The 72,089-nt window shown below is 33.2% G+C and overlaps 4 protein-coding genes across 4 annotated transcripts; 2 read left to right on the plus strand and 2 right to left on the minus strand.

Annotated features, from left to right (window-relative positions):
- The first annotated feature begins 123 nt into the window (after nucleotides 1-123).
- LOC124926833 (transcription factor HY5-like) lies at nucleotides 124-1,382 on the plus strand. The gene is made up of 4 exons (XM_047467144.1): nucleotides 124-340; nucleotides 419-596; nucleotides 677-833; nucleotides 909-1,382. The coding sequence occupies exons 1-4, from the start codon at nucleotides 250-252 to the stop codon at nucleotides 936-938; spliced, it is 456 nt and encodes a 151-aa protein (XP_047323100.1). The 5' UTR covers nucleotides 124-249; the 3' UTR covers nucleotides 939-1,382.
- Nucleotides 1,383-8,334: 6,952 nt separating this feature from the next.
- Nucleotides 8,335-9,931, plus strand: LOC124924486. The gene is made up of 2 exons (XM_047464517.1): nucleotides 8,335-8,391; nucleotides 9,338-9,931. Exons 1-2 carry the CDS (start codon nucleotides 8,335-8,337, stop codon nucleotides 9,929-9,931), a joined length of 651 nt encoding a protein of 216 aa, XP_047320473.1.
- A 21,773-nt stretch (nucleotides 9,932-31,704) lies between these two features.
- On the minus strand, nucleotides 31,705-33,529 carry LOC124925730 (E3 ubiquitin-protein ligase At4g11680-like). The gene is made up of 5 exons (XM_047465808.1): nucleotides 32,920-33,529; nucleotides 32,713-32,835; nucleotides 32,495-32,627; nucleotides 32,212-32,379; nucleotides 31,705-32,127 (listed from the first exon to the last, which is right to left on the minus strand). Exons 1-5 carry the CDS (start codon nucleotides 33,438-33,440, stop codon nucleotides 31,951-31,953), a joined length of 1,122 nt encoding a protein of 373 aa, XP_047321764.1. The 5' UTR covers nucleotides 33,441-33,529; the 3' UTR covers nucleotides 31,705-31,950.
- A 10,198-nt stretch (nucleotides 33,530-43,727) lies between these two features.
- LOC124924487 (cucumisin-like) lies at nucleotides 43,728-46,385 on the minus strand. The gene is made up of 8 exons (XM_047464518.1): nucleotides 46,294-46,385; nucleotides 46,098-46,189; nucleotides 45,760-46,006; nucleotides 45,158-45,671; nucleotides 44,834-45,081; nucleotides 44,631-44,742; nucleotides 44,327-44,540; nucleotides 43,728-44,248 (listed from the first exon to the last, which is right to left on the minus strand). The coding sequence occupies exons 1-8, from the start codon at nucleotides 46,368-46,370 to the stop codon at nucleotides 43,728-43,730; spliced, it is 2,025 nt and encodes a 674-aa protein (XP_047320474.1). The 5' UTR covers nucleotides 46,371-46,385.
- Nucleotides 46,386-72,089: the final 25,704 nt, after the last annotated feature.

Consider the following 72,089-nt stretch of genomic DNA (forward strand, 5'->3'; position numbering starts at 1 on the left):
TGAAACTGGTCATGGCCTAAAAAACTCCACGATTCTCATCTTACATCTGTCGGATTAGTCTCAATCGTCTGGTTCTAAATGCCCATGTCCGCCTGCACAGTTTCTGTTCGTACCAACTATGACTTTCATTTGTATCCCGCTCTTTTCTCGCTCTAAAAGCTTTAGCTACTAGCTAGACATACAAATTAATATCCTATACATCGTCTTCTCTTTCCTTTCTAATCTTTCTTTCTCTCTGGTTTTCTTGAAATGCCAGAACAAGCAACGAGTTCCATTGTTGCAAGCTCGTTACCTTCGAGCAGTGACAGATCTTCTAGCTCCGCCCTTCAAATCAAAGAAGGTAATTTTAATAGAGATCGACATGGGTATGTAGATTGTTCTTTAATGTATGCATTTGGTTGTGTTATTACTGTTGAAGGGCTGGAGAGCGATGAAGAGATTAGAAGAGTGCCGGAGATGGGAGGAGAAGTTGCCGGAACGTCTGGATCCGGTGGTGGGGGTGAAGCCGGTCGAGATAGAAGGCAGTCAACGTCTGAAGGAGGAGGGAGAAAGAGGGGAAGAAGTCCGGCTGAAAAAGAGAACAAAAGACTGAAGAGGTAAGAATTAATTGGAAAATTGTAGGTGTTTTGTAAACAATAATAATGAATGATCTGATAAGTTTTGGAAACATGAAAAGATTGCTGAGAAATAGAGTGTCTGCTCAACAAGCAAGGGAAAGGAAGAAGGCATATGTAACTGAGTTAGAGGGTAGGGTTAAAGAATTGGAGAAAAAGAACTCAGAAGTGGAAGAGAGATTGTCCACTTTACAGAATGAGAACCAGATGCTTAGACAAGTATGTCCACATTATTATGATATAGATATATTGATTTGGAGATTTAAATGCCCTTTTTCTTTCTTTTTTTTGCAGATATTGAAAAACACAACAACAGGGAAGTAAATGCAGATGATGATAAATAACCAATTCTATCTCTAAGACCCGATTAGTTGTGTTTAGAGTTTGATTTAACTGTTTGTTGGTAGGAATTAGGATCATCTGGAGCTCATTTTACACATTTTGTTGAGGAGGAGTAGAATTGGAAAACTATTTTGAAATGGGCTGAAATTTGTTTGTTTAATTTGGGATTTGAAAAATAAAATGGGTATTTAGATAGTTATAAGTAAAATATCTTAGTATTTTAAATCCTTATCATAAATAAGGGCACTTATTTTTGGTAGATTTTAATCTACAAAACAAAGTCTTGGAGAGACTTTATTATTATTTTATAATATAGGAATATGAATCTTTATTATTATTAGTATTGGAATGTATTATACTATTATTATGTATATGTTGGACAGTATCTGCATTTTATAACATGGAGGACAGACAATTATTAAATTATTCTCTGGCTCCACTGCCACTTGTTTTGCTCTCTTTGAGCGAACTCTTTCCATGTTTTGAACAAACTTTCTTACCTTCTATTCCTTTCTTCCAACCTATCCAATTCTTTCTCAAACATAATAATTAACCCCCTTTTCAACTAAACTATTAATTAATTCTCTTAATTATTAATTAACTCATTTATTAATTTTCAGTCTAAAATATATTCTATATATATTAAAATAAAATATATATATTTTATTTTTACTTAAATTTATAAATATAATATATAATTAAAATTAAATTTATTAAATTAAATAATTTAAATAACTATTATAAATTAAAATAAAATATATTACATGGAAACAACCTATCGACTTAATTTTTCACAAGAGCAACAACATGTATATAAATTCACAATATGTTTGTTACCACCTTCCAATATTTCACAAGAGCAACAACATGTATATAAATTCACAATATGATTGTTACCACCTTTCAATACTCATTTATGGTTCTATATTATGTAGTAATAATTTTGAAGACTCTTTGTTCGTATGAAATAATCTTGTGTGGTGATGTTTTTTTCTCAACAGTTTAAAATAATTCTCTTGACATTAATTGACAATAAGTTTGACTATTTTTAATGTCAATAATCGTCTCAATTTGTCTGAATTTGTGCGAATAATTTCACAGATCAATAATATGTATAATCTATCATTTCTTTGAATGGTAGAAATCTAGTCGAGCGTAAGAGTCCGTTGAAAATTTTAATCATATTTGTTGTCGCTTGTCCATAACAATAACCTCCAACATGAGACATAGTACACATTTCTAGTGAAATCTTTCGTAACCATATTTCGGCATCAGGATTAGTTTTCTTAATTTGCATCATTGCTTCTTCAAATTTTCGTACATGAGAAATATTTCCGGCCTTCCAACAGAGCATCTTCAAATGTGTGACTGGAAAAGCTAAACAAAAATTATTATGTAAATACAACAAACAAAATCTATGTATACCCCACTCACGGGTGAAGTCATTTTCTACAATTTTCATGGGTTCAATAATTCTACATGTTAGTCAGAAGTAATGCATACACCCTTTCTATTTTGACAAACATATAGTCGAGATGATATAGAAATCAGGACCAATTGACGGTTGTCTTTTCATGAACTAAGGTGTATGCAATGAGATATTGTTTATTTGAATCAGAACCCATTGCAATCAATAATTTTCCGTTGTATTTTCCTTTTAGAAAAGTACCATCGATGCTAATAACAGGTACCATCCGTAATCATTGGTTTAAATGCCCACCAAATACGTTTGCACACGTTGGGTTTTATACCATGAACTTCTTCATCAATGAAAGCAACTGTGCCTGGATTAAAATATATCAAAGTGTTAAAAAATATAGGAAGTTTAACTTAAGAAGTCATCCAATCACCATAAACATCTGATATTGCCTTTTGCTTTCCGATTCATGCTTTCTTGTAACTAACATGATAGTTGTACATATATGTAATTTGATTTCGAATGTTATTTACTCTGAGATAAGGACTCTTTATAAGCTAGCGTAAATATAGGAAAATAATTTATTATATGACATAAAATGAATAAATTTATAAGTAATATAAACTATTCAATATACTTACTTGTAGTTTATTACGTGTGCAATCATTTTAGACGTTAGTTTCTTGTGATCTCGTTCTAGTATCATCAATAAACAATTGTGTTTAGCAGGTAGTTTAGTGGTTACAAACAACCCATATTATTTGATTGCATCACTCAAATTTTCTATGGACAATCTTTCACAACACATGATGCCTTATATCGTGTTGTATCACTTTTCACAACATGAAAATTTCTAGAACTTTTTATGTGATATTTTTTTATCGCACTTATTGCATATTGTTTATCTGCAAGAAATTGACTTTCAAATAAATTATAATCGAATGGACCGATGTTTGAACAATTACATGAATTAATATTAATTTCTTTAGATTCAAACTAATGAGCAGTTGGAATATGTTCATCATCGTTGTTAGTACTATGATCTGAGTCATTTTGCTCGTCATTGTGTATTTCATCGCATTCAGATTCATCACTTTGTAACTCATTTTCATGATTTTGATCAGCATCAACATCACTTAAGTTGTAATAAGCATCAACATCACTTAAGTTGTATATTACATTTGATCTTTCAATTTTGTTGAGAGGACTATCCATCTGTCACAAATAAAAAAAGTATTAAAAATAAATTATAAATACATAAAACTCAAACTGACATAACTTAAAAAATCTAACCTTGAAATTTAGCACTGACATTAATTATTTAAATTGACAATACACTTAAAAGTTGATATGAATTATCAACTCAAAAGTTGAATTGATAAATCACTATAAAGATAAGATTGATAAAAGTTGAATTGACAAATCACTATAAAAGTTGATATGAATTGTCAACTCAAAAATTGGATTGACCATACACTTCAAATATAAAATTAAAAAATCGAATTGAAAAATCAACTTAAAAGTTGATATGAATTATCAACTCAATAGTTTGATTAACAAGTCACTATAAACATAATATTAAATTGATAAATCACTACAAAAGTTGATATGAATTATCTTAACTCAAAAGTTGGATGGACAAGTCATTAAAAAGATAAGACTAAAGTTGTAGAAATAAAATTGAATTAAAAAGATAAAATATGCATTTTATTTTAACGTTTATGTAATGTAGTCTATTTTAGTGTATAGTATTTTATTTTAGTTTATAATATTTATTTAATTTAGTATGTTTTGTTTTAATTATATATATTATATTTATAAATTTAAGTAAAAAAAAGATTTATGTATTATTTTATTTTAATATTTATATAATATATTTTAATTAGTTGGGTGAGAGAGAATAATTAAGTAATAGGTTAATTAATAGTTTAGAGAGATGGTTAATTAATGGGTTAATTAATAATTAACGTTTATGTAAGTTTAGTTTAATAGTTTAAACAAATTAAAAATTTTCAACCCTAACACGAATCTTCTCCGTTACAATCTTCTCACGAAAATGATCTTTGTTGGGGGTGGCGTTGAAGGTTCTTTATTCGACATCTACGATTTCTCTGTTAAAAATCGTTCGTCAAGTTTTTGCCTTCTTTTTGCAGATTCGTTTATAGTATAGAACGGACTTCGGTTTGTTCGCTTGAACATGTGTCCTAAACATAGTTTTATCTTTCTAACTTTCTCGCTCTAATTTTCTAGATTTAACTTATTACATGTTAATTTTTCTTCCATCGTGACTTAATTTTTCCACGTGGTTGCTGGGTGGCTGTATAGTAACTACCCCCAACGTCGCTATCTCTATCATTACTTTTTTTTTTTGAAAATGGTCGATTTAAAAAAATTGTTTAGGCACAACGATAAAAGCATAACATGAAAAAAGTTATGTAAAAATCGAATACAATATTAAAATAACTAATTAACTCGAAGATCTTCAAGAAGTGCAATAAGATCTCCACACGAATTCACAGGTTTTCTGGATTTAATCTCCGACATCGTCATGATAATGGTATTTTGAATAATCCTTAACGACCTACTTTCACTGTTAAAAGTTATTCGATTTCTTTCCAACCAGATAGTCCACCATAAAATTATAGGGAGAGAGATCCATCTTCTAAGTCTCACATTTTTAGTCGCCCCAATCCATGCCTCCCAATATCCACTAACAGTTTTCGGCATAACCCAATGTATTCCAGTCAAATTTCGCAAAAAACTTCATATACTTGCAACAACGTGACAATGTAAAAATAGATGAAAAGATGTCTCAACTTCTTTGTAACACATACGATAACGACTCACAATAATCATACTTTTTTCATACATCGATCGTCAATGAGAATTCCTCCTTGAATAACACTCCAACCAAAAAAGGAGATATTGGTAGGCATCTTAGACTCCCATAAATTTTCCAACACAGATCAATTGGGCTAACATTATTGACCAAAGTGTAACAATATCCCACATGAAAATTATTTACATCACGCCACCGCATATAATTATGAGAAGACGTGTTTAACTCCTTATTTCTAACCATGAACAGTCTATCATTGGACATATTTTATTCACTATTCAATCTTCTTCTATACCTGACACGGTATGAAAAACCACTAGACCGAATGTCAAACATATCTTGACCGATGCATCTCCACAAATAGCAATAAAAGCAAGCTTGGGGAAAACCTTCGTAAAAAATTTACCACCACACCAAGTTTTCGTCACCAAAACTAATTGAACTTCCATCACCCACAAAATAAATTGAATGCTCTTGATAAATTTTCCACATGGCATAAATACCACTCCAAATGTTTCATCCCACGAGTCTAGAAGAATTCTTGGTGAACCAACCAGACTTATCCTGACCATATTTATATTTAATCAATTTGGCCCAAATACTCTCTTGCTCAGATGCAAATCTACTACACCATTTGGATAATAAGGCTTTATTAAAAGAAACTAGATCGCAGATTTCCAGTCCCCCATACTCTTTTATCAATTTAACTTTATCCCAACTCACTAAATAAGAAAATGAGGGATCAGACGATCCCCACAAGAATTACAAATAATTCTCTCCAACTTAACGGCCACACACTTTGAGATGACAAAAAAAGACATCATATAAGTTGACATTGAAGAAAGAGCGCTCTTGATAAGGACTAAACAATCTTCCTTATAAATCATCTTAATTTTCTAAATGGGAAGCTTCCTCTCTATTTTACTGATGATTGAGTCCCAAGAAGCTTTGGAGCTAGCTTTAACCCTTAGAAGGAGCCCAAGATACGTAGACAGAAAAATCTCAATTTTAAATTGTTAGATTAAGTTAAAAAGGGAAAAATGGGGAAATTGTTAAATTAAGATTAAAAGGGAAATCGTTAATTAAAGTTAAATTATGAAAAAACACTTTAATTAATTAAAATGGACTTAGGACAATTAAAATGAATACACATAGTTTTGATGATGGTGTTTAATAAAGGAATAAAACTAAGTTCAACAATGTTTTAATACGCAAGTAAAATTCAAAGACTCGCTGGCAGCAGTCTTACTCAAACAAGAGACTCGTGAGCAGTAGAGATGAAATCAGTAGAGTTGAATAAGCGCTGCCAACAGTCTCACTCAATGAGCTGAAAAAGCGTTTGCAGAAGAGTTATCATCACCAAAGCTAAAGATGCGCTATCAGTAGAGTTGACGTCAATAGAGATGAAGATACACTATCAAATGTGTTGTGCCAACAACTAGGTTGCGCTAACAACTGTGTTGCGCCAACAACTGAGTGACGCTAACAGCTGGGTTGCGCCAACAGCTGGGTTGCGCCAACAGCTGGGTTGCGCCAACAGCTAGGTTGTGCCAACAGTTGGGTTGCGCCAACAATTGGGTTGTGTCAATAGTAGTGTTGCGCCAACAGTTGAATTGAGCCAACATTAGTGTTGCGCCAACAATTGAGTTGTGCCAACAACAGTGTTACGCCAATAGTTGGGTTGTTCCAACAGTTGTGTTGCGCCAACAGTAGATCTCAATATCAGCCAAGTTCCATGTTAGCCTAATACGTCAAAAACGTACTATATTCCACTCGCCTACGTACTATCACGTACGAACGAATATTCCATTCGCCTATGCACTACCTGGTACGAACGAGTATGCCATTTGCCTACGCACTGCCCCATACGCCAGGCGTACGACGAATGTACCGCTGCCACGTGTCAACATAATAGATTCGATCGTTGCCACGCAGAATATATTAAAAGGAATAAAAGGACAACAACGAATTCTCTAGTTTTCTCTCTGCGTTTTCTCTGGATTTTCTCTAGTTCTTTGTTGATCTTTCGCTAAGCTTTTTGAAGACTACTATGTTAAGCATACACGAGAGGATATATGTTGAGAGATAATCATTTGTATTGTTGCATAAACAGATCATTGTTGTAAGTTGAACAAAACGTTGTATGTTCAACAAGAGAGTGTGATAGCTAGGAGTTCAGACAAGAAATTGTTAAGACCTGTGATCTGAGTGGGTTTGTGTAGAGGCTATACAAATCAAAGTCTTCTAGTGGAATCTTTCTAGAAATAAAAGAAGGGGTGACGTAAGAGTTTTTTCTCCGAACATCCATAAAATCTTGTGTTGTTTGTTTACTATTTCATTCAACGTTATATCTGCCACTTCAAATACCGCAAGTATTTTCCGCACTTGAAACCGTTCAAGGGCTTGCTAAGATTTGTTAAAGAATAAAAATAGATTTTCAGTTCTTAACAGGATTAAAATCGCATTTAAAGTAAAAATTAGTACAACAATATTCACCCCCTTCTATTATTGTATTAGATCCTAACAAGTAGTATCAGAGCGAGGTTTTCTATTCTCAAGCTACTGTAGATATCATAATCATGTCTTATCTAAAAAATATCACAATGCTCTCAAAGGAAGATTATGATGACTGGAAGATCAGAATGCAAGCACATCTAGCTGCACAAGATGATGATATGTAGTATTTCATCATTGATGTTCCCATGAAGATATTAAAGGTTAACACAATCACAAATGCAATAGAGGGTGCTCCTAAGATGAAGGAGAAACCCATATACGAGTGGACTGCTGAAGACAAGAGGAGGGCCAACCTTGATAATGTGGCCAAAGATATTCTCTACAAAACTTTGGACAAGAATATATTCAGCAAGATCAAGTAATGTTCCACTGCCAAACAAATTTGGGAGAAGCTGACTCAACTCTATGAAGGCATCAACCAAAAAAAAAGAAAATAAGGTGATGGTTTCCACACAGAAGTTTGACAGCATCAAGATGCGTCCGGGTGAGACTATGATTGAATTCGATGAAATATTCAGTAGCATAGTCATATATCTCTCAACCCTAGGAAAGATATGTAGCAAAAGAGAGGTTGTTATCAAAGTTATGAGAGCTTTTCCCTGAGAATGGGATATCAAGACGATGTCCGTAAGGGAATTCAAGGACCTCAACAAGATCGAGCTGTATGATCTCTTTGCCGATCTGAAGGCCTAAAAGTTTGAGATAAACTCAAAGAATGAAGAAGGGTCGTCCACCTCCATCACAACACAAGCACTAGTGACTGCTGAAGAGCCACCTGCTGTGATAGCTACGAAGTCTGCTGAACAGATGAGCGACGACGCTATGTCACTATTTGTCAAGAAGTTTGACAAATTCATGAGGAAGAATCATTCTAGCTCTAATTCAAACAGAAACAATTATAAAATGATTATAATGCTAATTTAAGATTTTTTAATTGTGACAAACCAAGTAACTTCAAGGCTGATTGTAGAAATCCTAAAAAGGATGACAAGAAGCCTTTCGAGAAGAAGAGCAAGAAGGAATAGAAAGCTCTGCTAGCTAAGGAAAGAAAGAGCAAATGGGCTGAAATCGACTCCGATGAAAGCCCCTCAAGTGAAAGTGAGGATGAAATCTTAAAATTCTTCATGGAAGACGATATCGAGGTATTTGATTTCATCTTTAACGAATTCATAAGAGATGATCTAACTACTGCACTCAATGACATGGTCATTGAGTATAAGAAATTGTAAGACTCTTTTAACGAAATAAACTTGAAAAAAATCTAACAGTACAAGCTTTTCAATTCAAAACAATGAACCAGAAGCTTTGTAAAACAAAATAAATGAGTTCTCAGTTTAGAATGAGAAGCTCAAAGAAACAATTCAGACTTTTTCTGCTGAAAATCAAAGATTAAACTATGTGGTTAGTTCTTGGATGAAGTCTGAAAATACTGTGAAGTAGCTGATTGAGCATCAAAAGTCTGCCAAATACAATTCTGATCTAGGATTTATTAATGGCAATCCAGCTGAGTCCAACAACAAGTTGAACCTAGTAAAAAGCAAATTTAATCCCATAAGTTTCGTCAGGGGAAATTCAACTTATATTCAAACTAATCAAAGTTATGATTAGTTCAAGGACCTCAACAAGATCGAGCTGTATGATCTCTTTGCCGATCTGAAGACCTATGAGTTTGAGATAAACTCAAAGAATGAAGAGGAGTCGTCCACCTCCATCATAACACAAGCACTAGTGACTGTTGAAGAGACACCTGCTGTGATAGCTGCGAAGTCTGTTGAACAGATCAGCGACGATGATATATCACTATTTGTCAAGAAGTTTGGTAAATTCATGAGGAAGAATCATTTTAACTCTAATTCAAACAGAAACAATTATAAAAATGATTATAATGCTAATTTAAGATGTTTTAATTATGACAAACCAAGTCACTTCAAGGCTGATTGTAGAAATCCCAAAAAGGATGACAAGAAGCCTTTAAAGAAGAAGAACAAGAAGGAATATAAAGCTCTGCTGGCTAAGGAAAGTAAGAGCAAATGGGCTGAAATCCACTCCGATGAAAGCTCCTCAAGTGAAAGTGAGGATGAAATCGTCAAATGCTTCATGGAAGACAACATCGAGGTATTTAATTTCACCTTTAACGAATTCACAAGAGATGATCTAACTACTACACTTAATGACATGATCATTGAGTATAAGAAATTGTAAGACTTTTTAACGAAATAAACTTGAAAAACAAATCTGACAGTACAAGCTTTTCAAATCAAAACAATGAACCAAAAGCTTTGAAAAAAAAATTAAATGATCTCTTAGTTGAGAATGAGAAGCTCAAAGAAACAATTTAGACTTTATCTGCTGAAAATCAAATATTAAACTATGTGGTTAGTTCTTGGATAAAGTCTGAAAATGTTGTTAAGTAGCTGATTGAGCAGCAAAAGCCTTCCAGATACAAATCTGATCTAGAATTTATTAATGGCAATCCAGCTGAGTCCAGCAACAAGTTGAACAAATTTAATCCCATAAGTTTCGTCAATGGAAATTCAATTGATATTCGAATTAATAAAAGTTATGATAACTTAACTTTGGAAGATGAAATTAAATATATTAAGCCAACTAAGCAAAAGTCAAGCTGGCTTAAGCCCAAGAATAGGGCATCCAGCCGGTTTGGTAAGTAAAACCCTGATAGAAAGTCAGAAATGTTTTTATCAAAAATCATCTTCTAAAGTCAATGGATCATCAACAGATATAAAGAAATTTGTCAAGTCTAAAACATATGCACTATTAACAACACAAAATAGGAGATCCATAAAAATAACTCAAATATGAATCCCTAGGGGATTGATTAACTATGGACCCAAATGAATATGTGTACCAAAGCTGTCAATGTATATATGTGTAGGTAAATCAGGACAGCTACCTAGAAGACTCTATATGATATCTGAACCGTGGTTGCTCAAGACACATGACAGACAACAACCGACTGCTAACAGACGTATCTAAATATACTGGACCAAAAATCACATTCGATGACAACTCGAAAGGTAAAATTGTGGGTAAGGGTAAGATTGTCCACGATAACATTACTATTAACAACGTGCTATTAATAGAAAACTTGTTCTACAATTTAATTAGCATAAGTCAAATGTGTGATAATGGGTACAAAGTAGAATTTCAAAAGTATGCATGTCTTGTTAAAGATTAATAGGGGAACACCCTACTGAGAGGAAGTAGAATAGGAAATTCATATAAGATGAACTGGAAGAATAAAACGTCTGATCATGTATGCATGATTGCTAAAATGATCAAAATTGATTGTGGCATAAACACTTAATCACCTAAACTTTAAAACAATTAATAACATTGTTCAAAAGATCTTGTAACTGGAATTCCTAAACTAAAATTTATTAAAGAAAAAGTCTACCCAGATTGTCAGATGGGAAAATATGTTAGATCAGCTTTTAAAAACAAATGAATATCCAATCTGATAGGTGTCTAGAATTATTTCACATGGATCTGTTCGGTCCAATTCCAATAACTAGTTTAAGGGGAATGAGATATACACTGGTCATAATTGATGATTACTCTAGGTTTACTTGGGTTGTATTTTTAGTATATAAGGATCAATCTGGTGTTAATTTAATTAAAATCCTTAGAAGACTACAAAATGAAAAATCTCCAAGTATTATAAAAATTAGAAGTGACAGAGAAACTGAATTTACAAACAAGAATCTATATTATTTCTTTGAGGAATCTCGTATTAGACACGAGTTGTCTAGTGTCAAAACTCCATAGTAAAACAGTATTCCTGAAAGGAGAAACAAAACAAATAAAGAAGTATCTAGATCAATGCTAGCTGATTCTGGTGTGTCTCAAAAACTTTGGGCAGAAGACATTAATACATCATGTTATACTCTAAACAGATTATGATTAATAAACGATTTAATAAAACACCTTATGAATTTTTCTATGGCAAAGTTTCTAAAATATCATATTTTAGGATATTTAGCTGTAAATGTTTTATTCAAAATATTGAAAAAAATCATTTAACTGCTTTTGATGCTAAAGCAGATGTTGGCGTTATGCTAGGTTTTTCTTTAGTTAACTAAGCTTATAGAGTTTTTAATAAATAAACTTTAACTATTGAAGAATCAACCCATGTTGTATATGAATCTGTTGAAAATAACTCTAACAAAATTAATGAAGTTTTTAACAGATTAGAAGCAACTAATCTTCAATCCGATAGTGACAATGAAGTTCAGGTCAACATAAATAATCCATTTGATCAACCAGCTGACCTAGTTGAAGTTCAACCAGACAGCTAGACTAAAAGTCAGTAGGCAGCTGACAGTCTGCATGTTACTGGAACAATTGATCAGACGAATGATCCTCTGGGACCGAACTTTAGATGGAACATAAATCATCCACCAGAATTAATCATAGGAAATCCATATGCATCTCTTATGACCAGAAACTAACCAATGAATTAATTTGCAAACTCTACTTTTATTTCTCAAATCGAGCCTAAGAAAGTGATTGAAACATTGCTTGATCCAGATTGGATCAATGCTATTCAAGAAGAATTAAACCAATTTGAAAGAAATAAAGTCTAGCATCTAATTCCCAGACCAGATAATCAATCTGTTATTAGAACTAGATGGGTTTTAGGAAAAAACTAAATAAAGATGGAATAGTTATGAGAAACAATGTTAGGCTAGTAGTTCAATGATACAAACAAAAGGAAGGGATTGACTTTGACGAGTCATTTATCCCTGTAGCTAGGTTAGAAGCTATTAGAATATTCTTAGCTTATGCTGCTTTCAAAATTTTTAAAGTATATCAAATAGATGTTAAAAGTGTTTTCCTTAACGGTATACTTAATGAAGATGTCTATGGTGAATAGTCTCCCGGTTTTCAAAATCATACTTGCCTCATCATGTTTTCAAACTAGATAAAGCTTTATATGGTTTTAAGCAAGCTGCTAGAGCTTGGTATATGACACACTATCTACATTCTTATTTAAGCACGATATCGTTATTGGCACAATGGATAAAACACTCTTAAAATTTATCAAAGATTTACATATCTTACTTGTTCAGATTTATGTAGATGATATTATTTTTGGGTCAACTAACCCTAAATTGTGTGAAAACTTTTCTAAGTTGATGCATGAAAAATTTGAGATGAGCATGATGGGTGAGATAATGTTCTTCCTTGGACTTCAAGTTAGGCAACTTGAAACTGGAATCTTCATCAATTAAGCGACTTATACCAAGGAGTTACTAAAGAAATTCGGTATGGAGAACTTCTCAGCTGCCTCAATTCCCATGAACTCATCGAGCAAGATGGATAAAGATGAAGGTGGTCAAGATGTTGATATCATAGCGTACCGAGGAATCATTGGTGCCCTTCTCTATCTGACAGCCAGCTGACCAAACATCATGTTTGCTGTCGGCGTGTGTGGAGATTTCATGTTAATCCTAAACAATCTCACTACATAGCTGTTAAACGTATTTTGAAATATCTTAAGGGAACTCAATGTGTTGGACTGTGGTATCCAAATAATTCCAGTTTCAACTTAATTATTTACTTTGATGTAGACTATGCAGGTTGTAAAATTGATAGGAAGAGCATTAGTAAAACGTGTCAGTTCCTTGGTGATCGTCTAATTTCTTGGTTTATCAAGAAGAAGACGTCCATTGCCACCTCCACAGCAGAAGCATAATACCTTATTGCAGGAAGTTGTTATGCTCAGCTGTTGTGGATTCAACAACAACTGAGGGACTTTGAAATTACGGTAGAGGAGTCGCCAATCTTCTGTGACAACACCAGTGCCATATTGATCACACATAATCCGGTGTTGCACTTAAGGACAAAACATATCGATATCCAGCATCACTTCATCTGAGATCATGTAGCGTAATAGCACATTCGGCTGGAATACGTGCCTACCTATCAACAAGTGGCTGACATCTTCACAAAGCCACTCTCCGAGACTAAGTTTTCTTACTTTAGAAATATTTTAGGTCTTTTAGATTTAAATTAATTTATTATGAATAAACTTAGGGGGAATTTAATTGACAGTTGATAAGCCATAAATGTTGAAACAACTATCTCTAATTTATTTGAACAAAGAGTCGGTTGATGACACTATACATCAGACGAGGTTGTGCTTAAACAACCTGTAATTTCAGCAAAGTAATGATACTAAGCTGATAGGAAAAGTATGTTGTCCACACTCAGCTGTTGCTGTGCGCCAGCAACACACCAGCATATTTGTGACACTCAGCTAAAATATAAGGCATGCGGACAACAAAGTCAGTCAGTGGTCCAAGTGAGTATCAGACGACTACTTGTCAGCCGAGTGGAACAACGTTTTAATCGTATCCATACGCTGTCGTTTTATCATCTCCCTTAGGAAAAGGAATGGTCACATTTTAAAAAATAAATATTTCCCTTCATTTATTTATTAAAATAACATGAAGTCACATAACTGTCATGTTATATATATTTGACCAACATCCCTAAACGCCTCACCATTTTAAAAGGCGATTCATATTCTCTCTCTCTTACGATTTGAAACCCTAAATTTATTTTCACTCTAAATCCCTAAATCTCTTCATCAACTTTCTTTGAAACCCTAAGAATCTGAGATGAAATCTTTTTTCACAAAACACTCTATAGGTAGATTTCGAATCTGACTACACTATGGGGCTTCCTAAAATGGTGGCGATGTTCTGAACCCTTGACGTGTCTAGACTGAAGAAGTTTCTCAAGGGAACTAGCAGCGTCCACATAACAGAGGTACGCCAGCTCTTTTCAATGGCGAAGATCGTTGGGGACAAAATCCAGTGTTGGGTGAAGGGCACTGAAATCAATGTTTCCAAAGAGACTTTTGCCAAACTATTTGAGCTTCCGTCAGAAGGGCTCACGGTTTTCAACCGGATTCCGTCAGATACGATTAAGGAGATGCAAGATACGATTAAGAAGATGCAGACGGTCTTCTCAGATGTCTCTCATCCCATTCAGACTCATATAAAGAAGAGGCAGATGAAACCAGAATACTGTTTGTTAAACGACATTATTGCAAAATCTCTTCGCGCAAAGGTTGGATCCTTAGATGCTTACACACATGATTGATTCAAAATAATGGTGGCCATCACAAAAAAATGCCTATCAACTGGTCCTCGGTTCTATTCATAACTTTTGTGATAATGGTGACGGTCCCAAAGAAGCAGCATGCTGGATTTGCTGTGCAGATCAGCAGGCTGCTCGAGAATCTTAAGGTAAATGAAGGGAAGGGAGTAAACATCTACCTTAACAGGATTCTGACTAGCAGAACGGTCAGTAACTACATCCTCAGGATGAAAGGAGTGTAGGACTCTAGCCTTGACACATCTGCACAACAATCGAGCGGACAATCGTCATCTTCTTCAAGCGTTCAACAACAAGGATGACGAGAAGGCATGTGGTTGAGGAATCTTCTAGGATCTCCAACAGCCGAACCTTTTTCTCAACAGAAGAGTCGGTTGATACTACTTCTAAGGCAAAGAGGGCAAGGCTGGAGGACTCAACAACAGTAGAGGCTGAAATTTCTAATGTTGTGATGGAAGTCAATCCCACCGTAGTCAATGTCTCAACACTTGAAGTAACCCCTGCGGTGGAGAAAATTCATGAGGTAACCCCTAAACTGGACCTTAGGATGAAAGGAGTGCAGGACTCCAGCCTTGACACATCTGCACAACAGTCGAGTGGACAATCGTCTATCTTCTTCAAGAGTTCAACATCAAGGATGAGGAGAAGGCTTTGTTGAAGCATCAACTGTTGTGTTAGCCGATAGTCTTGCTGAAAGACCAACAACAACACCTCTAGTATTAGTTGCTCCTCTAACAAGTATCTCACCAGTAGCTATCATAGCAAGAGCTCCAACTGCTAAAGGTATCATTATAAATGAACATGCTCAAACTACTACACAACTTGCCAAAGTTATAGGAAAGGGAAAAGAAATTGACGTCTTTCAACCCAAGGCTCCTACTCCGGAACAACTCACCATAGATTTGATCATGGAGGATGTTGAAGAAAAAGCAAAGGAGAGGCTGGACCTCTTCAACAACTGGAGCAATAAAAGGCTTCATGAAAGGTTCTCTAAATTCCTACCAAGTGCCGATGCGAACAAGAAGATTAAAGGGTTGCTAGTTCAAGAGAACGCAATCCTGAAGTGGGCATCCACTAAAAACATACAAGAGGCTCACAAAAGGAGAGAGTTAGTTGCAGTCGATGCTAGAGGAGGCACCCTGCACAGAATTCTTCTCTAGAGAATGGAAAATTAAAGGCCATTGGAAAAACCGCTTGGCTGGATGCCAAGGTTATTGAAAATTTGCAACAAAGTCTGGATTCACTCAACTCGAAGGCCTCTGCAATCATACAGGGTACCGAGTCTTCCAAGGATGCTGAGCTACGATGGGCACCAATAATTGCATCTAGCGCCACTCCTCTGTCCTCCCACCCGATGGAAGTTCACTGGTAAAAAAAGGATCTTTACCGACGGTTTTTCCCGAAGGTTTTCTAAACCTCTCCTAAATACTCCCGAGAGGAACAAATCCTTCGGAATTAAAAATAGATTCCGAGTGGGGTGTAAAACCTTCGGGTTTATTAATTATTACCGAAAGTTCTACAAAGAACTTTCGGTTTTTAACTTCCCAAAAATCCCCAAAAAATTCTAAGTGTTGGGTGTGGGTTATTTGCGAAGGTTTTAGGAAAAACCTTCGGTTTTGAAATCCCTTGGTTTTTGAATTGCGAAGGTTTGTCAAAGAACCTTCGGTTTTGCCTTTTTTGAAAATTTCATTTCCGAAAGTTTTACAAAGAACCTTCGGTTTTGCTCATTAAAAAAAATTCAAATTTTTGAAATTGGTTTTTCCGAAGATTTTATAATAAACCCTCGGTTTTGACTAATATCAAAACCGAAAGTTTTATGAAAACCTTCGGCCTCAACCTCTATAAATACAAACCCTAACCCTTCTCTCTTTTTCATTCCGCTTCTCTCCTTTCTCTCTCTTCCGCCGCCGCCGCCGCCTGCCTCCTCCAAGCCGCGGGTTCTTCTCCTCTCTTCAGGTAATTTGTTTGATTTGGTTTTTTTGTTTTGTTTATTGTAAGATTTAGATTTTTCTTAAGTTTGTATATATATATATATTATAGATCTAGATTTATGTTAGTTTACGTTATTTTGTTTGATGAATATATATATATACATATATCTGAAATGCATTTAGGATATGGGTGATGATTGGACATGGAAGAGACTTCGGCGTACACCGGAGAAACTGCATCCGTGTTACCAGAATCTGATAACACAATCTGAAATTGCGGCACGTGAGGAAGAGGTCAGAAAGATGACGCTGGAAATGGAAGAAATCCGACTAAGGGATGCCGAAAGAGGTCGTTTGCTTAGTGAAATCAAAGCGGACCGGGCCGAAATGTCTCAGAGATTAGAGAATCTCGAACAGGAACTTGTCTTGTTGAGGAGTCGACTGAATCAACCACCCCCTCCTTCCACCCCATCTAATAATTAATTTGTAGATTTATTATGGATTGATGACAGTTATGTTTTAATATTTATGAATTATTGTTATTATGTTTGTTTTGTTTGGTTTAATATGTTTTTATTAAATAATTCTGTTTTGTTGACTTTTCACAATTTTTAAAAAAAAAAAAAAAACCGCATCGCCAAAACCGAGGGGTTTATTTGAAAACCTTCGGTTTTGACCAATTTTTTTTTAAATTGGGGTAAAAACCGAAGGTTTTCAAATAAACCTTCGGTTTTGACCTTACATTAAAAAAATCAGATTTTTTTCTAAGTATGGGGAAGGGTAAAAACCGAAGGTTTTCAAATAAACCTTCGGTTTTTACCCCTCATTAAAAAATCTGATTTTTTTCTAAGTATGGGAATGGGTAAAAACCGAAGGTTTTCAAATAAACCTTCGGTTTTTACCCCTCATTAAAAAATCTGATTTTTTTCTAAGTATGGGAATGGGTAAAAACCGAAGGTTTATTTGAAAACCTTCGGTTTTGTCCTTGGTAAAAACCGAAGGTTTTCATATAAACCTTCGGTTTTGTCCTTACATTAAAAAAATCGGATTTTTTTCTAAGTATGGGGAAGGGTAAAAACCGAAGGTTTTCAAATAAACCTTCGGTTTTGACCTTACATTAAAAAAATCAGATTTTTTTCTAAGTATGGGGAAGGGTAAAAACCGAAGGTTTTCAAATAAACCTTCGGTTTTTACCCCTCATTAAAAAATCTGATTTTTTTCTAAGTATGGGAATGGGTAAAAACCGAAGGTTTTCAAATAAACCTTCGGTTTTTACCCCTCATTAAAAAATCTGATTTTTTTCTAAGTATGGGAATGGGTAAAAACCGAAGGTTTATTTGAAAACCTTCGGTTTTGTCCTTGGTAAAAACCGAAGGTTTTCATATAAACCTTCGGTTTTGTCCTTACATTAAAAAAATCGGATTTTTTTCTAAGTATGGGGAAGGGTAAAAACCGAAGGTTTTCAAATAAACCTTCGGTTTTGACCTTACATTAAAAAATCAGATTTTTTTCTAAGTATGGGGAAGGGTAAAAACCGAAGGTTTTCAAATAAACCTTCGGTTTTGACCTTACATTAAAAAAATCAGATTTTTTTCTAAGTACGGGGAAGGGTAAAAACCGAAGGTTTTCATATAAACCTTCGGTTTTGTCCTTACATTAAAAAAATCGGATTTTTTTCTAAGTATGGGGAAGTGTAAAAACCGAAGGTTTTCAAATAAACCTTCGGTTTTGACCTTACATTAAAAAAATCAGATTTTTTTCTAAGTATGGGGAAGGGTAAAAACCGAAGGTTTTCAAATAAACCTTCGGTTTTGACCTTACATTAAAAAAATCAGATTTTTTTCTAAGTACGGGGAAGGGTAAAAACCGAAGGTTTTCAAATAAACCTTCGGTTTTAACAATTCCAAAAAAACTTCTGATGAAGGTCAAGACCGAGAGATATATTTAAAACCTTCGCAAATACACATCAAAACCGAAAGTTAATTTTATAACTTTCGGTTTTAAGACTACCTAGTTTGTTCAATTCTTTTGTTTTTAACCCACTAATCTTAACTTCTAACTAATATAATCAATTTCGTGTTGTATTTTAAAATTTAATATTGGGTTTCATGTTCACATATTTATGATTGTGTTTGATTATTATAGAGAAGTCTATATGAATGTTCATGTTTGATTATCTTATGAATGTAGGTAATGTTTGATCAAATGGATTGTGCAATATTTTGAATACATCAAATGTGGTAAATTAATATTGTTATAGGTCATTAGAAGGTGAAAAACCAAAGAATTTAACCTTTTGTGAAGTGATAATTCCGAAAGTTATATAATTAACTTTCGGAAATAACCATCAAAACCGAAAGTTTTCTATAAACTTTCGGATTTTACATTTCTCAAGAACGAGGGTTTTATATAAACCCTTCGGTTTTGATGTAAATTTGCGAAAGTTAATTATATAACTTTCGGAATTATCATTTCACAAAATTGTAAAATTCATTGGTTCTCTACCTTCCAATCTAGACTCCTAAATAATATAATCAAGTGTGTGTTTTTATTTTAAAAATTTTAATTGTCTTTAATGTTAAAATGTTTATGAATGTGTTTGATTATATATAGAAGTGTATATGAATGTTTATGTTTGATTATCCTATGTATTTGTGTAATGTTTGAACATATGGATTGGGAAATGTTTTAAGGATATCAAATGTGTTAAATTAATGTTGTTCAACGTTATTAGAAAGTGAGAATTCAAATAATTTAACAAGTTCTCATGTTGTAAAACCGAAAGTTAAATATATAACTTTCGGAAATATGCCTAAAAAACGAAAGATTTACCAAAGCCTCTCGTTTTTGTGTATTTAAATTTAATTCTAAAAATGTATTTAAAGATTAAAAACCGAGAGTTATATTACAACTCTCGGAATTCTAACATTAAAAACCGAGAGTTATATTAAAACTCTCGGAATTTAAACATTATAAAACCGAGAGTTGTATATAAAACTCTCGGGTTCTATAAGGGTAAAACGAGAGTTTTACACACAACTCTCGGGTTTTAAAAATTGTAAAACCGAGAGTTCTTTATAAAACTCTCGGAAATTACATCCTAAAATTAAAACGCCTCTTCCTCTTCTCTTTCCCGATTTCATTTTATTTCTTCTCCTCTCATCTCCTCCGCCGCCCTCTTCTCTCTCCCCGACGAACAAGCAGACCACCGAACATCTTGCGCCGCCGCCCTGCCGAACACCTTGCGCCGCCGCCCTGCCGAAGACCACCGAAGCTGTTGAAGAATCGCCATCTGCCGCCGCCGCCGAATCTTGAAGAAGCTCTGCCGCCGCCGCCGCAGCCCTGCAAGGTTAGTTTAGAGTTTTATTTTGAAAGTAGGTTAGATTAGTGTTAGATTGTTGCAATTAGGTTAGATTAATTTTAGATTCTTGTTAGATTTTTCAGATTAGGTTAGATTATTGTTAGATTTTTGAAATTAGGTTAGATTGAAGTTAGATTTTTGTTAGATTGTTGCAATTAGGTTAGATTATTGTTAGATATTTGTTAGATGTTTGTTAGATTTGTATGTTAGGTATTTTGTTTGATATTAGGTTGAAAATATGATTGATTTTGGTTAGTTTAGGTTTTGGATTGATTATTTTATTCAATTGATTTGATATATGTTCGGTTGAATGTTTGTTGGTTTGATTGTTAATTAATTGAGGTTTGATTTAGGTTAGACATGATTGAAGTTTAGGTTAGAATTTTAGGTTAAAATTTTCATTTTGGCTAGATTGATGTTTGATTGGAGTTTGATTCGATTAGATTTATTGGTTTGAATATTTGGTTATATTAATGTAGGTTAGGAATTTAAGCCGCCCGCTGCCCGCTCGTCGATCTACATTCGCTGCTCTTCTTCGTCGCTCTATTTGTGCAAGGTTAGTTCTTGTTGGTTTATTATATGGTTAGGTTAGTTTCATGTTTGATTTATGTTAGATTTAAAGTATGTTAGATTAGGTATTATGTTAGATTAGGTATTATGTTTGATTTATGTTAGATTATGTTAGATTATATATGTTAGATTAAATTAGGTTTGAAATGTGTATGAATGAAATAAGGTTGAATTATAATTTAAATAGGTTTTGAAATGTGTATGAATGAAATAATGTTAGAATATATGTATGTTTAGATTTAAGTTAGATTTATGTTAGGTTTTATTATTATTTGTTTATGTGTAATTTTGGTTGGATAATGATAGATTAGTTAGAAATTATGTTAACATTATGTAATCCTAATTAATTTAGACAAATTTAAGTAAATAATAAGGCGGGTTGTTTTCCATTTTATTAGAAATATGGAAGTACCCGATAAAAGCTGGATGACCTTACGTCGAGATCATCCAGATTACGAGGAAGGTGTTGACAAAATCCTTGAGTATGCTGTTCGGAATACATCCCGACAAACTGTGAAATGTCCCTGCGTGAAATGCTTGAACACGCCATTTATGGAAATAGACGAAGTGAAGACTCACCTCATCGTTTATGGAATAAATATCCATTATGAGTATTGGTATTTTCATGGAGAAAAGAGACGTACTACTCAAGTGGTTAATGAAGATGTCGATGAAGATGCCGATGACTACGATGATGATGACGACGATGATCAATCGGAGGATGCCGTGCCGGAATTCAACGATCCGATACAGGAGATGAATAATACAGTTAATGAACAGGTGAACGAAGAACGTTATATGCACGAATTTATAAACGATATGTTCCCCAATGTTAATGACGTCCCGACCAACGATGAACCAGTCGAAGATGCCCAAAGATTTTATAAATTGCTTGATGATTCCAAACGGCCATTGTATGAAGGTGCTCGAATAACGAAATCATCGGCACTACTGAAACTACTTCACATAAAAAATGTATGTCAATGGACGAATTCTTCGTTCGATATGTTGCTGCGTCTGCTTAAAGACTACATATTACCGATTGACGCTCAATTGCCAAACTCATACTACGAAAGTAAAAAATTCATTACTGATATCGGGCTTAAATATGACAAGATAGACGCATGTAAGAACAATTGTATGCTATTTTGGAAGGACGACATAAATGAAGATTCGTGCAGAGTTTGCGGTCTTTCAAGATGGAAAGTCGACCAAACAAGTGGGATAGTTCGGGAGAAGCAAAACGGGAAATTCATTCCAAAAAGGTGTTGAGATATTTCCCTTTAATACCAAGACTGCAAAGACTATACATGTCCTCAAAGACGGCTCCAATGATGAGATGGCATAAAGAAGGAAGAGTTGATAGTGATACGTTGAGACACCCCGCTGATTCCTTAACTTGGAAGACGTTTGATGAAAATTATACAGATTTTGCTTCAGAATCTCGAAACGTAAGACTTGGTTTATCAAGCGATGGGTTTCAACCATTTGCAAATGGAAAAAAATCATACAGTGTTTGGCCGGTAATTCTCGTCCCTTATAATGTGTCACCCACGACTTGCATGGATTCTAGCAATTTCATTTTATCTATGTTAATTCCGGGTCCAAAGAGTCCGGGAGATGCAATTGACATATTTCTCCAACCATTGATCGAAGAGTTGCATGAACTGTGGCAAACAGGTGTGAGAACGTTTGATGCACACACCTCGCAATACTTTAACATGCGAGCGGCGTTGTTGTGGACCATTAACGACTTTCCCGCATACGCGAATTTATCAGGCTGGAGTACGAAAGGTAAATTTGCTTGTCCTTGTTGTAACAACGACACGGTATCCCTTCGATTGGTTCATGGTTCCAAACAATGTTACTTGGGTCACAGACGTTTCCTTCCACCGAAGCACAAATACAGAAGGGATAAAGAATCGTTTGATGGTCGAACTGATTATAGGGATCCCCCTAGATTGTTAACGGGGCAAGAAAGTTATGAGCAAGCACGAGACCTAGAAGACATTATTCTTAGTGCGGATATGAGCAAGAGAACCAAGATATATCATGAAACGCGGGGAGACAATTGGAACAAACTTAGCATTTTCTTCCGTCTACCTTATTGGAAATCCCTATTATTGAGACATAATTTGGATGTGATGCATATTGAGAAAAATATCTGTGATAGCGTGTTGGGAACAATAATGAATGTGAAAGAGAAGACTAAGGATGGTCCTAAAGCTCGTAAAGACTTAGAACTCTTAGGCATAAAATCATGGTTACATCCTATAAATGATGAAGGAGTTGTTCATTATCCAGAAGCGCCTTTCACTTTGACATCCGAAAATAAAATACGTCTTTGTAACTTCTTGAAAGATCTCAAGTTGCCTGATGGGTTTTGCTCAAATATCGGGGGTTGTGTAAATTTGGAAGAGAAAAAACTTTCGGGATTAAAGAGTCACGATTGTCACATCTTGTTGGAATATCTAATTCCTTTAGCAACTCGTGGATTGCTTCCAGAGTATGTGTATGATGCGTTAGTAAATTTGTCTCGTTTCTTTCGGTTGTTGTGCTTCAAAGAGTTGATTCAAGAGGACCTGGAACAATTGTACATGGATATTACATTGACACTTTGCAAATTTGAAATGATTTTTCCGCCGTCAATCTTCGACATCATGATGCATCTCCCGGTTCACTTGTCATTTGAGGCTTTGCTTGGAGGACCTGTTCAGTATCGATGGATGTATCCCTTTGAACATTACATGGGTACAATGAAAAGATATTTGCGGAATAATAACCACCCCGAAGCCTCTATAAGCGAGAGCTATCTTGTTAACGAAAGTATTAGCTTATGTGCCAGGTATATGGAGGAACAAGATCAAGAAAATGCACAACCTGAAATCTCGGGGATTTCAATATTTGCATCATTGGAAGACCTATCCAACGGAAAAGTATACAACTTGGATTATATAGATCGAGTGACAGCTCATTCTTACATTTTGAAAAATTGTCCCGAAGCAGAACCTTTTTACATGTAAGTTTCAAAGTTGCTGTTACTAATTAGCATTAAAGAGTGTTACTAATTAGCATTCGATCTATTTGCAGAGATTATAACAACGAGTCCAGTGGAGAAACGTTTGCCGCATATTTCAAGCATCGAGTGAGTAAATTACAAACCATATATCCTAACTCTTTTTATTCATATTAACAACTACATTTCGGATACATATATAGGTCGCCCATTTAGCAGAAAGTAACGACATATCAAGAGACCTCAAGATCTTAGGAGAAGGTCCAAGTATGTACTCGTCTATGTATGTTTGGTGTAAAGTAAATGGATTCAAATTCTGTACAGAAAAACACGACGAAGGTTTGACAACTCAAAATAGTGGGGTGGTTGTTGAGGGATACAACGGATCTGAAACTATGTCATACTACGGAGTTTTGACGGATATAATCGAATTACAATACTATTCTCACAAACGAGTTGTTTTATTCAAGTGTAAGTGGTTTGATACACACTCGGGGGAGCTAGGAGTGAAAGTGGATAAATATGGCTTCGTAAGTGTAAATGTAAACCGAATATTGAAAACGCAAAGTCAAGACCCGTATATATTGGCGAGTCAAGCAAAACAAGTATTCTACGCCCCTGATATGTCAGCCCGACCCGGTTGGAAGATTGTGACAAAAATAAAACCCCGGTTTACAAACATATAGTTCAGATTAATTAATTAGGTAGATTTAATTATGTTTTTAACTTTAAATTCATTTTTATTACTACTTTATTTCAAGTATTCACTCATTTTTATTAATGGTGTGAATTAAGAATGTCTGAAGGTCCTAAAACAACTTGGAAGAGTATGAGGAAGACACCCAAGAAATTGGATAAGAGTTACCAAAACCTACTTGCCCAATCCGAGTCGTTAAAGCAACGAGGATCGTCTTCGAGAGACCAACCACCGATTCCTGTGGTCCCGATAGCTACTGCACCTCCCCGAACATACGAGACTGAAGACGATATTGATGACATCGCAGAGTATATAGAGAGCACATTCGCTGATAACGTGCCTAGCGATGAGGCTGAAGACGAGGGTCTTGAGGAGCCTATCGAGGAGCAGGATGACGAGGAGGAGCACGGGACCACTCCCGACCCATCATCGACAGGTATTTCGTTTACAAATTAGTTAGTGTTTCAATTGATTGACATATTTAATTAAGATTTTGATAATTTCGAAGAATCTTCTGCCCGCAAGAGACGGGGGAAGAACAAGAATATTGCGCTGTCTAAGAGGCTAGCGGGGACGAGGATCCCTCTAACGTTTAGAGAGAAGGATGGGAGGCCAGGCGGTACAGACGTGGGAAGGACACTGTGGTCTAGACATGTGGGGTCGATTATCCGGAGCCCCGCAGCCGTCTCACACCGTCTTCTCAAGTGGAAGGCTTTAAGTGCAGACCAATTGGATTCACTGTGGACTGCTATCAAGGTTAATAATTATTACTTGATTATACATTACGTCATTAAATAATTATTTTTCACATTTAGATGTTATTTTTTTCAGGATCCGTTCGAAGCGACTAATGGTGACATTGACTCTTTTCGAACGAGGGGGTTGGGACACGCCAATCAGATATGGGATAGATGGCGGTCGGATTTGAACAAGAATTATATCCGCGTCCACAAAGGAGATGAGGCGGCGGTACTGGCTAATCCTCCACCGGACTACGATCGAGATGATTGGGAGTTTGTGTGTCGCAACCATTTCTTCACAGAAACGTTTAAGGTACGGTTTCATAATTCAAATAAGAGTTGATATTAATTAATCTAACTTCATTTGTTATTTCAAATACAGAGACACAGTACTACAAATATGAAGAATCGGAAGAATCTGAAATTCCCACATCGAACGGGAAGTAGACCGTTTGCACAAATTGAAGACGAGTTGGTAAGTACATTATTTGTAATAACTTAATATAAAGATTGTTATTAATTATATAAATCATTTATTTCAACAGGCGATTGAAATGGGACGGCCACCGTCTGTAATTGAAGTATTCAAGAGGACCCGTACACCAAAACCGACACAAGAAAACCCAACACCCGTCCCGGACGAACACGTGCAAGAGAAAATTGTAAGTGAATTGAATATGCCTAGTTTTTTTATTATAGAAATGATATTTTATTTTAATTGTGCAGGCTGAGATGGAGGAGGTTGTTAGTAACGAACCGGGAATATCTGATTTTGAATTGACGGAGAGGGTGTTCGGACAACAAAAACACGGGGTCGTCTTCGGAATGGGATCAGGCGTCCGACCCACACACTTTCGTGAGGATCGTCGTAGTGGAAACAGTTCACAGCGAAACAATGAGCGATTGTTAGAAGAGAATCAAATAATGAAGCTCAAGCTGGAGGAACTGGAGAAGAGAGATGAAGAAAGAAGGCGGAAAATGGATGAAATGCAATTGGAAAAGCAAGAAATTGTGGAAAGAATGGAGAGGGAGAAGTTAGAGATTACCGAAAAAATGGAGAGGGAGAAGTCAGAGATGAACGCGAGAATGGAGAGAATCGAATTATATATGAGGCAACAACCACCTCCTCCCCCCACAAGCTAAGGTTGTTTCGATTATGAACATGTTTTCATTATAGTAGTTGAACTTATAACAGATTGTTCGGAATATTTGTTTGGTTTCGAATTTTGTAATGTTCACGATCAATTAATGTGATCGTTTAATGTATGCTGCATTTCTTTTATCATTAATATATTGGTTTGGCTGAACAGGTTTTGGTTAGGTTTTGGTTGCGAGCAAAATAATCCGCACATTTTTAAAAATTTAGGGGAAAAAACCGAAAGTAATATTGAAATCTCTCGGTTTTTCTCTTTTTGGAAAAAACGAGAGATATTAGAAAACTCTCGGTTTTTAGCCAAAGAGAAAACCGAGAGTTATATGACAAACCCTCGGTTTTTATCCTAAAGAGGAAAACCGAGAGTTATTTACAAAACTTTCGGTTTTCCTCTTCGGGTAAAATCCGAGAGTTTTAATATAACTTTCGGTTTTCTTGAAAAGGAGAAAACCGAGAGTTAGTGGAAAACTCTCGGTTTTACCCGAAGAGGAAAACCGAGAGTTATTTACAAAACTTTCGGTTTTAACCGAAGAGGAAAACCGAAAGTTTTGTATATAACTCTCGGTTTTCCTCTTCGGGTAAAACCGAAAGTTCTTTGCAAAACCCTCGGTTTTTCCACACAGAGAAAAACCGAAAGTTATTTGTAAAAAGAAGAAAACCGAAAGGTCTATATACAACCCTCGGTTTTTCCACAAAAGAGAAAAACCGAAAGGTCTGTATAAAACCCTCGGTTTTTCCAAAAAGAGAAAAACCGAAAGTTCTTGTAAAACCCTCGGTTTTTTCAAAAAGAGAAAAATACGAAAGTTTTCATATAACTCTCGGTTTTTCTCTTTATGGAAGTCCCGAGAGTGTCAATACCGAGGGATGGCGAGGGTTACTAAAACCTTCGGTAAGGTGTCTTCACCGAAAGTTATAGGGTCAAAACCGAGAGTTTTAACTCTCGGTTTTGACCCTTTTTTCACCAGTGGTTCCTGACTCGACTCCCCCTCCATAGTCAACTCCAATTCAATCAGTGTCATTCAGTCTAGTTGTTGAGCAACAAGTCTCCCAAGCCGTTGAGTAGCAAGTCTCCTCACTTGTTGAGCAACATCCTTCTCTAGCTGCAGAACTACAATCCTCCCCTGTCGCCGAGCAGCAAATTCTCCCAACAGAGCAGCAACCTTCCCTGGCTGCTTCCAGTCACTCTACAGCAGCAACTAAAATATTCGAAGACAACTGTAGAGATTGAGCAATTCGAATTTTCTTCTCCAGTGCTGAACCAGGTGCCTTCTACTCAATTTTCTCCATCTTCAACATGACCTGTTTCAGTTGCTGACATGGAAGTAGCTATTCTGGAAAGTGAAAGAGCTATTTCTTTGCAGATGATACCAATTGTCTCATCTTATCATCGATCAACTCCTCATTTAGTAGAGGAGTCATCTCAAAGAACGACGGATCTCTACGACTTTATTCAAGACTCTCTTGCTCCCTTGCAATAGAGCATTGCTAATATCCTTGGGGAAATTAAATCTTTAAAGGAGAGGGCATCATGTGCCTTAACAACATTGGCCTCGACTGCATCCGTTCAGGACAAAATCCTCAACAAGGTCGCAAAGTAGAATTGAGGTTACTATTATCAAAGAATCAATGACCAGGCTCAAAAGTGTATTGACCAACTCCATCGGTAGTTAACAAAGAGTTCTCCGCGAAGATCGATACTATAAGAATGTAAATTGTCGAGGTAACGAATTTTCTTAAGCAAACATGAAATAATCGTTCAAGAGTTGTTGATGTTAAAAATGGGAAAATAGTCGAGGAGGCAGAGCAGTGAGTGGTAAACTTGGAAAAGGAAGGTAGCAGAGGAAAAGAAGACAGCTGAAGGCTCAAGTTACAAAGGGACAAAACTTAAAAAGGGGGGATCTATAATTCTAAATATTGCTCATTTATGTTTATATATATATAATTTATCTTTAGCTCCTTACTCTCATAACTTAGTTTTAACATCATCAAAAAGATGAAATTGTTAGATTAAGTTAAAAAAGGAAAAATGGGGAAATTATTAAATTAAAATTAAAAGAGAAATCGTTAATTAAAGTTAAATTATGAAAAATATTTTAATTAATTAAAATGAACTTAGGACAATTAAAATGAACACACATAGTTTTGATGATGGTGTTTGATAAAGGAATAAAACTAAGTTTAGCAATGTTTTAATACGCAGGTAAAATTCAAAGACTCGCTGACAGCAGTCTCACTCAAACAACAGACTTGTGAGCAGCAGAGTTGACATCAACAGAGCTGAAGAAGCGCTGACAGTAGTCTCACTCAATGAGATGAAGAAGCGCTAGAAGCAGAGTTGTCATTAGTAATGCTAAAGATGCGCTATTAGCAGAGTTGACGTTAGTAGAGCTAAAGATGCGCTATCATATGTGTTGCGCCAACAGCTGGGTTGCGCTAACAGCAGTGTTGCGCCAACAGATGGGTTGCGCCAATAGTTGGGTTGTGCCAACAGCTGAGTGGTGTCAACAACTAGGTTGTGCCAACAACAGTATTGTGCCAACAGGTGGGTTGCGCCAACATTAGTGTTGCGCCAACAGGTGGGTTGCGCCAACAGGTGGGTTGCGCCAACATCAGTGTTGCGCCAACAGCTGAGTTGTGCTAATAGTAGTGTTGCGCCAACAGTTGTGTTACGCCAATAGTTGAGTACTCTATCAGCATGGTAGCTCATCGGTAGAGCTCGATATCAGCCAAGTTTCACGTCAGCCTAATACGTCAAAAACATACTATATTCCACTCTCATACGCACTACCACGTACGAACGAATATTCATTTACCTGCGCACTATCCGGTACGAACGAATATCCCATTCGCCTGCACACTACCCCGTACGACAGGCGTACGACGAATCTACCGCTGGCACATGTCAACAAAATAGATTCGACCGTTGCCATGCAGAATATATAAAAAGGCATAAAAGGACAATGACGAATTCTCTGGTTTTCTTTCTACGTTTTCTTTGACTTTTCTCTAGTTCTTTGTTGATCTTTTGCTAAGCCTTTTGAAGACTACTACGTTAAACATACACGAGAGGATATACGCTGAGAGATAATCATTTATATTATTGCATAAACAGTTCATTGTTGTAAGGTTAAGAGAACGTTGTATGTTCAACAAGAGAGTGTGATAGCTAGGTGTTCAGACATGCAATTGTTAAAACCTGTGATCTGAGTGAGTTTGTGTAGAGACTATACAAATCAAAGTCTTTTAGTGGAATCCTTCTGGAGATAGAAGGAGTGACGTAGGAGTTTTATCTCCGAACATCCATAAAATCTTGTGTTGTCTGTTTACTGTTTCATTCACCATTATATCCGTCACTTCAAATTCCGCAAGCATTTTCCGCACTTAAAACCGTTCAAGAGAGCTTGTTAAGATTTGTTAAAAATAGAAATAGATATTCAGTCCTTAACAGGATTAAAATCGCATTTAAATTGAAAATTAGTACAACAATATTCAACCCCCTTCTATTGTTGTATTCGATCCTAACATAAATCCCAGAATACATGTCAATCTAATCTTTCTCCTAGACGAAACTAAATTAGAGAAGAAGATATCAGACTTACCCAAATTAACACGTAATCCCGAACACGCTCTAAATAATTAGAGAATATCACGAAGGTGCTTGACATTTCTCCCAATAGCTTGAATCACGCAAATAGTGTCATATGAAAATAATAAATGAGACATAGAGAACGAAGATCATCTCGAACCGCACTCCACCCCATGAAACCACATTTTCGACAAACGACATCATTCTAGAAAGGCCTTCCATAACAAAAAAAAAAAATAAGAAAGGGGAAAGAGGGTAGCCTTGTCTTAAACCTCTTGAACTCTCAAAGAAAAGATGAGAGCTCCCATTCACGATAATAGAGAATTTCGCCGTCGATACGCAAAATCTAATCCATCCAATCCGTTCTCTCTCCCATACTCATTCTACCCATAGTATCAAAAAGGAACTCCCAGTTAACATGATCATATGCTTTCTCAATATCGATTTTGACAAAAGCACATTACCGCCTCTAGAGTTAGCCGAATCAATACACTCATTGACGATTAGTGCCGCATCAAATATTTAACGGCCTTTGATGAAAGCCATCTGATTTCTAGAAATAACTGTACCCAAAAATCCACGCATTCTATTTGCCAAACATCTTGAGACTCTTGTAAAATGATGTAACCAAACTGATGGGTCGGAAATTCTTCACGTCGATTGTTCCGACTGCCTTACAAATTAGGATAATGAACATAGAATTCCAACTTTTATCAAAAGATGAAAATTGATAGAAGTGATTCATAACTGCCATGATATCCGCCTTAAGGAACTCCTAGGCCTTTTTAAAAAAAAACCCAAAGTAAAATCGTCGCTCGTAGAGGACTTTTCACTACCACAATCCGTTATTGCCGCCTCTTTCTCCTCGATAAAGAAAGAAGTTTTTAACATGCATTTCTCATCTACATTTATAGATGCAAAATTGATGTCATTTAGCTTTGGTCTAACCCGAAATAGTTCATGAAATAAATCTTTGTAAATTGAATAATACTATTAGATATAGTTGGTTCGTTCTCATGCACGACACCAACAATGGATATAGAGTTAATAACGTTATTTCTCGCTTGTGTGTTTTAGAGATACCATGGAAATACTCAGTGTTTGTATCACCTTTCCGCAACCAAAATCGTTGCGTTGTCTTGCTCTAACTTCTTCCTATTTACATAGTACAAGCAACTTACTCACTAATGAATCCTTGTAGAAATTTCCGTAATAGAGAGATCACGAACTTCCTTCTATCTTTACTCTTAAAAAATATTAATAAATTATATTTATTTAACTTTTAAATAATTAAAATTTATAATTTTAAATTTACTATGAAAAGATTTTACTAGATTATTAATATTTTCAATTCTATTGGTTTTATACAATTTATATTAAAAAAATATTATTATTTATTTAAATTGATTAGTTAATATTATTAACTTTGTAAATATAACTTGATGATGTATCATTTATTTATTATTATTTTTTAATTAAACATATATTTTTTTAAAATTATTAATATAAAATATTTAATTATATATATATATATATAATAATAATAATAAATAATTCATATTTTAAATTAATTTTTAAGAGTTTATAATTAACCAAAATTGACCAACAAATTTAAATAAACTCTTGATTAATACTAATTCATTATCCGTCTCAATTTAAGAGTTTTAATACCGAAATGAACATAAATAAATAAATATATATATATAATAAACTAAATAATAAAAACTAATTTATGAATATTCTTGTCAAATTCTGAAAAGTTTATTTTTACATCATTAAAATTTAAAAGATTAATTAATAAAAAAGCAAGTTAGATTTTGCTTACATAGTCTGGTACATATAAGTTAAGACTATTGACAAGTTGTCACAAGTGATAAGTAGATACAGGTAATCACTTGATTTCTGCACATTCAATGTATGCTTACATTACCTGAGAGCTTACCCTGGAATTTGTAAATGATCTAATTATTAATAACTGATTAGATGGACTTTAGAAAGAAATTTAATTACTCCTATTTATATTATACTTCATCTCTCAAATTATTAGCATCATTCTTCGAGATGTTGAACTTGCAAAGTGGGCAAGTGGCGTTCATGTGTAGCCACTTGTCTATACAACCACAGTGAAAATGATGATAACATGGAAGCTCTCGGAGTTCGTCTCCATCATCATAGGTGCAGAGGCATATACAGCAGTCCTATTTGTCATATTAAACATTTTAAACATGGGTATGAATGAATGATCAAAGAAATGAAAATAATAATAAAACAAACAAACATACAACATCCTCCTGTAGAATTTCATGTTCAATGGGCATATCCGTGCCACATTCTGTCATTACTCCTGCTATTTGACTTCCTATCCCACCTTGAACCTTCTTTTCACTGTCATTAATCCTCCTGAATTTGTATTTTGTTAGCTGTTCAATGTCTTCTCTTGATGCTCCTTCCTTTAGGGATCAAGAAGAGTTGTCAAAAACACTCAGCTCTCATATAAAGTTTTAGCAATCTCATAACTTGAGCTTACCCTTAATGTGTTTGCATAATTTTTAACTTTTAATTTACCTGATCAGCCACTGCGTACAATATTGCAATGATACATGGAAGACAGCAACAAACTGCTACACCAACGACGCAAGCCAAGGCAACACAAAATAATACAAAGAACACATCAAATGCAAGGAACACTATGCTAAGCCTGCATGACATATAGATAAATCGAGGCAACATATAGTTAGTTATAGATTTTATTTCCAAAAGAAGCTAAGAGAAAACAAACCCACCAGTAGAGTTGTGGAGACTCGTTTGATAAGGTCTGTCCATCCTTTGATAACCAATAAAATCCGATGAACCACCAAATAAAGGAGAACAGGGTATTTGCAGATTCCAAATGCTTAACCATTCCGCTGTTCATCAATCATCAGTACAAGACAGTCAAAAGAAACATCTAATATGAAATACCCAATTTCTTTCTAGAAGCATTTAATTACCTGGTACCATCATCGTTTAGGTGAGCGAGAGAAACATACTGACTGAAAGTCTCCGAAGTGTTTGAATTCAATACTTCACCATACTGCTGTCTCCGGCGGCGCCTTCTGTACTCAACATACACACATATTATATGAATAACGCATTGCAATGAATATCCTATGATCCACAACGTCAGCTGCATCGACGGAGATTCGTCTCTGCTAAGCAACAGAACTCCAGCTGCGACAGCGACAAAGGAGACATTCCAAAGCAGGTCGAGAAATACAACCGGCTTTGAGTAAGCCCAATCGCTTTGCCTCTCCTCCAGCTGCTCAGCGGCAGCCTCCCTGACGATCATTGATGGGTTCCTCAGCATCCGTCGGTTACTGCCCCTTTGAATAAACCGCGCCGCATCTGTGAGAGTCTGCCACGGGATAATTTGGCGGCCTTGACCCACTTCACCTGTGTTGAGAAACGGCGTAACGTCGACGACGACGGTATCATTAGGTGCAGATCCGGGAGAAGTAGTTGATGTTGACATAGTTTCAAAACCCTAAATAAAGTATTTCCAAATCCGACAGCTCGTGTAGTATCAGAGAAGAAAAATTACAGAGAAGAAGTAGAAGATGAATTTGACAAAAATACAAGGAAAACAATCTTTAAAGATTATTGTTGATGGAAATAACACTCCATATATTTTCTGCAAGTGGCCGCAAGCTATTGGATCTAGATGTATTATTTTGTCTCCCTCATTTTATTTATAAATATTTTTTGTAACTTATTTTTTTTTTATAAAAAAAACTCTTTTTGCAACTACTACTATTATTAGTAATGTATTTTAATATTTTAATATAACTGTTTAAAATTATTTAAAAAATAATTAAATATATCAAATTTAATTATATATTAGAATTATTTTATTTGTTAATATGAATTTGATAAAATGTATAATATTACTCAATTATTAAAAAAAAGTTATAAACAGTTTAAATTAATTCAAATGTTATAAAGAGTCAATTAAAACTGAATAATATTTGATTAGTGGATTATAATATTTGTTATTATAATCCTATTTTTTTAATTAATTATTTTAATATTAATTTAAATATGTAGAATATTAATTATTAAATATATAAATATTCAAACCATTATCTTAATCTTAATTAACCAAATATTTGATATATTCAATCTGAGATATAAAATCAAATAAAAATTCTAATTAAATATTAGAGATAAGACAAAATTTAAATTTGTTAAGAAAATAGAATCATTTCCAATATAGATCACACTTAATATTAATTAGGACTAAATGAGTCAAGTCGAACCGAGTACTATACTCAATTCAATTTACGAACTTGAACTCGAAAAATAAATTTTATTAATTAAAATTACATATTTTATTTGAAATCGATTTGCTCATTTATTTGGAATATAAAAAAACGAGAATGTGTAACATCGATTTGCTTTTTTGATTGGAAGAGATAAAAGAGAATGAAAAAGATAGTGAATATTAAGGAATATGCTCAAAGTAGAAGCCTATCGTTCAATAAGCATTCGCGATCATTCGTATATGATCCGTCAAAACTCTATCTGTCGATAGGTCCAAAACGTTATTTGTCAATAAGCATTCGCGATCATTCGTACATGATCCGTCAAAACCCTATTTGTCGATAGGTTCAAAGCCTTATCTGTTAATAAGTATCCGCGATCATTCTTACATGATCCGTCAAAATCCTATATTTCAATAGGTATTAAAACTTTATTTGTCGATAAATACCAAGATCATTCATAAATAATCCGTCAAAACCCTATATGTTGATAGATATTCAAAGCCTTATCTATCGATAAGCATCCGCGATCATTCATCATGATCCGATCAAACCCTATCCCTCGATAGGTATACAAACTCTATCTCTCAATGGGTATCAAAACCCTATCCCTCAATAGGTATCCATACCTTATCCCTCGATAGGTAGCCAAACCTTATCCCTCGATAAGTATCTAAACCCTATCCCTCGATAGGTATCCAAACCCTATCCCTCGATAGATATCCAAACCCTATCCCTCGATAGGTATACAATCCCTATCCCTAAATAGATATAAGATCATGATATCTTTTATTAGATAGGAAAAAACGTACATGATAATACAAAAACTCTATCTCCCGATAGGTACCCAAACCCTATCTCTTAATAGTTATCAAGATCCGATTCCTCGATAGGTATCTAATCAAAATCCTATTTCTCAATAGGTGTTTACCCTAATACGCAAACAAAAAACATATATGTTGATAGTACCACGATCATTTATATATGATCGCACTAAGCATTACCCATGGGTAATACCCCGTGGCAAGTTTGTTAACTCCCACAAGAAACCTATTTGTTGACAGTTCCACAATCATGTACATATGATCATGCTAAAATGTTACTTATTAGTAACCCACATGAAAAGTTTGCTAAAACTTTCATGACCCCTTTAGGTCTCGTCAAGTGACAATAACCATTAGTCCTTTGCATATGACTATCTTACACAACATTGACAAAATATTATCAACCGACAATAGAAAATACAACTAACTTGAATAATCTGTTGATATTCATTAATAATAGGAGTTGATTTTTCAACAAATTCCTATCTCTATATCATTATCCTATGGATTTACGGATACTTTTTAAGATCTGTAAAATAGTTGTTAGGATAATCACCAAGGAAAAATCCCTGATCCCTGATCAATGCTTGGAAATGCCTCGACGAATCTACATACAACAACACCAGGTCACTCCAACATCAACTCACTACAGGTTCTATCTTTCCATTACCATCAATAATATAAATTGGATAAAATAACATAGTTTTAGATTTCATACTCGAATCCAAGTTTTCAAAAACGGTTTGTTGTAATCAAGCTCGATTCGAGAGGAGCACTCTGTAAGCACTAAAATTTTACATACCTAATTTAAAATTTTAAAATAATTATTTTTTAAAATTAAAAATAATTAAAACTAAGGCCAAAAACATGATTAAATAATTAATTAGTTTAATTATTGTAATAACTAAATCTGAAATAATTAAAAGATAATGGCCAATGAAAAAGTAAATAATTTGGGATAAATGTTATGCTCATTTTATCTCAAATTAATTTTAGAAAAATTAAGGAAATTAAAATAAATAATTTAGGATAAATGTTGTATCTATTTTATCCTAAATAATTTATTTATTAAACCCAAATATATACAAAAATAAAATAAAACAAATTGGCAAAATTTATGTCTTATTTATTAAAATTTTTTTGTATACTTTTAAGATTAAAAATAAAACCAAAAGGGTTAACGAAAAAGTGATTTCAAACAAACCCTTAAGGCTGAAAATTGTCTGAAATCCGGTGTGGCCGAAACTTAGAAGAACCGCTGCAACAGAAGCCACATCCATCAGATATGCACTTGAAATCATTCAATGCCCAGGAGTTGTCCATGTCGCCTGCTGCAACGGAAGGATAACGCTTCCGTGCAACACATGATCGACTAATGTGCGCCTCAACACCGTTAGTCTCAACGCGACAAAACGCTTGGTCACTGACGGAACCCAAAAGGAACGCCAATAGAGCATCCCGCGTTCGGATTTACGCCCGAAAAGATGTCGTTTCATGCCTGGTTTGTCTTCGATCTTCCTTGCGATGACGAACATGATAAGAACAGCATTCATCTTTGATTTGATAAAGATGGAACTCCTTCGATAATCCACCTAAACGGCTTATTCAAAAGCTGAAATAATCATCTTATCATGGTGATCATTTCTCATCATGGCTTGATCAGGCAAGTTGGATCAAGAACAACCAAAATGTAATTGATATCTTTTGACTAAATCTGATCCACTTGCTTTATAAACTGTCTTTGGGATGGTATAAATACCCTCACTTGAGCAACCCGAAGGCAATAAATCAACTCTCAAGCTCTCAATTAATTTTTTTAAAATTAGCAATTAAAGCTTTTTGATTTTTAAAAAATTTGTGAAGGCCTTAAAGCTCTGATCTAGGCATTCAAAAATATTCCCTAAGAGCTAAGGAGTGTTCTCTAACTCTCCGTAAGCTTCCAATCATCCTTTATTTTGAATTGAAATTTTTTTATTTTAGTTTTCATAGTTTTGTACACTATCTGGTTATTCGATTTTTTGATTGGGAAACGATCTTATAATCATTTGTGAGCTTTCTGCAAAATCAATAAATCCAAATTAGAAATTCCCAAATTTGAATTTTAAAACTCAAAACTAAACAAAACACTAGTTAAAAATATGTTTGTATGCATATGCCTTTTTATTGGTTTTAAACTAAAAATTAATCGACCACTCTTTATCAAATAAATAATAATTTATATTAATTATTTTAAACTATTTTAAATCCATATTTTTTAATCAAAATTTATTTTATTATTTTAAATCTAAAAGATTATTTTAAATTTGATCAGAAATTAATTATTATTATTATAATAATTAATTTTAAACTATCATGACTGATTTCATAAATCTTTTAAAATAATGTTTTATTTAAATAAATTCCTAACACAGAAATCGAGGTTAAAATTTCTTGAACTTCGAGTTTTTTCGATACAATAGTTTTCGTGTTACAACTTTCTGGTACCTCTATTGGGGATTAAATTGTTTAACTTGAAAATACAAACTTGGCTTTTGAAAAACGTTAATAATACATTTTCAACTTAATAGGCATATCCTAAAAGGTACAATACCTAACAAATGCATATGCCCTAATAAATGTCTATGTTTATAAAGGGTACATAACCATAACATTACTTTAAGAAGTACGCGATTGTAGTCGGTACTTCCACAATTATGTGTAAAGATTGTCGATGAGAAACGAAAACTTGTTACAAAACAAATGATGCTATGAGAGAAAAAACTAGAATGCATGGGATCTCCCCTTCTTTGGCGATGAGTCGTCCAATGGGACGTATGCATTGTGGAGGTGGGGGAAATTCCCGACTTAGTTGATATTCTCTGGTTTATGGCGGTGGTTTACCCCATCCACTATCGGTAAATGATACTCTCTTATGATGCCCCTTAGCACAAAAAAACATGGATACTATCTCCAAATAGGTTGTTTGTCGTGCCTAAATAACTAAATCTCGTCACTATAACTCTTATGTGACTACTATATATGTATTATATGTAATGCATCTATAGTCTAAATGAACATCTCAATAATATTTCCTTTTCAAAACAAACATATTTTTGTAAATTGTTTTGAAACTTTCAATCTCAAACGATGTCCATGCTAAGCGGTATCGCCTTAATTCCTTAGATCAATAATTTCCACCAATACGAGTCGAACCAGGAGGTTTATGAATTAACCCCCATCATGAGGTTTATCAAGTTCAAAATAAACAAAACCTTCATGATGCAAATGTAGAGGAGGTGGAGCCCCGTTGGTCGAGTATTCTTTTTGGGAGAAAGAAAAATGTGCCCAACCATAGAAGAGTTCCGAGCTATCTTGATGATCAACAATAAGAACATTCTTCATCTCAATCCCTTTGTAGAATTCATGTCATTGAGAAAGTTTATACAAGAGGAATACAGATACACCAAAACAACATCCGATATTATCCTTAAGATATCCCATACCGTCTTTCAAAAATGGACAAGGATGGAAGTCAGGAATACTTGTTGTTCGTTTGGACAAATTTAAGAACTCAAAATTTTCAATTATTTAGAAATTTTTTATTTTGATCAAACATGATCCAAACAATTACACAACATCATTAGAAACATGTTGGGATGATTTCTGAGCAGTTATTCTTGAAAATTAACCCAAGAACAACAAACCCAATTTTTGGATTTTCAAAATTCAAATTTGAGTTTTTCTCTTTAAGGTTGATTGAATGGTTCTAAACTAAACAAAAAGCTTAGAAATGATCCTAGAATCGATTTACAATCCTAAAATTTAATAACCAGACAATATACAAGCTAAAGATAACTGGAATATAAAAATTTGAAATTCAAACTGAAAGTATGAAATAAATGATGATTAGAAACATACCAAGCAATTGAGAACACTTCTTAGACCTTAGGGAAGCTTTTGGGATGCTTGGATCCAAGCTTTAGAGTCTTTGCAGAATTTTCAAAAAAAAATATAAGCTTTGAGCTTCAATGGCGAACTTTCGCTTTCTTCTTATTTGAGGCTTAAGATCACTTCTCTTGGCTTTGGATTTGTCAGTGGAGGCTTCAAGTTGATCAAATTATCAAAAATCCATTAATGGTGTTTAGGTTATTCTTCATTCCACTTACTGGAATAGGGATGAATAATCCTTATTGATGTAGTAGAAATGATCGTCGAAGTAGAGTGATCATTTCAACTTTTGAATAAGCTGAAAAGGTGGACTATGGAGAAAGTTTCATCTTTGAAAAATCAAAGATGGGACTTCATGTCTATCCCTCCGGCGATCGCGATGACGAGGACAATGGCGGAAAAAACGACGACATTTTGAGGTTGTTTGGAAAACGTTGAATGCGTCGTTGGCGTTAGTTGAATTCAGTCAACGATTAGGCGCTCTGTTAGCATACTAGCTAACGGGCGTCACCCAATCTGTTGTTTCTTGGTTGTGCGCTCCTACGGCTGCACCAGGCTACTCGGGCGCGTCTGGAGCATTGGATGAAAATCCAGTGTCGATTCAATCGACGCGGTCGCGATTGTAGTTTTATCTCCGAATTTTGGATACACCTGATTATTAATTTTATTTTTTATTTTAAAACCATAAGGGTTTGTTTAAAAATGATTTTTCATTTACCTTTTTGCTTTAATTTTGAGCTTTTAAAATATAAAAAATAATAAAAAAAAATATCTCACTTAGATGTATGTACTTGTACAACTAGCTCATTTAGACGTATGTATTAATAAAAATTTATTTAAACATACGTACTATCAAATATTGGCTCATTTAGCCTTTTTTAGTAAACCATGGTTAATTTTTTTTTTTAATTTATATATTTATTAACTAAATATTAATATATTTTCTTTCTCATTGTTTTTCATTAATAAATGAACCTTCTATTTTGATTTTTTTCATAAATGTTATATTATATTTATATGAGTATTTATTATTAATTATTTTAATTTTATTATATATATATATATGAGCATTAATAATTAATTATTTTAACTTTATGTTTTTTTCTTATATTAACATTGATTATTAATTATTTTAAAATGGTTTGATCCCAATGATTTAATATAACAATGACTTATACTTTTAACAATAAAAATCCTTTAACACAAAAATAAATTAATTAATATTTAGATAATAATAACAACTCATTAATCAAACACCAAAAGAGTAATAATCAAATATTAGACAAAACAATGTTATTTACTATTATTATAAGTAATGAATAAAAATTAAATAAAAAATTATTAATTTCATTTTTGTTCTTATTAAATTAAATTAAAAAAAATATTTTAAAAAAAATATTATAGTAAAACATAAAATTCATAAATAAGTTGCTAAAGTTTTTTCAAAAACGAGAATTTAAGATCTATAAGAAATAAAAACTGATAAAAAAAATGAAGATGAAATAAAAAAAAAACTAATATAAAACTAATAAAAAATTTAAGAATGAAATAAATTATCTGATTTAATTAATGTAAGAGAAGGAGAGAGAAAATATATTAATATTTAATTAATCAATATATAAATTTTAAAATAAAAATTAACGATGGTTACTAAAAAGAGGTTAATTGAGCTAATTTTTTATAATACGCATGTTTAAATGACATTTTAATAGTACATACGTCTAAATGAGTTAGTTGTATAAGTACATACGTCTAAGTGAACTTTTTTTTCCTAAAATAAATATGAAAAATATTTTGCCAATTTTTTAAATATATTTTAGGGTTAAATAAATAATTTTTGGGGATTAAATGGATACCTCATTTCATCTTAAATTATTTATTTTAATACCTTAATTATTTTAAGATAAAATGAGTATAACATTTATCCCAAATAATTTTATTTTTTGTTTTGGCAATTTTTCTTAATTAATTTTGTTTTAATTATCACAATAATTAATCTATTTAATTGTTTTTTTATTAGATTTTGGCCTTGGGGTTAATTATTTTGATTTTATTTATTTAAAAATAAATCAAAATAATTATTTTAATTTTATAAATTAGGTATGTAGATTTTTAGTGCTTATAGTAATGTATTGACATAAATTCCTTTTCTCTTTATTTTGAAAGTGGTGATGATACTAATCATGCTCGACATAGTTCTGTAAAGGCTAGAACCATGATTTAGGAACCACATTCGTGTTCTCTATCTCCTTTTATTTGAAGTCTTACTTGTGCTTTTGTTGGATATTCAAATGCTTGATCTTGATTCCTTTTAGGATTTACGTCATCAATACTAGTGTGTCTAAGGTGTCGAGGAATCGATTCTCACTCCTTGGGGCGTGCCTGAATGTTACGTGATCGAACTTGGCTATGAGAATTGATAAGTGTTGGAGATATGGATTCAAGTTTTCTCCTTTCACTTTTATTTCACCTTGAGCTTGTGAGATGACCAAGTTAGAGTCACATACCACCTCTAATTGTCTAGATCCTTTCTCGTGGGATATCTTTAGACTAGATAGGCATGCCTTGTACTCTACTTAGTTCTTTATCACAGAATACTAGAGCTTGACTAAGATACGATTGTACACGATCATATGAACAATGAGCAAGATCCCAATATCTTAGCCTTGCATACCGGGCGCTTCGTTGAATAGTAGCTTCTAAGTTGTTAAGTCTAAGGTCATAACTTTATCGTTGGAAATGCTAACTCATTGTAGCCTTCCACTTCGATAGGTCGATTTTCTAAAAAATCTCCTACAACGATTCCTTTGATAGATTTTTGCACTGTGTACATAATGTCGTATTTTGAGATCATCATCATCCATTTGGTTAACCTATGTGATAACGTCTTTTGGAACATATGGTGAATTGAGTCTAACTTTGACAGTAATTTGATTGTGTGAGCTTGCATGTAATGCATTAGCCTCTTGGTAACCCAAGTTAGGGGCCAACACAACTTTTTTACCGACGAATACTTAAGCTCATAGTCTGTCATTCGCTTGTTCACATAATAGTCTACCACCTCTACCACCTTGGTATTCTCTTTATTATCTTGAGCCAAGAAGATGCTCATTGCAGTTTTTGTCAATGCTAAGTAGATGATCAAAGGAACACCTTGTTTGGGAGGTATCAGAATATGAGGAGTCTTGAGATACTCCTTGATTTTCTCAAAGATTTTATGACAAGCGTCGTCCTAAATAAACTTTTTGTCCTTCCTTAGAAGTTTGTACAAAGGGTCACATGGTGCGGTAATCTTGTTGATGAAGAGGACTTATATACTAGATCATGCCTAGAAAGCCTCACACTTTTTCTCGCTTTGAGGAGATGGCATAGCCATGATTTCCTCGAACTTGCTTGGATCAAATTTGATACATCGTTGTGTGGTGAGAAGCCTAACATATTCTCTGTCATTACTCCAAAGGTGCCACTTTTTTTGGATTGAGACATAGTTGGATTTTTCTGATCCTTTGTAAAAATCGATCAAGGTTTTGTATGTGGCTCTCTTAATCTCTTGAGTTTTCAATCATGTCGTCTACGTAGACTTCTAAATCCTTGTGCATCATGTCATATAAAATCATAGTGGTTGTCTGCTAGTATGTAGCTCATGCATTCTTCAAACCAAAAGGCATGACTCAATAGCAGAATGTTCCCACCTCCGTGATGAACGACGTCTTCTCTTTATCTCCTAGCGCCATCTGAACTTGTTTATACCTTATGAATCCATCTATGAACAAAAGAAGTTGAAACATTATTGCGTGGTCAACCAACACATCCATGTATGGTAGCAGAAATCATCCTTGAGACTAGCCTTGTTGAGGTCTCGGTAGTTAACACACACTCAAAATTTTCATCATTCTTTGTAACTAGAACCACATTGGCAACCCATTCTGAATAGTCAACGACCTCAAGGAATCCTGCGTCAAGCTGCTTCTAGACTTCCTCTTTAACCTTCTCGACGATATCAGTCTGAATTCTCCAAAGCTTCTACTTTACCGACTTAGTGTAGAGCGGTATAAAATTGCAATTTTATCTAAAATAATTTTACCTAAACAATATTTAGTTAATTTCATTAACCGTGCAAATGTTCGGGAATCCTAATAGTTAGTTTAATTATATAAAATAGTTGAAAATTTCCAAAGATATTTTTCTATTTGTTGGATAATTTGTTGAAATATTCTATTAGATTTTTGGTCAAGAGATTCTTTTTGATAAATTTAGTAACGAAAATCATTCTTCAAAACCTTTTGCAATAATTTATCATAAAATATACACTTTGTGAGGAAGTTTCATATATATCACAAAATAAGTTTTAATTTTGGTCACTAAATTCTCACATGCTTACCACATTAATAAATAAGGTCACAAAACTAGCATTGTAGTGTGATAAATAAATAAAAATTTCATGTTTTTCTTTTATATTATAAGATGATTTGGGGAATAAATAGACACCATGAATATCAAACTAATGACTTTGAATCCATGTGGGTAGAAAAAAATATTTATACCAGTACTATAACTTTCAAATTTATTTCAAGTTTATGAATCACAAGCATAACACATAACATTGATAAGGAAGGAGAGAGAAATTATTACGACTTCACTACATTTGTAGAATTTTGATGATTTTCATAAAGAGGTTTGCACTCCTTCGATGTTCTTATTCCAAGATTGGTTTATGGCCATAACTGACACAATTCTTGTCTTTCATTTTCAAAGAGATTGCCCGACGACCGGGCTCCTCACTTGATGAGATCCATCATCCCAAATCAAGACACCTGAAACAATGTTCTTTTTAATACTAGCAGAGACCGTGACAACAAAAGATTTCTTTTCCCCCAAAGACTTGAATGAGAGAAGACTTGGCTCCACATTAATTTGAAGCCCAGGCGAGGCGACCACTTTGGCCTTGTATGTAGAAACTGGGGTACCGACGTTTGTGACAGTCCTATGGAACACACGAGTGACTGTTACTCCGGATGCCCCAGAAACTGCAAAAGTAGGATAATTCAAGTCCCACACGGTCATATTGTTTGCTTTTGAGCAAGTGCTACCATCCCCAGTCACAATTCTCAGTTTCTTGGTATCATAGCCTTGACCACACAAGAAGCTTACGAAATCAGCCTCTGTAGCATCATACACCAAACCAGGGTCAGCTGCTTTAGTTGGATTTATTTGGCCTGACCCGTATGCAAATTCAGCATCCGTGTTGGTTATGACACTCATCGGAAAAGCTACAAAATTAAAATGAAAATTAAAAATAACCAAGAAAACAATGAGCTTTTGAGTTATGCATGGAAATTAAATCTCACCGGTTGTCATGAGAGCAGACTTGATTGCTGCTGCAGAGAAACTCGGGTTTAGAGATTTGACATAGGCGGCCGCACCCGAGGCATGAGGGCAAGCCATGGATGTTCCAGAAATGATGTTATATGGAACGACTCTGTTGTCTCCCGGTATCCCAGTCACAGTTGTAGCTTCTGACCATGCGGCTAGAATATCGACTCCTGGTGCAGCTATATCAGGCTGCAGCAGACACACATAAAAAAACAAGAATATTGATATTAGATGAGAATTAATAATGACTGAAATGGTGGTTTATAAATTATAATATACCTTTAGAATGTCCATCGTTATTGGGTTGGGTCCTCGAGAAGAAAAAGATACCACATAAGGAGCTAAATCGTCGTCCTTCGCAATACTTTTCTCTATCGTTGCCACCGGCTTGCTATATATAGTTGTAAATGAATGATATAAGTTGCTAGTTGGTCTTAATATTCTAGTCTTATATGTATTTAAAAAGAAATCCAAAGTGTTACCTGCTTGATTGTATGTATTGTAAAATATCACTGCCATTGTTTAGGTATATATTGGAAGCTGGTAAGGGGAAGGAAAAGGCAAAATCTTTGAATCCACCATCTTGCATTATCATTCCAGCCACGCCAGCGCTAAGCGGCCCTTGTCCATCGTCTAGTCCCTCGAGAAGAGCAATAGTTCCGTTTGTTTCTTGGTCATCAACTAATGGAAACATTGCACCTTTCAAATCGAAAGTGTTTACAGCCACTCCCTGCATTATTGCATACATGCATTCAATTGATTATTTTCTGTAATGAATTTGGAAATATATATATATAATTAATTACCTCATAGACCTTTCCATTACCCAACTTGACGTCCGATACAAATCTTCTATTGATGGTGCTTGCTCCAACTGAAAGAGACCAGGGTGAGAAGTTTGTTATTGAACTAGGACCTGGACCCTCGTTTCCAGCTGAATTAGATGTTAACACTCCGTTTTTCATTGAATGGAATGCTCCAATTGCAATGGCATCTTCAAAATAGTCAGAGGGAAAGAATCCTCCAACTGAGAGGGAGATGATGTCGACCCCATCAGCGATAGCATCGTCAAAGGCTGCTAGGATATCGGAGTCATAGCATCCGTCGGACCAACAAATCTTATACACCGCAAGACGAGCTGAGGGTACACCTCCTCGGGCTGTTCCCGTGCCAAGGCCTAATAGACTGGCATTCTCCACTACTTCACCTGCTGCTGTTGAAGCAGTATGTGTGCCATGGCCTTCCGAGTCCCTTGGAGAAGCAAAGTCTCCCGGTGGTACCTGTTTGTCACTTCTGTAATACTTTGCTCCAATGATTTTACTACAAACATCATATATATAACAATGAGGAGTGATATACAATTAATTACTTATTGAGAAATATGTATATCCAATGTATTTTTTTTTACTTGTTGCATGTGAAGTTGCCTGATGATTGGCATGTACCCTTCCATTTGCTTGGAGGTGGACCCATTCCAGTGTCTTTGAAGCTGTGTGATTCCGGCCAGATTCCAGTGTCCAGCATTCCAATGATAATATCGCTCTCACCTCCAACACTCCTGGTAACATTGTCAGGAAAACCGAGAAAGTCCCATGATCTTGTCGTGTGTAGCTTCTTTTTCCCATTTGGAAAGACAGACACCACCGCGTCCATGCCTAAAAGTTTTATTATTAGACTTGAAATCCATGCATGTCCTTAATTTGGTTAAATTTCTCAATAAAAAAAATATAGTTTAGAAAAACCTACTTGCTATTTTCTTGCTCTCTTCCTCAGTTAATCTTGCCACAAACCCATTGAAGCTCCTCTTGTAACTGTGGACCAATGATTCTGATGCCATACTGCATGCTCATGAGTATATAGGAAGTTAGCCATCAATGTTACACTATAAAATCAAATAATCTAAAAGTACATACAACCTGTTTATAAAAATTAAAAATCTCACCTGCCCACAATTTGTTGAAGAATGTTTGTATGCTGGTTGGTGGCTGAGACATGGGCAGCCTTTAAACGGTCACCCATGTAAACTATGTATTCCTGAACAATAATTTTATCGAATATCATGTGTCTAATAATTATTTTTTAACGTTTGATTAATGAAAAAAGAGATATCGCAAACATGCCTTTTGACCACGACGAGGCGTTCCCCGAGCCGTAACAAGATGAGCCCAGCATGTGAACAAAACCGTGATCAAAAGAAGGAATGATTTATTAATAGATTGCTGCGAATGGTTAGCCATAATTTGTAAAATAAACTCTGATCTATTCCCTTCTCATAAAATTTATTGCATTCCTTAATCAAATGGTTTCCTTTTATAGAATGAACAATATAGCACTGTTGATCATTTACATGGTGCAACAACTGTAACTTTATTGTCATCCCCGCCCTATAATCAAAATATATCTAAATTAATTAGCCGGCTTGCACAATGTTTATGTGAGGATGTTTTGAAACAGCTATTGGGTTTTGTTATTTACTATGTGCCTTTTTATTTTCACTTTTAAATATTAATCTGATTTTGTGGCCTAAAATGTGATATTGGTTTCAAACTATATTATAAGTAAAATTGTCTTCTTAACATTTATACATTTTATTTTTATATTTAGAGTTGCAACAATTTTTGTGGTTATCTTTTAACTAATTATAGATTTTTTTTTTGTTAAAAATATGTAGGTTCATTTTTACAATATTATAAGTTTTTAACAAACAATTTAATTTACACAAGATAATAATTCTGAAATATCTCAAAATAGAAATTTGAAAAAATTGAGATTAATTTTTGCATGTTTTTTCTAACTAGGCGAAAATTTGTATTAGGTGTGCAATTTTATTGAAATAGATAATTTTCAACATAATTAATAATATAAATTTTTAAATGCATTGCAAAATATATAAAAAAAATTATGAATTAATAATTTAAATTGAGTAAAAATATATTTAATTAGTTAAAGTGTAGTGTAATAATAATACATTAACCATATATCCTTATGCAAAGTGTCATTAATCAACACTAGCGAGGTTTCCATGCATTTGTACGGTTAAAAAAAACAACAATTTTATCCTCGCCTACTTACCGACTAATCATTTTCGTCAATCAAACAACATATTCTTTATTAGCTAACTATCTATTCTTTACCGAGATTTAACAACTTACTTCGGTCAACCAACAACTTATTTTCATTCACTTACAAACTCACTTTCGTTAGCTAATATATTATATATTACTCAACTATCTATCTCCTCTTTATCGAGCTTTATCAATTTATTTCCGACAAACAACAATATTATTTTCATCCACTTACCCAGTGACGGACCTACAAGGGGGACCTTGGGGGCCCGGACCTCCCCAAACCTTAAAATAATTTGTTTATATATATATATATATATATATATATATATATATATATATATTTGACAAGTAACTTTTAGTCCGGTTGACTTTGTAACCGAATGGTGAATATGAAGTCAGGTGATCAAACCCTAGCCTCACCTTTAATTTATTTATTATATTTTAAAATAAAATTTATCTATAAACTAATTCATAATTATATTATTTTAATTTTAAATATAATTTTATTAAAATAATTATTATTAATATTTTATTTTATACTAACAATATCTTCTAATATACAAATATTTATAATAATATATAAATTTTAATTAATGTATAAATAAGATTTATTTATAATAAAATATAAAAATTATATATAAAATAATATAAATCATATAATAATATTATTTATTTCAAAATTATATTTATATAATAATTATACATTATTTTTTATTTATTTCAATATAATTAATAATACAAATTACTTATAAGGGTAAAATATAAAAATTAAAATAATAATAGTGTTTTATATTTCTTAATTTTAAATTATTTCAAAAATTTATAAGAAAATATAAATTAATATTAATAAACAAGTTAAAATAGTTACATTGGTTTTGTTTGGTATTTAAATTCTATTTGTCAATAAGTCGAGACGTCGTTCGTACACGACTCCGTGGCTAAATCCTATTTGTTAACAGGTCGAGATGTCATTCATACATGACTCCATGATTAAATCATAATTGTCAATCAATTGAGAAGTCGTTCGTACACGACTTTACGACTAAACCATATTTGTCGATAGATGTGTTTATCGTTAGTACACGATTTCGTCTATAAACCCTATTTGTCAATAGGTTGAGATATCGTTTATATACGATTCTGTTAAAACCTTATTGCTCGATAGGTATCCCCTCAGCAATATCAATTTAATCGAAACACTATCAAACCAAATTCTATCTCTCAATAAATACCTAAGTCTTGTCTGTCGGCAAGCCTAGAGATCATTCGTACATGACCAAATCACAAAAAACCTTGACATCCAAATAGGTACCTCAAAACCCTATTCTGCAATAGGTATATCTCCCAAATGAGAAAAACGCCAATCCTTGATTGTTAACAAACACATCGATCATTCGTACATGTTCCTGACCAAACCCTATCGTCCAAATAGGTATCCCAAACCCTATCATTCGATATGTATTCAAGTCCTGTCTGTCGACAAGCACAACAATCATTCGTACATGATCCTATTCAAATCTTATCTCTCAATAGGTACTCTAACAAAGTCCTGTTCAAATCCTATCTCTCGATAGGTACTCCAATAAAGTCATGTTCTCTTATACGATCCTGTTCTTCGATAAATGTTATGTTCACAATTAACATAAACACGAAAGTCGTTTTGTTGATAGCACCATGATCATTTATACATGATTGTTTTCAACCACACATGTGAGTGATCTTCACGGAAAGTTTGTTAACTCCCGCGATAAATATTGACGGTACCTTGATCATATATATACATGATCACACGATAGTAAGACCCATAAGAAAGTTTGTCAACTTCCTAACCCAGAACTATCTATTGATAGTCTCATGATCATATATTTATAATCACCCTGGAGAGTGTTACTTGTTAGTAACCCACGTGAAACGTTTCTAAAACTTTCACGTTCCCTTTATACCTCTTCATGTTAACCTTAGACATTTATACATGACTAAACATGAATAATCTATTGATATTCATGCTAGATAGGAATTGATGTTTCAAAATACCTATGATTATCATTCACCTATAGATTTTACATGTACTTTGTTAAGCTTTGTAAAATAGGATTCCCAAGAGTTTCCTTGTTAAGATAACCATCAAAGAAAGATACCTACAACAACGCTTGAAAGCACATCGACGAACTGTTATACACAACATCACCAGGTCACTCTAATAATCAGCACGCTACATGTTACATCTTTCTAAACCCTCTCCTTATAAATTAAGTTAGATAACCTAATGTTAGATGTTATATTCAAATCAACGTTTTCAAAACCAGTGTTGTATTCAAACTCGATATGAGAGGGGCGCTCCGTAAGCACTAAAAATCTACACACTAATTTATAAAATTAAAATAATTATTTTGATTTTTTTAATAAATAAAATCAAAATAATTAACTCCCATGACTAAAACCCAATTAAAACAATTAATTAAACTAATTATTGTGATAATTAGAGCCTAATTAATTAAGAAAAATGATCAAAATAATAAAAATAAATTTATTTGGGATAAATATTGTACTCATTTATCTTAAAATAATTGTAGGAAAAATTAGGGAATAAAATAAATAATTTAGGATGAAATAAGATATCCATTTCATCTCCCAAAATTATTTATTTCACCTTAAAATATGCAAAATAAAATAAAATAAATTAGGAAAATATTTGCCATATTTATTTTAATATTTTATGTATTTAAAGAAATCAAAGTTAAAGCCAAAAGGGTGAAAGAAAAATTAATTTCAAATTAAGGGTTTAATAAAAATAAATATCAGTAATCGGGTATAGCCGAAATTCGGTTGAATGGCTACAGCCAAAACCATAGTCATTAGATGAGCATCAAATTTTCATCCCATGTTCATCAGCAACACGAGTAGCCCGTTGTTGCGGAAGCAGCGCACACCGGGCCGTAGGGGATTAGCTAATGCAGGCGTTAGCTCCGTCCATCCAAGCGCTGACAAAACGCTAGGGTTTGACGGATTGCTAACGAAACGCCTCGCGAATGCTGGACGCGCACAAAACGACACCGTTTTGGCCTCTGGTCTTCTTCTTCATCCCGACGCCGCAAGGATAAGGATGAGTTTTCGAACTTAGAACTCAAGCGTTGATCAACAATTTCGGTTGATTTAAAGCTTGAAATGATCACACTACCACGATGATAATTTCTCCCTATAAAAATAGGGATGATTCATCCCTATTTCGGTGACTTAAGCCAAGAACAGCCAAAAGTCATTAATGACTTTTGACTGATTCAGGCCACTTGAAGCCTCCACCGACTCAAAGTAGCTATAAATAGACCCCTAAGTCATTCACAATTCAAGAGATCAACTCCCCCATTCAAATCAAAAGATAATCAAAAATCCGCTATTAAATCTAGAAGCTTTTGGATTTTTTGAATTTTCTTTTAAGACTTTAAAGGTTGGATCTGAGCATCCAAAAAACTTTCTTAAGGATCAAAGAGTATTCTCCAATCACCAGTAAGGTTCAAATCACCCTCTAATTCATATTCATAGTTTGAATTTGAAATTTTATATTTCAAACTGCACAAGTTTGTATGATTGCTGTTTATGGTGTTTTATGGATGAAAATCGATCCTAGGATCATTTAGAAACTATCTGGATAGGATAGAACCGATCAATCGATCTAAATAATAAAAACTCAAATTAAAAATTTTAAAATAAAAAATAGGATTTGTTGTTCTTGGGTTAATGTTGTTGAATCACAGTCTAGAAAGCATCCTAACATGACTGTAATGATGTTGGACAACTGTTTGGATCATGTTTGATCCATCACAATCATGTTTGATCAAAATCAAAATTTTCAAAATAAATTGAAATTTTGATTTCTTGAATTGGTTCAAACAAGAAGCTAGTGTTCTTGTTTTGGTATCAATCAAGTATATATAATATAAGAAAGCTATTGGATAACTCCTTACATTTCAAAAAAACTTTAAAATCCAAAACCCGAATCTTGATCACAAACTATTTTGAACAAATTGATCACCATCCTGGTTGATTCAAACCTTAAGATGATGATCAAAATTTTCTTGGGAGCTTTGTAAAGCTACCCAAACCCTTGGATCAAAGAATCCAAGCCAAAAAATTGAATTTATAAAACTGAGCTTTGTGTTCTTGAGGACCGAGGATTGTTAGCCTAGGACCGAGAGATCCGACCGAGGATACTCGGTCTAGACCGAAACTTAGAACTGAGAAATTTGAGCCTAGGATTAAGACCTAGGACCGATGTTCTTGAGCTAAGACTGAGATATCCGACTGAGGATTTTCATCTAGTACTGAGAAGTCCGATGTAAAACTGAGAGGTCTAACTTTGGAACCAAGCATCCCAAACTACGGACTGAGAGTTCCCAAACCCGAGATCGATGAACTTAGCCCAGAGCTAGCCTAGGAATAAGAGGTTAATATATCTCGATCGAGAAACTTAGCTCAGAGCTAACCTAGGACCGATAGGTTTATACACCCAAACTAGTAATCTCAACCAAGGACCGAAAGTCCTTAGCACCTAGACCAAGGGACTTTGGAAACCAGATCGAAGATCTCGAGTCTTGACCGAGAGGATCCTTGACCCGGACCTAGGGTTTGTTGACCTCGTCCGATGAAAATGAACCAGAGGCTTTGGATTCCGGTCCCAAGGCCTGTTTCGTTCCTCTTTTAAAAACCCAAAATTATTTTTGTAATTTTGGAGCCCCAAACCATTTTCTACAAATCTTAAAAAAATTAGAAAATTCTTCAAAATATTTTTGGAATATTTTCCATAAAAAAATATTTTGATTAAGGCATGTTTGTTGTTTATTTTTAAACCCTGATGCTTTTATAAATGACTGATATTCTTTAGGTATTTTCTCCTTAAGCGATCATCAGCAACATTACCAACATTTAAATATTCTTGTTTCAATATTTTAAATAATGCACAAACTTTATGTATTCTTAGGACTGGAAGAGTAATTGGTTAAAATAAAACATAATACAAAAAATTTTCAAAAAACAACTTTATAAGTAAATATTGTTTTTAAATCAGATACGAAGGATGAAGCGCGAAAGTTCTTTCTCGAGTATCACCAAACTACAAATTAAAAGAAAACTCTAGTCAATACGTTTGTATACGTATGCCAACTTTTATTGATTTAAAAAAAATTAATTGGAGACTCTATTTTAAAATAAATAATCTTTTAAATTAATTATGTTTAATTAGTTTAAACTAAAATATTTTCTAAAAATCAAATTGTGATTTGATTATAAATCTTCTAGTTATTTAAAATTGAACCCCGAAGTTAATTCTTTTTAATTAATTTCAAAAGTTGTAAGGAATCAATGAAATCTATTAAAATAATATTTTATTTTAAAAGAAAATTCTTAACACGTAAACCGATGTTAATTTCTCGAATCTCAAGCTTTTCATGGAAACCGATACAAGAGAGATTTTTTCCGGGGTTACAACTAGCGCCTCCAACAACCTGTGCGATAATATTTTTAGATACAGTTGATAGGAGCTTGCTAATGTTTCGTTGGTCTTGTTCTTTACATGTTTCAAATTATGAGTTCACGATAACAGTAGGTTTTCCCTTGTCGTTGTTGTTGTCGTCATGAAATTTTTTCGGGTTTGTAACAAGTTGCAATTAGTGCATGCGACTGTCTAGAGACAAATTCGCAAAGTCGGTTTCCTTTAAGAACCAGAATAATTTGATTTTTCTAAATGATGAAGTTGTGTTGATTTAGTTTCACAAATATGGATTAAATAAAAGATGTGTAGACAAGCTGATATTTGTAAATTTATACCATTTGATTGAAAAGAAAGAGGAGCAATCCTAATAGTCAATTCGAACTAAACCGATTGGTGTCATTTTTTTACCGCTTTGACTAGGGATTGAGAAAAATCCAAAATATATTGACCGGGATTCGAAGCGAGGATGATATTTACGTAACTCGTAGGCTCACACTAATCTCCGAACCTAACCAAAGAAATGTAATTTTTTTTTTGTAATGAAATGTGTTTAAAATAATTTATAATATATACTTATTTAATACGATCATTATTATTATTATTATTATTTTTTCTTTTTTACTAATTTTTTTATATTCTCTTATTTATTGCAATCACATTAAAAGTTTATGTTATTTTTTGAAAAAAATATTATTATTGGATGTTATTTTTGTTTGATATTTGATATTTTGGTCATTTTATAACTATATGAATTATTTTATTTTATTATTTATATTTTATGTTTAAATTGTTTTATTTTCGGTGTACTGCGGGAAACTTTGTCCCCAATCGAGGTGGGATGATTTATATTTAAAATCCTTTTTGAGGATCAGGGTTGAGAGGGTAATGTGTTCCCCTAGCTGAATCCCTTATTGTCATCCTAATAAGAATGTGTGTTTTGATATTGTACATACACTTGTTTTATACATAAGTTATTTTAGACAATACACAATTTACCATGTGAATAAGTGTTTAGGTGACTATTGGTAAACTTATTGACTTATTATGATCCTTTAGTTTTTATTGAATTAACAACTTCTTTAACACTGTCTATGACTACATTAAGTTTCAATAAAAACAATTAGACAATTTCATCTCTAAAATTTGTTTGAATTGATTCTTAATAGTAATTCTAGCTTATTGATCTCTTATTTCGATGCTTCTTACACTTATAGTTTTCCCAAATCCATATGAAATTCCTAACTTACTGATGCTGAAAAGGAAGGAAATGATTCATAATTTCTTATAGTATATTTTAAGCGCTCACTCTTTTTTTAAGGTAGCGATGACACCAAAGACGCCGCTGAAATTCTCCCAACATCCGCTGCTAAGGTTGACAAAATTTGGGTGTGGAATAAAAACGCGATAGTATAAAAAAATACTTAACCTTAACTTAACAGACAATAGTAAGTTAATAATAGATTAAAGGTTATAATTATTTTCACTGTAAACGTCAAACTAAAATAAAAATAATAATTTACGAATATTTTAGTTTATTAAATTTAAAAAAACAAAAATTATATTAATAATAATAATAATAAGTTATTACATTAAAAATAATTTATTTGTTTTGAATTGGGACCCATTGTATATATGTTTGTCTTTATGGTTGTTGTAACTTTCTATCAGTCTCAATTAACTGCTAGCTAAGTACTGAATAATGAAGCCCCACCCGAATAAAGTTAGAAACCGGGTATGTCGACATTCTTACGTTAATAAGAAACCTAAAACCACGTGATATCCAGATGTCCTTGAATCTTCATACCCAAGAGTGTGCTCATAATTCATAATAATGTCATCATCTTCCAATACTAAAGAATGTGCTCATAATATCATTATCCAACCACATACATAGACTAAAAACAATCACCAAAAAATCATCAGCCGAAAAGAGATCGAAAATGACTAATTATATGATGATGATGGGAAGGCCTGTATCGATGATTGTTAGTGTTATACTAAGGAAAAGCATCTGCGTCTTCGATGAGCTTTCTTATTTTCTACTTGGCGTCGTTTCCATCGTTACTTCCGCCATTCAATTCTCAAGGGTGACTTCTCATCTCCGCCGTCAAACTGGAATGATTAATAGAGCTCAGTCCCATACGAATATCGTCCTCCGTTACCGATCCATACTAACGCTGTCTTGAGAGATCATGTATGTCATTAATTCTCTGTTTTTGTTGTAATGTTGTTGTTCCTTTCCTTCATCTTTATTCTGTACGTACTCTCTTCTGTGTTCGATTAATTCATTTCAAGGTGTGTTTTTTTGTTGTTGAATCTTTACTTGCAATATTAGAGATGGTTGTTCATTTTTGACATGTTGTTTGATCTCTGGAAAACTTGTTCTTATTGTGAATTCGTAAAAAGTGTCAACAGAAAGTAAATCTAACCCAAAATGAATCAACAAATAATGTATTTCATGCTTCTGGTTAGGCGATGATGAATCACTTTCATGATTTGATTAGATTGGAGTGATGATGATGATGAGATCCATTTGGAGATCTTGGGCATGTGATTTTTTTGTGCAAGATCCCAGAAGGATGTGTTTTGAGATCGGATAGATTCATACTAATAATGATTTTAAGTTGACTATTGATTATAACTAGTATTGAGATTGTCTTTAGTTGATTCTTGATTGTAACGGGTATCGGTATCGATTCATACTAAGAATGCCTTAAGTTTGATTCTTGATTTTACCGGTTCCTTGACATTTACATAATTAAACAATTTGTAATTAATAATGAGAAACCCTGGAAAAATTATGGGGGCAAGACTAGCCTGGGTAGAAACCCTAGAAAAATTTCCTTTAGACCAACATGGATGATATCGAGATGCTTTGTTTTGCCTTGGAAAGGCAAAATGTGAAGGTAACATGGTTGAGATGATGACATGAGGCTAGCCAAATGAATTATTGTGAGATTCTAACACATTCCCATGGAAAACGAATTCGGAATATTTGTAAATAAAGGGATATTTGTTCTTTCTTATCTTATAATTTCTATTTATTGTGTAAGCCATTCTCTATATAAAGGGATTTGTTCTTCTATATTTAGGTTCTTTTCAGATAGTTTGAGAGTTCTTTTATTTGTTAGGGACAATTTTGTATTTTTATACAAGGGATCAATACTATATTAAGGTTCTTTAGGAAACAATTTGAAATGCCAAATGTCATAAAACAAAATAATGAAGAAAAAAAAAGTGACAAGCACATATGTTGTTCTAATTGTGGACAAATGGCTAAGTGGGTTATAGCCTAATGTAAATTGTATACATATAATTTGGATAAATTTTGGTTGTGTAAATTTCAAATGCAGCTATCTGTCTCACAAGTAGTCTCCTATATGTCTCACATTTCAAATTTTATTTCATTTTATAATTAATATAGGTCTCATATCTAAATTTAATATGTATTTTTTTCAGTTTTAAAGTGTGAGAGACTTATTGGGGACAGCATATCTGCCCTTAAAATTGATTGTGAACTAGTTGGAGATTAGAAATGAAACACGGATGATTTTACAGAAAAAGTTGAGGATATTAAGATTGTCTCTAAAATAAATACGAATGATATAAAGAAAAATACAAGAAAAGTTTTGATTTTCATTGAACTGCCTTGGATGATTTTAGACTTGAGTTTGTAGTTTGTACTGTGATGGAAGTATATCCGAATAACTTGTGCTTATGTGATTATAGATCATACATAAATAAAATTATTGGTTAATGAGTAATAATTTTGTTTTATTTGAGTTATTTTTGTGGGACTAGTATGATCATCAATATCTAAGGTTATTTTGAAATGTTTATTTTAATTGATTTTCATAGAGAATTTTTACTTTTTAATATAAAGCATGCTTTGTTGTAGGTGATTTTTTTACTCCGGAATAAGAAAATGATTGAATATAAATAATTGGTTGGAGTGTTTAATCAATTCCTTATATATGGAATTAAATTCAATTGAGATTTGAGATTACGTGTTTATATATTTATTATTTTATTAAATATGACATACATACTTAAATATTTTGTATATTTAAAAAAAAATAATAATGTAAAAAAATAATAATATTTTATATTTTTAATTAAATAGAATATATTAAAAAATGAAATTAAGATATTAATATAAATAAGGATTCTATATATATATATTTTAAAAATTGAATCATAATAGATAATATATCAATGATGGTTAATTATATATACTTAATAGTTTAAAATTTTTTTTAATTAAATATAATAAACACAAATTTTTATTGTGATTAAATTTTGTTATATAAAAAAATGATTACTTCTTTCTTCTCGGTTCGTTTTTCTTCTCGGTTCGCTTTGACTCTTGATCTTGAATTTTTTTGTTCTTGATCTCATTTCCAGAATTCTCACGTCAATTTTACGAGTCTCTTATCCATTCAGGCGGGGAGCAAGTCAAAATAGAAAAAGTTAGAGACTCCATTTAGACGGGGAGCAAGTCAAAATAGAAAATGTTAAGTTTGTACGTTATTTTTTTATTTATATATTTTTTAATGTTATGTGAAGTTATATAATCTCATGTTTATTATAATTTTTCTTTTATATAATTTAGTTGAGATAGGAATAACAGAAATAAAATCTTGTAAATATGGTTATTTTTATTAAAAGTTTTAGTTTTTTTCCATTTATTATTTTAATTTAATTTTTTCATCTATTTAACGTGAATTATCACATTATTTCAAATTGACAAAAAAAAAAATACTATTGGAATAAAATATATGTTTGTGTCTTTTATCTCTTATGAATAATTATTTCAGTGTTTTTATTATATTCTCTCAAAAATTCTAAAAACAGTTTATTTTATATTAAAAGTCAAAATATTAATTAAAATATAAAAATTTCATTTCGAATTCAATCACGTGTTTCCACATCATTCTCAACATCTTCATGATACAAAATTCTAGTTCTCTATCGTTACTCTAAAAATTAAATCATCTTTTTTATATAACACCATAAAAGTTTTATTTTAAAATTACATATACCTATACATAAATGTTATTATATATATATATTATATATATATATATATATATATATATTTTGTTAAACAATAATATTATTTATTATTTTGATAAAAAATAATAATAATTCAATTTTTAATATTTATGTAAAACAATTATATTTATAAAATATAATAAATTAAAATAAAAAATATTTATCAATTATTTAAAATAAAATATGTCAAAATATAGAGATAAATATAGAGTTAAATAGATTATATATATATATATATATATATATATATATATATATATATATATATATATATATATATATATATATATATATATATATATATATATATATATATATATATATATATATATATATATAAATATATATATAATAATAGTTGGAAGTATAAGATATTATATAGGTTTATATTTTTTTGTTTAGTAGAGTATACAATTTAAGTATAAGAATAAAATATTTTTAATTTTTTTTTATCTTTGTTAATTATTTTTTTAATATTATTTTTAATTAAATTGATTGATATTTTAATATTATATAAAATTTATTTTAATTACTTTAAATATTAAATATTATAACAAATAAATAAATAATAATATATATATATTTAAATTAATAATAATATATAAAGATAAATATTCAATATTACTTCATAATTTTGTTTAAAATATGAAGGATAATATATATATTTTTTATTAAGAGTTATATATATTATTATTTATATATATATTTTTTAAATTATTGAACTAACCGTCAAAAGATATTTTAATTATAATTAATAATAATAATATTATTTTTTTTATACTATTAATTATAAAATAAACGTTAATATTTTTTTTATAAAAATAAATAAAATTTAAATTTCTTTAAAATTTTAAATATTAAAATTTATAAAATAAGTTTATTTTAAAAAAAGTAATATAAACTAAAATTGAAAATAATAAAAGCTTAATATTAAAACTTTAATGAAAAATAAAAAAAAACAAATTAATGTTAATATTAAAAAATAGAATTAAAATATATTAAAAATAAATTAAAATCTTAATACTTTCTTGTAACATGTGTAAGGTATTACTATCTTATACCCTTTTCAAGCTATAAATTATACCTAAATTTTACTATAGATATAAAATAAATCCAACAAACACTCTTATAATTTTACTATTGGAATAATTATACTATCCCAATAGTATAGTACCCTCTACCTAGGGTTATAAACGAAGCGAATATTACTGTATTTGATTCGTATTTGTGAAATTATTTAAATATTCGTATTCGTATTCTAAATTTTTTCGAATAATTAATGTGATTCGTATTCGATTTGAAATTCATATTCGTATTATTCGATCCGATTCGAGTATTCAATTCGATTTTTTTTAAAACATATTTTATATAATTTATTCGAAAATTTGAAAATTAATATTTTTACATAATATATAACAATATTCAATAAAATTACTAGACTAGTGTCGAGTGGAGAAGACGACGAGCGGAGAAGAGAACTACATGGAGGCGGCGGCGACGACCGAAGTAACGTCGACTGGAGAAGAGAAGAGATGAGATGGAGGCGGTGGTAGATTTTGAGTGATTAGCAGCAGAATGACTAAATGTGGGTTTCAAGTTTTTAACCGAAAAAATGTATATATGTACTAGGTTTTAGAATAAATAATATTTATAAAATTAAAAATGAATAAAACGGTATATATATAATCGAATATTTAATCGAATATTAGCGAATACCGAATCGAATATCTTGATTTTGTATTCGTATTCGTTTATTAGTCGAATCGAATCGAATATTTTTATTCGAATTCTAATCACAAAATTACGAATACGAATATCAAAATTCGAATACGAATACCGAATCGAATCAAAAGTATTTGATTCATTTACCACCCTACCTCTACCACAGCCTTTGTGTATTAATTATATATATTTAAATAATTAAAATATTAATATTATTATTATATAAAATAAAGTTTTATTTATAATTTTATTAAAAATATTTTATTAGGTTGGGTTATAGAAAAATAGAATAATTAATGTTTAAATAAAAATTAATTAATTTTTATTTAAAAAAATCTTATTAAAAAAGGAATGTTTTAAAAAAAAATTAATACTAATATTCTTTTTCACCAAAAATAAACTTAGACTTATTAATTGTAATGGTATGATCTAACTATAATCAATCATCAATTGACCTCTCATTAATAATCCTCAGATTTTGATATCACCAACCTCCCTAAAGTCCTAGTTCAAGTTTGTTAAGCGGCAAGTTCTGCACATAGTTAAATGGTTAAGTGTGTTTTCGAGTTATATTATTAACCCGCGAGGAATAGTCGCACTCTAAAGGAGAAACGTAACTCAACGTTCTAAAATAATAATAATAATATTGTTACCTTTTTTTGACCATTTATAGTGAACTTTTATCAATAGTTTTTTCTTCGGGTTCCTTAAAATATCATTTTATTTATTAGATTTTTATTATAAATATCTTATAATTCGATGAAAAATAAATATTAATAATAATTAAATTATTATTTTTAAAAAATTAATATTCATTCGCATTCATAAATTCATTGATCATTTTTTATCACCCAAACTAAGTTTCAATTTACTATTTTTTTGACATTACCTTATACATTTTCCAATTGACCTCATGATTAATTTTGTTACCTCACAACATTTATTTTGTATAGACATCTTCCCTATCTTATTACTAATTTTTAGATTATTTAAAATATCATTCTACCTATTAAATTTGTATTTTAAATATATTATCATATTATGAAAAATAATATTAATAATAGTTAAAAAAAATAGTTAAATTTGTTATTTCAGAAAGAATTAGTAAAAACTAATATTCATTCAACTTTAAAAAATAATATTGATCATTTTTTGACCACTCAAAAGAAATTCAACATTTACTAATCTTGTGACATCACATCAAATATTTCTCAATTAACCTCATATTACTCGTTATTTACTTCGATCATTTTATAATAACATTTTACACCCGCATATTACTAATATCCTGGTTCTTTAAGATGTTAGTTAATTAATAATTTTTTATTATAAAATATCTTATCATTTTATAAAAAAATAATAGTAATAATATAGTTAAACAAAAATATAGTTAAATTTTTAATTTAAAAAACTAATATTCCATCAAAATAAACTTCGATTTATTTGTGACCTCACTTTAAAGTTTAAAAATTATCTAATTATCTCTTATTAGAATTCACATCGAGTATTTTTTACCGATCTTATCCTTACTTTTGGTCTTCCCAAATTGAACTATCGTATTATTAATCTCCTGAATTCACTCCTTCAATTTGAACCATAATTTGCCATTCCTCAAATTCTAACTCACACATACTATTATATTTTATCTTTCAAAAATAATATTAATAATGGTTAACTAAAAATATTTTAATATTTTAATTTAAAAATATTTAATATTCCACCAAAATAAACTCTGACTTACTAATATTGTTACTTCACATTAAGTATTATCTAATTGATATCTCATCTATCGACAAATATGGTTTACTAGCGGAATCATGTACGAATGATTTCTCGTACCTATCAAAAAATAGGATTTCTAACAGAATCGTGCACGAACGATTTCTCGCACCTATCAAAAAATAGGGTCTTGGAAGACCTAACTACAATCAAGGTTTGAACAGGATTGTGTACGAACAATCTCACGTACCTATCAACAGATAGAATTTAAATACCTAACTACAATTAGGGTTTTTAACAGGATTGTGTACGAAAAATCTCACATACCTATTAAAAAATAGGGTTTGGGAGACTCGATTTTGCTTATTTTTAATTTACAGTATTGGTCGCGGGTCAATGCCTTTTAAGGTAATATTTCAACATAATCCATGTTTCCTTTTATTTTCCAAAGTGTCCTTCACATCTAGTTGAAATTCGTTAGTCGACAATTTCTAGCTTTATTTATGGACAAATGACTCATATTTTTGGATAAAAAACATTTTTTTGTTTTTCTAGTTCCTATCCATGTTTATATCTTTTGCTTCAAGATTTAAATGAACCTTGATCATTTTAAATGACTCATGACGTTTTCAGATTCGAAACATATTCAAGGTTAGGTTTTGAATATCTTTTCCGACCTTGTGATGAATTTTTTCATCAAGGAATAATATATCTTTTCCCCAACTTTCGAGATATCAACTATAAATTCATTCTCGTGTACAAACGATTATCCATGATCATAACCCTCGAGGAAGGCGGTCAATATCTTAACCTTTTGATAAAAGAGTGCAACTTATTTTTGGTTGCTCGACATTGAACCACATTTCTTGAAAGTTCGAGTCATTGCAAAAATATTTGGGAGAGACTTTCGACTTTTTCTTTGGTTTTCATATGCCATTTTTTCTTTGTTGGCTGGCGAGTGTATCTTGTAGAATCGGTACATCCATGCCTTATCCACATGCAATCAAGATTCAGATCTTGGGTAGACAAAAGATGGTCATTTCAATACCTCAACCATTTTGAGCCTTCTCTTTTTTTTTTGTTCTCAGGGGTTATCTGGTAGAATTGATACATTATGCTCTTTTCGTAGGTATCAAGACTAGAATCTGAGTGAGTACAAATGGTGATTTCATTATTTCAACAACGAAGGAACATTTTACAATGTTCTAGAGATTTTCGGAGTTTATTCCGGTTCACTTTTTGGAATTTTCATTTTTTGGGTTTTCTTCCTAAAGCATGAGTTTCAAACCTCTCATTCTTTAAAAAAAGTAGCAATGATGTGTCATTTCTTTATTTGGGGCTCTGGCCTCGCTTTTATGGGGTTTATTTAGGTTCTTTTTCTTCAAAAACCTTCGATGAGGAGTTGCTCTCAGGATAATCGTCTACAAACGAAAAAGTGTTTATGACCAATATCTCTTGAATCGAGTTTTTATGAAATCCTTGTTTTGTTTTTGAGAATATCACTCAAAAGAAAGTGATGCTCTTGACTTTTACCCTACTTATTAAATCTGAAACATCGGGTCTAGGATGAGATAGAGGTTTTCTTCCTTTCTTAAAAGAATTTTTTCTCTTGAGGAAGGGACTAAGGGTTATATTTATATATTTGAGACATTGACCATAAAAATGTGGGTTGCCTACGTATCTTCTCTGTTTATTTTTCTACAATAGAAGAATCAGATCTCCGTAGTTCAGACCTAGATTCCTTTGTCCATGTTGCAAATTATACAAAACTTGGGATTGGATTCGGTTAAGATAAACTTCTTTTGAGGTCGAGCTTTAAACCATTCTATATATGCTTGATATTATACAAAATATATTTTGAGCACAATGAGATTGGTTGTCGCAATGAACTCTTTACCTTCTAGAATTGATAGGCGAACAACTCCTCTAGAGAGGATTTTCTTAATTAGGAAGGGTCCTTCCCATTAGGGTCGAAACTTGCCCCTAGTGTCTACGAGTTCCCAGGTTCGTTTGAGAACTAGATCACCCTCTTTGAGGTTTTTAGGTTTTACCTTTCTATTGAAGGTGTTGACATACATTTTTGGTTGGCTTGAGTTTTGTATAAATCATTCAACCTCTTATCCTCCATTAACGTCAGTTGGTCATATCGAGATTTGAGTCACTCTTCTTCTATGGTGTGGCTCTATAAGAGTATCCTTATAGTTAGAATCTCGATTTTAATAGGTTGTACAACGTCCATATCGTAACCCAGAGAATATGGATTTTTGTCCATCGATGTTCGAGCGCTTGTACGACATCCCCATAAGGCTTATGGAAACTTCTCATGTTAATCCTTATACGTGATGGTCATCTTCCTGATGATCCTAATCACATTTTTGTTTACCGCTTCGACTGCTCTATTAGTTTGGGGTCTGTATGGCGATAATTTGTGATGCTCGATCTTGAACTCGTCGAGCAATTGTAATACTTTTCCTTGAAAGTGTTGACCATTATCTAAAATCAGGGTGTGAGGAACTCCATATTTAGCAATGATTCTAGTTTGAATGAACTTTGCCACTTGAGATGATTTCAAGACTTTGTAAGAGGCTGCTTCAACTCATTTGGTGAACTTGTATATAACAACCAGTATGAACTAGTGTCAATTTGACACATGGGGATATATTTTTTCGATTATGTCGATGCCCCATGTGGAAAAGAGCTAGTGGGATGTCATGTTGTAGAGGAATGAGGTCGGTGTATGCTTTAGGTTAGTATAGATTTAGCACTAATGACAACTCCTTACATAACTCACACATTCTTGTTCGAGTTTTGCCAATAATATCCTATACGGAGTATTTTTTGGCCAAATCCATTTCATTCATGTGTGGGCCACGTGTCTCTACATGCACTTCTTCCATAATCCTCTTGCAGTCATGATTGTCTATGATAGGATTGGTGTAATCAATAGAGACGGGGGTCTAGCGATTGATGACAACTTCGTACAAAAACGTTTTGATAGAAATCCTGTTGGGGATTTAAATCATTTTCTATTCTTCACAAACCCTTATAAACTCTTGAACGATTCAAGTGAGGGAACATTTGCTCAGGTTTGAAGCCAAGAACCAAAGAAGGAGAAGATGACAGAATGTAAATGACACAAAGAGTTGTTTATTGATGTTCGGAGCAAAACTCTCATACGTCACCCCTTCTTTCAACCACCGGAAGGATTCACTATACTTTTCTTTGAATAAAATATAGTTGTACGACTAGCTCACTGTTGGACAGAACAGACTCTATTCAACTTACAATATATTGAAGAATATCACTCATCTAGACAATACTTTTATTTTATCTCTCTCTTGATGTACACACAGTAAAGCAAGAAAGCAATTCGTGAGATTGTAATGTATCAAGTGTCTGATCGACTGGTAGTTCGGTAGTTCATTCGTGTATCAGCTCTATGTTAGCGTTTTTCTCAGTGTTCGGCGCTTCGTCCATTGTCGTTAAGGATCTTTAAATAGAGAGCATGTACCAACGAACGAATCTTCTATAATGACACATGGCAAATACCCATTAGAGAGCCTCCATATTACACAGGTACAACAGACTCTGAGCACCATGATCGTGGCCGTACCAATCCGGTAGTGCGCCGAATATTCTTATAGGATTTTCCTGCAAGAAACAAGTAGTGGGAAGAATATTTGTTTACGTGGCATCGATTCATTGGATGTAACTAGATGTCGTACAGATCTGCACGAAATAGTGGAGCAGAAGTAGCATACAACTAGTTGATCGTGGGTAGACGGATGCTAGTTTCAAGCAACTGCTAAAGCATGGCATTAGACATGCTTCAATTAGACTGACAAGTCTAATGAAGTTAGACACCCCCGTCTAATAGCAGGATCCATTAGACCACCAGTTCTAATGGAGTTAGACGACACGTCTAACTACGAATCCCTTTAGACTAATCTGAAGGAGTTAGACTGCACGTCTAACTACGTCTCTGTTACACTGCACGTCTAACTATGTCTATTACACTACACGTCTAACTACGTCTGTTAGACTGCACATCTAACTACGTATCCGTTATACTGAACGTCTAACTATGCATGTTAGACTGCAAGTCTAACTACGTATCCATTAGACTGCACGTCTCGCTACGCCTATTAGACTGCACGTCTAACTATGTATCTGTTAGAATGCACGTTTAACTACGTATCCATTAGACTGTACGTCTAACTACGTCTGTTAGACTCCACGTCTAACTACGTCTGTTAGACTGCACATCTAACTACGTCTTTGTTAGACTGCACGTCTAATTTAATGCGTCTAATAGCTAGTAAGTCTAATGAACCTCATTCAGACTTAGTCTAATTTAACATGTTTTTGATACACCTGCACCAAAAACAATTAGACGGCTTAGTTTAAGTTTTACACAAACTTATCATCAAAATTCCAATAGTCAAAGTGATTTGACCCTTAGTCAAAATAATTTGACCCAACAATTCCTCCTTTTTGATGATGATATTAAAACTTTGCACAATTAAAAGATTAGAATATTCAATAATACAGTAGATGGAATTTAACCATTCATATTTCATGGCAGACAAAAGCATAAATTTAAACATCAGGAATATTTTTCAAAAGAGAGTACATAAACGCATAAAAAGGATCAACATCAAAACAACGTTAAAATATTCTTCCTTCCTCTAAGTTTAAGGCTAATCTTTTTCCCTTTCTTAAATTTCCCCCTTTTTAACATCATTTGGGAAGGGAGTCTACGACCGATTCTAGCGCTAAGGTTAAAGCCGAGTTATTGGCTTCCCTGTTTCGTTTCTTTGATCTGAGCCTATCCACCCGAAGAACATAGTCGAGGACCCTTGCACCGTTCAGGACTTTAGAAGGATTGGCATGAAACCCATGACCAGGTTTAGTTAGGAGACAACAAAGGAATGCGCAAAGGGGGGCATCGTAACCGAAGATCTTCTTTCGAGAGGAGATCATTCTAACTAGATTGTTGAAGAGGAATTTCGACTAATTGATGTCTATACCTCTTGTGATTGCCACCATTATTTCAAAGACTTTCGTACAATAGATGTAGGAAGAGTCCTTCGCAAGAATGGATTTGGAGATGATGTCGTTGAGTAGGGCATACTCAACCTTCAGACAGTTACTCTTCCCTTGAGACACAATAGGAAGGATTTGCCCTTTGAAGACTTGATTTGAAAAGACAAGCGTCATTTCAGACAAAATTTCATTTGAAGAAGAAGGAAACTCATGGATCCCTTCGGTTGGAAGTCTGAAGAACATGCAGAATGTTTCTTCAAAGAAGCATATATTTTTGCCAAGTACATTCGTACGAATGTACTAATTATGATAAACTCCAGCGGTTTACGAATTGCTTGTTCGTGATAGATGCAGTGAGGACGAAGAAACTTCTTCAGCTCAAAAGCTTTCAAGGATTCAAACATTTGAACCATTTCGGGAATCATTAGAGTTGAAATAGACTTGAAGTCTATTTTCAGGGATTTCGGTGAGAGAGAAGTCATTTTGATAAGATGAACACAGAATCTTGGCGATTCAAATTCTAGAGAGAGAATGAAGGATTTAGGAGTACTCAACCATTTGAGTGACACCATTCATTAAATATATGAGAGCTAACATGTGACTTTTAATATTTAATCATTATACCAACCATTAAAAATTCCAGAAACCTATGTCCAAGGGACACAACTATCAATTAATATTAATCATGAAAATGCACTGTTAATATTAAACGTATAGAATAAAGTTATCAGAAATATTAGTCACTCTTTAAGTATTGAGAGACACCTGTCTTCAATCTATTTGAGAAGTGACTGGTTTATTTTTTGGGGGAAAAGTACATAGACATATGTAGTGATAGAGGATAACTGTCCTGATAGCCAGAAGATGAAAAGTCTAAGTGCACAAGTAGTTAGACGTTTAAACTACTTTCCACATTCTTCACTTCTAATTGGGAAATCCGTCTATTAGACATTAACGTCTAATCAAGCTTGTCTTATAAATGTCTAGCGTCTATTAGACATAGACGTCTAATTATGCATGAACAACACGTATTAGACATGTGTTTGGTTACACCTGAGCATCCAATTGCTCTTGTCTTATAAACGTCTATTTGACGCATACGTCTAACCGCGCAGGTTAATTAACCTAGACATGAGTTCCCAAAAGAAGATAAAATCTTCTTGAGCAGACGTATGTCTAAGTAGTTATGCTTCTTAAACTTCTAGTCCATTGGACGTATTGAGACCTCCGTCTTCCTGTCTGTCCAGTTACGTTTGAACAATATGTTCCCCCTTAGTTTATGCACATAATAAAATCAATCAAGATCAACAAGTCCTAAAATATTTCTAAAGTGAGAAAACTTAGTCTCGGGTAGAGGCTTCGTGAAGATGTATGCAGTTTGTTGATCTGTTGGGATGTATTCAAGACGAATATGCTTTTGATTGACATGCTCTCGGATGAAGTGATGTATGATTTCGATGTGCTTTGTCTGAGAGTGTATAACTGGATTATAGGTGATTGTGATAGCACTTGTGTTGTCGCAGAAATTGGAGATTCTTCAGCCTCAATCCCATAGTCCCTAAGATGTTGTTGAACCCAAAAGAGCTGTGAACAACAACTACCAGCAGCAAGGTACTCTGCTTCAGCTGTAGACGTAGCAACCGACATCTGCTTCTTGATAAACCATGATAGGATCGGCTTTATCGATAGAGACGGGGGTTTGGCTAAGGATGAAGGCTTATGAAAAACAGTTTGAAAGAAATCCTGTTAGGGATTTAATTCGCTTTCTATTCTACGCAAACTTGTGTAAACACTTGAAACGGATTCAAGGCGGAATTGTTTACTTGGGTTTGAAGCACAAGATGAAATATGAAAAGATGATAGAAAATAAGAACACAACAGTTTGTTTATGGATGTTCAGAGAAATTTTCCTACGTCACCCCTTCTTCCAACCACCAGAAGGATTCACTATAAGATGATTAGAATCAAATACAGTTTACACACACTTAGCTCACTATTGAACAAAACACTTTCTGTTCAATTACAAGATGAATAATATCACTCAGCTAAAGGTGCTTTGATTCTAGCTCTCTCTCTCGATTCACACAGAGTACAATCAGAAAGAAGCTTCACAGTTTGAATTCAGTCAGCAAGATGATTGAGTAGTTTCTCTCTCTGCAAAATCAGATTGCTTATTCGTTGTGTAAGGCTCTGGTTCAAGTTACTGGTAAGGTGCTTTGTCCGTTGTCCTTAGGATTGATTAAATACTGAGCATGAGCTAACGGTCGAAACTTCAACAATGATACATGGCACTCTTCCATTGGAAAGCCTTCGTTGTACACAGCAGGATCTGAGCACAAGGATCGTGGCCGTACAGAACTGGTAGTGTGCCGAATATTCCATTAGGGATGTATCTGCAAAACGGGTAATGTGAGGAAAATTCTCTTACGTGGCATTCCTTGATTGGATGCATATAGCTGCTGTACTAATCTTTACAAGAAAGTGGAGCGGAAGTAGGGTACAATTATAGCACGTGGGTAGGAGAAATGCTAGATTCAAGCGTACTGCTTAAACTGAGCATTAGACGTATTTCAGTTAGACGGATTGTGAAAATCAGTCTAATGAAATAGGTCATCTCCTTATAATAGAAAAACGTCTATTAGACCGCCTGGTCTAATAGAATTAGACTCGCGTCTAATTATTCAATAACCATTAGACGGGTACGTCTAACTCCACTGAGTTAGACTACACGTCTAATTCTGGTTCTACCTCAGACTTGTCTGAAGGAGTTAGACGCACGTCTAACTTTCATTAATTAAACCACACGTTTAATTATTCAATAACCATTAGACGGGTACGTCTAACTCCACTGAGTTAGACTACATGTCTAATTCCGGTTCTACCTCAGACTTGTCTGAAGGAGTTAGACGCACGTCTAACTTTCATTAATTAGACCACACGTCTAATTATTCAATAACCATTAGACGGGTACGTCTAACTCCACTGAGTTAGACTACACGTCTAATTCCGGTTCTACCTCAGACTTGTTTGAAGGAGTTAGACGCACGTCTAACTTTCATATCAATTAGACTACCCGTCTAATTCCGAATATCAATTAGACTACCCGTCTAATTACAAGTATATTAGACTACACGTCTAACTCCGATGAGTTAGATTGTACGTCTAATTCTATTAGACTTACGTCTAATTCCGTGTATTCATTAGACCATCCGTCTAATTCTTTACACTTCTATTAGACTACACGTCTAACTCCGATGAGATAGACTGTACTTCTAATTTCATTAGACTTACGTCTAATTCCGTGTATTCATTAGACCATCCGTCTAATTCTTTACACGTCTATTAGACTACACGTCTAACTCCGATGAGTTAGACTGTACGTCTAATTTCGTGTATTCATTAGACCATCTGTCTAATTATTTACACGTCTATTAGACTACACGTCTAACTCCGATGAGTTGGACTGTTCGTCTAATTCTATTAGTCTTACGTCTAATTTTATGTAAATGAAAATCAAAATCGGTCTAATGACCCTCATTAGATCCAAGTCTTATAACATATTGTCTAAATACACCTGTATCAAAACTCATAAGTTATTTCATCATCAAAATATCAGTGGTTAAATTATTTCAACCCTTAGGCAAAATAATTTGACCCAACAAACCATGAGATAAGACGATCTCCAAGGAATTGGCAAGTTCCACTCGTGCTCTTTCTATCAATTTTGCACCCTGCATAATCTGCATTTGAAAAAATAGTTAAATTAAAAATGGAATCCTTCGGATACTACAGTCTCACATTTTGAGTTCCCTTTAAATATTTCAGAATGCGTTTAGTAGCATTAAAGTGAGAGAGTTTAAGATTAGCCTGGAATCTTCCACAGACACCAACAACAAATTGGATGTCTGGCCTACTTGTAGTAACATAGAGAAATGACCCGATGAGACCTCTATAGGCTGTGACATCTACACATTGACCACCATCATATTTGTCCAGCTTATTAGAGGAGCTCATTGGAGTAACTGCAACAGAGCAGTTATCCATCCCGAACTTCTTCAGTAACTCTTTGGTATACTTGTCCTGATTGATGAAGGTTTTTTTCTCCAGCTGACGAACTTGAAGACCGAGGAAGAAAGTTAATTCTCCCATCATGCTTATTTCAAATTTGTCATGCATCAGCTTTGCAAATTTCTCACACAATTTGGGGTTAATTGATCCAAATATAATGTCATCAACATATATTTGAACAAGAAGAATGTGAGAGTCTTTAGTGAATGTAAACAATGTTTTATCCACAGTTCCAATAACAAAATTATGATCAAATAGAAATTCAGTCAAAGTGTCATACCAAGCTCTAGGAGCTTATTTCAAACCATATAAAGCTTTGTCAAGTTTAAAAACATGATTTGGTAAAGTATGATCTACAAAACCAGGAGGTTGCTCAACATAGACATCTTCATTTAAATTACCATTTAAAAATGCACTTTTCACATCCATTTGAAAAACTTTAAAATTCTTAAATAATGCATAAGCTAGAAAGATTCTAATTGCCTCAAGTCTTGCTACGGGTGCAAATGACTCAACAAAGTCGATGCCTTCCTCCTGTCTATATCCTTGAGCAACTAAACGGTCTTTGTTTCTAATAACTAGGCCATCTTCACTAAGCTTGTTTCTAAAGACCCATCTTGTTCCAATGACTGACTGATTTGTCGGTCTAGGAGTTAGATGTCACACTTTATTTCTCACAAATTGGTTTAACTCCTTCTGCATTGCATTGATCCAATCTGGATCAACCACTGCTTCACCAATTTTCTTGGGTTCAATTTGAGAAATAAAGGCAGAATTGGCCATTTCATCCATCAATTGACGTCTGGTCCTACGAGGAGAGTTATGATTCCCGATGATCAATTCTGGTGGATGATTCTTGTTCCATATGAAGTTGGATCCTAAAGGATTGGTCATCTGAACAGGTGACTCCGTGACGTCCGAACTCTCAACAGTTTGTTGAATAGATGTTTGTATGTCTGGTTAGATTTCAACCGGATCAGCCACATGATCAAACAACAAAATCCGTTTATCCAGAGCTTTTTCCTCACTTAAAGACTCAAGACTCGTCGCTTCTAATCTATTAGCGAGGTCAATGGGATCGATGGAGTTACTCTCAATAAGCTCATCAAAGATAACATGAAAGAATTCCTCAACAGTTTGTGTTCTGTTGTTATATACTATGTAAGCCTTGCTTACTGAGGAATAACCCAGCATGAATCCAGCATCTTCTTTAGCGTCAAAAGCGGTCAAATAGACCTTTCCATTGTTATGGATTAAATATTTACACCCAAATACTTTGAAGTATGAAATTGTGGGAATTTTTCCGTAATACAATTCATAGGGAGTTTTATCAAAACGTTTGTTAATTATTGACCAATTTTGTGTGTAGCAAGCTGTGTAGCAAGCTGTGTTAATGGCTTCTTCCCAGAACCTCTAAGGAACGCCTGATTCAGCAACCATGGATCTCACAACTTCCTTAAGAGTCCTCACTCTTCTCTCAGCAATGTCATTCTGCGGTGGAGTTCTGGCACTAGACAACTCGTGCCGAATTCAAGACTCCTCGAGATAAGATGAAAGGTATTTGTTTGTGAACTC

The sequence above is a fragment of the Impatiens glandulifera genome, chromosome 2, assembly GCF_907164915.1.
Source record: "Impatiens glandulifera chromosome 2, dImpGla2.1, whole genome shotgun sequence".
Classification (NCBI taxonomy): domain Eukaryota; kingdom Viridiplantae; phylum Streptophyta; class Magnoliopsida; order Ericales; family Balsaminaceae; genus Impatiens; species Impatiens glandulifera.

Excerpts from the sequence above, each read along its gene's own strand:
- LOC124926833 (XM_047467144.1), top strand. The coding sequence starts at position 250 with ATGCCAGAACAAGCAACGAGTTCCATTGTTGCAAGCTCGTTACCTTCG. Across the intron at positions 341-418 it reads CGCCCTTCAAATCAAAGAAG|GGCTGGAGAGCGATGAAGAG; the intron begins GTAATTTTAATA and ends TTACTGTTGAAG. Across the intron at positions 597-676 it reads GAGAACAAAAGACTGAAGAG|ATTGCTGAGAAATAGAGTGT; the intron begins GTAAGAATTAAT and ends AAACATGAAAAG.
- LOC124925730 (XM_047465808.1), bottom strand. The coding sequence starts at position 33,440 with ATGTCAACATCAACTACTTCTCCCGGATCTGCACCTAATGATACCGTC. Across the intron at positions 32,380-32,494 it reads TGTACGCAGTGGCTGATCAG|GAAGGAGCATCAAGAGAAGA; the intron begins GTAAATTAAAAG and ends TGATCCCTAAAG. Across the intron at positions 32,128-32,211 it reads AAATTCTACAGGAGGATGTT|GACTGCTGTATATGCCTCTG; the intron begins GTATGTTTGTTT and ends TATGACAAATAG.
- LOC124924487 (XM_047464518.1), bottom strand. The coding sequence starts at position 46,370 with ATGGGTGACCGTTTAAAGGCTGCCCATGTCTCAGCCACCAACCAGCAT. Across the intron at positions 46,190-46,293 it reads CTTCAACAAATTGTGGGCAG|TATGGCATCAGAATCATTGG; the intron begins GTGAGATTTTTA and ends ATGAGCATGCAG. Across the intron at positions 44,743-44,833 it reads CAATACATACAATCAAGCAG|CAAGCCGGTGGCAACGATAG; the intron begins GTAACACTTTGG and ends AACTATATATAG.
- LOC124924486 (XM_047464517.1), top strand. The coding sequence starts at position 8,335 with ATGGGATATCAAGACGATGTCCGTAAGGGAATTCAAGGACCTCAACAA. Across the intron at positions 8,392-9,337 it reads GACCTCAACAAGATCGAGCT|TTCAAGGACCTCAACAAGAT; the intron begins GTATGATCTCTT and ends AGTTATGATTAG.